At 40.9% G+C, this 72,089-nt stretch overlaps 3 protein-coding genes across 7 annotated transcripts; all 3 read right to left on the minus strand.

Annotated features, from left to right (window-relative positions):
* Positions 1-15,842: 15,842 nt before the first annotated feature.
* LOC131218540 (homeobox-leucine zipper protein ATHB-40-like) lies at positions 15,843-17,598 on the minus strand. The gene is made up of 3 exons (XM_058213136.1): positions 17,441-17,598; positions 16,871-17,175; positions 15,843-16,172 (listed from the first exon to the last, which is right to left on the minus strand). Exons 1-3 carry the CDS (start codon positions 17,550-17,552, stop codon positions 15,939-15,941), a joined length of 651 nt encoding a protein of 216 aa, XP_058069119.1. The 5' UTR covers positions 17,553-17,598; the 3' UTR covers positions 15,843-15,938.
* Positions 17,599-42,477: 24,879 nt separating this feature from the next.
* Positions 42,478-61,867, minus strand: LOC131218541 (lysophospholipid acyltransferase LPEAT1-like). Of its 5 annotated transcripts, none has more exons than XM_058213137.1 (9): positions 61,139-61,865; positions 56,869-56,988; positions 56,289-56,326; positions 54,702-54,766; positions 53,561-53,629; positions 51,904-52,037; positions 51,174-51,314; positions 44,075-44,164; positions 42,478-42,834 (listed from the first exon to the last, which is right to left on the minus strand). In XM_058213137.1, exons 1-9 carry the CDS (start codon positions 61,634-61,636, stop codon positions 42,757-42,759), a joined length of 1,233 nt encoding a protein of 410 aa, XP_058069120.1. In that variant the 5' UTR covers positions 61,637-61,865; the 3' UTR covers positions 42,478-42,756. The 5 variants fall into 5 exon arrangements, with proteins under 5 accessions (XP_058069120.1, XP_058069121.1, XP_058069123.1 ...); XM_058213138.1 differs by having other exon boundaries at positions 44,101-44,164; positions 61,139-61,864; XM_058213140.1 differs by lacking the exon at positions 51,174-51,314 and having other exon boundaries at positions 61,139-61,867.
* Positions 61,868-71,539: 9,672 nt separating this feature from the next.
* LOC131218232 (uncharacterized) lies at positions 71,540-72,002 on the minus strand. The gene has a single exon (XM_058212911.1). The coding sequence runs from the start codon at positions 71,971-71,973 to the stop codon at positions 71,554-71,556; it is 420 nt and encodes a 139-aa protein (XP_058068894.1). The 5' UTR covers positions 71,974-72,002; the 3' UTR covers positions 71,540-71,553.
* Between the last annotated feature and the right edge of the window lie 87 nt (positions 72,003-72,089).

A 72,089-nucleotide genomic window follows, 5' to 3' on the forward strand; every position in this document is an offset into this window, starting at 1 on the left:
TTGTAGTGTGATTCCACCATTTTATGTGTTGACCTTTATAGCGGGCTATACCTTGGGAGCAATGATGGTTTGACGCCCACATTGTAAGTACAATGTTGGTTAAATGTCCGCATTGTGACTCTCCCTAGGGCCCAATGATAGGTTCATACTTGTAGTGTGTAGACCGTTTAGGCCCATCTTCGTTATGAACAGAGCCCATCACCATATAACATGTTTAGTATAGATCCATGATTCATGATCATACGCATCATATGTATGCCTGATGTGAGGAGTGACTGATCATAGCATACGCCATTGGACAGAATATTCCTGGGACCCACCTTGATGATGTGTTGTATATCCACTCCATCCATGGCAGGTGAGACCCACCTTGATATACATGCTCTATATTCGCCTGTCCATCTGGACGAGTGGCGTAAAGCCACCATGATGTATTGTTATATCCAACTGTCCTTCCACTTGAGGACGTGGACCCCACTTGAATTATGTGGTTCTCCAGTCGTCCATCTGTCCAGGGTGGTGTGGGAACCCACCGTGATGTATGTATTCACCACGCCACCCATCGGCATGTGGGGCACACCATGATGAATATGTTTCAACCATGCTGTCCATCTGTTTTGTTAAACCATGGACTGCCCCATTTGGCCCACTTAATATATATGGGGCCCACCTGTTTTGTATTTGAGGCCCATGGGTTGTGGCCTATTGTGACGTATTAAGGCCCATGGGTTATGACCCATTGTGACACATTCGAGGCCAGGTGGTCTGGCCCATTATGATGTATTTGAGGCCCATGAGACATGGCATATTTTGATATATTAAGGCCCATAGGATGTGGCCCCTCATGATGTATATTAGACCCGTGTCAGAGGCCCATTGTGATGTATTCGTGGCCTAAGGGCAAGGCCCATTGTGATATATATTAGGCCTATGATGTGTGGCCCACTTAATGTATTTAAGGCCCAGGTACGTGGCCCATTTGATGTATATGAGACCCATTAATGCGGTCCACTTGATGTATATTGAGGCCCATGGGTCGTAGCCCATTATGATGTATTTAAGGACCATGGGTCGTGGCCCATGGTGATGTATATTAAGCCCGTGTATTCGGCCCATTGTAATGTATATTAGACCCTTATATGAGTGCGTGGGGCCCACTGTATGTTCGGCCCTATGTTGGTCACTCCTTAGGAGTAATGTTGGTTGAATGTCCACATTGATGGGCAATGATGGTTAAATATCCACATTATGACCTTCCCTCAGGCCTCGTTAGGCCAATTATCGATGTCGATTATAAGTATGTGACAGTAAAGCATTATAATACATGCCCATAAGCATCATCTGCATGTTTGTTATGAGATGTGATTGACCATTGCATGTGCCATTAGGCAGATGGTTTATGAAACGCCCTAATAGGTGGAGTTATCCCACATGAGTGCACGGTATGCGGAGGATTGATGCATGATTAGACTACATGACTCATGCATCTCGCATTGTGTGATTGTGATTACTGTATGCCCTAGCGACATTAGGGCTATGACCTCCATAGACATGTTGTGGATGGCTAGATAGGACACTAAAAATATTTGGTTTAAGCATCTGGGCACTTTGGATGTTCGTGGGTGAAAGTCTCTAAACCTCTGAGGCCAGGAGATGCCCCAACGTCGAGACCGAGTGGATACATGAGCGCCCCAGTGCCGAATACCAGGAGGCCGTGTCTCCCACTATGTCGTGGTCAGTTGGGAGGGGGTGTGGCCTTACCCGCCCGAGCGTAGGGGGCATAGCTAGGCTGGGTTTGACCAGCTCATGAATGGGTCCGCTATCGATATGCCGGATAAGTATTGACAAACTATTGGCCAGACGGATAGTGAGGTTTCTTACGCTCACTTGGACTGTGCGGCTGGGAGAGAGGCAGTGCCATTTGGAGTGTACTAAACCCCGGTGATGATTCCAGAGATGAACAGTACTAATATGTGAACTTGTTGAGTAGGAGTTGCATACTCATTCATTCCTTCATTCATTATCCACTCGGGTTGGTAGTGCGCAACTATTTGTTACGTGTACCTTCGTAATGGCTAGGATTTCGGTTGGGGCGCGCGACTAACCTGAGATCAGGAGTTTATCACATTGAGTCTGACTATCCAAATTAGGTATGAGACTAATTTGGATAAAAATCTCTTGTGATGGACCCCATAGCCTGCGATACTACGTACTATCATTCCGACTTCACTCTCCAGTATAGTCATTTCATTTGCATTGCATATTGCATTACATCCGCAGGCATATGACATTTTGGGTTACTGTATTTTTGCATTTATATGGTCTGGATACGGCTGACGGTATTCGTAAACTCATCAAGAATTGTATATTACATTGCATCATCGGCATCTGATATTTGGCTCTCATTTGTATAGCTGATCTATATTGCGTATTTTAATATTGATTGACTCATAGACTTATCAGTATTTTCGCTTACTCTGATATCGTATGATTCATGATCTTACCAGTATTTTCGATATTGTATGATTATGGCACTGTATTGAATATGTGGCACTTACCTTGTGCACACACTTACACCACTCCCTAAGCTTTCTATAAGCTTATGCATGATAGATGCGTGCAGGTGATGTTAGGATGCAGCAGTGTGGAGCTTAGAGCATGTAGCGGACTTTTAGAGCTTTGATTTTTGATATATGTATTTTTCATCCTACATTGTATTCAAAATTTTATATTAGTGGATATGTGATTGTGATATTGCTCTTGTGATTTGGGTATACTTGTGGTTATGCTTCTTATAAGATAAATGTACCTTGGAAAATCCTCCTTGTAGGATCTCAGGATTGGAATCTGGTGCATGTGTGCTGAGAGTCGAGAATGGCGTACTCCGGAGGTTGTCGGTATTAGATTTGACAAATGAAAGTTTTGTGAGCCCGGTTTCTGAGTTTGGGGCGTGACATCTATCCTATAAATTAGATGGGCCAGGGGGCCACCAGGACGACCTCAATAACCAGAAATGGGCCCATAGGGCCATTGGGGTAATTACACTAAACTATAGGGCCAATTGAAATAATTTTGGACATATAAAAGTCCAGCTCTCTCTCTCACTCCCATAAACCCCAGCCGCTGAGAGAGAGAGAGAGAGAGCAAGGGAGGAGAGGGAAAGAGGATTTTTTTGTGTGTATTTGATCTTGGTGCTTGGGATTTGGGAATCCCAGCACCTACACCTCCCTCTTGCTAAAAAACGCTGACCCAAATCGCTGTTAGAGCGAGATTTTGCCCAATTTAAGGAAAGATAGGGCTCTAAATTATGTTTCCTTTAATTCTAGATACATGCATGCATCCTACCGCCATTTTCTTACAACGTAAGGCCTCGACACATCAAATTTGCGGACCCGGTGATGTTAGGACGCTTTCAAAGGCTTCCGGTCGACAATAAGTGCGGACCATTACCTTTAGGTGGCCGATTATCGCGCTTAGCATAGGTTTAATGAATGTGTGTGGTGCAATGTTAGTGTATGTTGCTGAAATTACATTTGGATTGCATGAATGAGATAGTAAACTAGGATTTGTTAAAATTATGGGAAGGGGTTTGGCCCTAATACCCCCAAATATGTGACTTGTTGATTTGCCCTAACATCGTGCATTTGATGAGTCCCCTTCATATATGGGGTGCCCTCAAATATCAGCCCTATACAACACTCAGGTGGCCCACACGACAAGAAACATTGGTGTTGGACATCTACCATTGAAACCATTTTTTTTTGGGCCATAGAAGTTTTGGATCTTTATGAAATTTGTTTTCCTCTCATCATGGGACCTTATGGTCAGATTGGGTGGAAAATAAACGTTATGATGGGTCCTACGTGGGACCCACTCACGGTGGAAAACGGGTTGACTGATGTACCTGGCACCAGCTGTGTAGCTGATCCATTGACGTGAGCCCTGTGGGTCCCACCTACCTGTTGTGATGGCGTCAGCAGGGGGCTGATCACGAGGTGGTGTTATATCCAAACTTCCCAGACACGGCATGTGGACCCCACCTTGATGTTTGAGCAGCTACACCATCCGTCCGTCCGTTTGGAAATGGACCCCACTATCATGATGTATGTGCTTATATCACACCGACTATATGTTTGGACGTGGACCCATCCCCCATGTGTGGCATGTGTGGGAGTGGGACCCACTTGAAATATGTGTATAGCCTACAGTCTGTCCAGCATCCAGGGTCTGGACACTGGCTCCTTCAAAATAATAATAATAATAATAAAAGAAAATAAAATAATAAATAATATAATATTATACTATGTATGCTAGTGGTGGGCCCCATGTGGTACCCACCTGCTGGACGGGTTGGATGGTATACCTCACACTAGCTAACGCTGCTGCAGTGACGTTACCAATTATGTGGACCCCACCCTTATATGTTTGTTTCATCTAAGCCGTCCACCTATTGTGTGGGGCGATCATGATATATGTGATTTACAGCCATACCGTCCATTTATGTGGACCCCACCCTGGCATGTATCTGCTCTAGATCAATGCCGTCCATAAGCGTTTCTTCAACGCCACCCATCTATTTTGCAACCAGATACATAGGTGATGTACTGACGTCAACAAGTTTCTGTGGGGCACACATATGAGAGTGGTGCGGGGCCACGTTGATGTATGTATTATATGTCCACGCCACCATCTACTGGGCCATAACATGATGTATGTGTTACATCCTAAATGTCCATCGGCCCGGATGTTAGAAGCTCTGTGAGCCCCATCACGAGATATATGTTATATTCAAGTCCTCCACCCATCTGGTGCGTGTAGGATGGGACCCACCTTGAAGTACATGCCTTACATCCTAGCTGTCCATCTGTTTAGGGATGGTGGGACCCCCCTGCAACATGAGTGTGTTGTGTGGCGCACATTTTGATGTATGTAGGTGTTCACCACGCTGTCCATTTGTGCGGTCCACCGTGATGCATGTATTGTATATCTATGAGGCCCATTGGTGCGGCCCGATTTGATATAGATGAAGCCCATTGGTGAGGCCCGATTTGATATAGATGAGGTCCCTTGGTGCGGCCCGAGTTGATATATATGAAGCCCATTGGTACGACCCATCATGATATATTTTGGCCCATGGGCGAGGCCCACCCGTTTGTATTGTTAAGCCCATGTATGAGACCCACTTGATGTATGAGGCCTAGTATTAAGGCCCGTGCAATGAGGCTCACATGATATATTTGAGGCCTAGGTGCAAGGCCCACCTGTTGTGTATTCGAGGCCGATGTGACGTAAATGAGGCCCCATCATGATTGTATGTGAGGCCATGCACCCACCATATGTTTAGCACTATGTAGGTCACTCCTTGGGAACAATGTTGGTTAGATGTCCACATTGATGAGTAATGACGGTTAGATGTCCTCATTGTGACCTTCCCTTAGGCCTTGTTAGGCCCATTCTCTTCGTGGGTTAACTCAAATAAGTGGGTCTCATTCGCCATAAACGGGCATGCTATCGAATTTGAAATAACCATGGCCGAAAGTCGATCCTTACATTATGGTTGATTGGTTGTCCATTTATGGACCCCACCTTGTTTATATATGCTGGTTGTCGGTACTGATTATCGATGCTGATCGTCGGTACCAATTATCGAGTGTCGATTCCGATTGTCGTGACCGATTACCAATCTCAATCATCGAGGCCAGTTATTGATTGATTCTGATTGACGAGACCGATTTGCCGATTCTGATTATCGATCGATTTCGATTGTTGTTACCGATTGCCGATTGACATGATCGATTTGTCGATTCTGATTATCGATCGATTCCAATTGTCGTGACCGATTTGCCAATTCTGATTATCGATCGATTCCGATTGTCGTGACCGATTGTCGATTTTGATTGACATAACCGATTTTCCAATTTCGATTATTGATCGATTCCGATTGACGTGACTGACTTGCTGATTCCGATTATCGATTGATTCCGATGGTCATGACCTTTGCCGATTTCGATTGACGTGACCGATTTACCGATTCTGATTATCGATCGATTCTGATTGTCGATTCCGATTGACGAGACCGATTTGTCGATTCTGATTATCGATCAATTTCGATTGTCGTGATCGATTGTCGATTGACGTGACTGATTTGCTGATTCCGATTATTGATCAATTCTAATTGTCGAGGTCAAGTATTGAGGCCGATTTCAATTTATCAAGGCCGATTGTATAGGCCGATTCCGATTGTCGAGGTCGAGTATCGAGGCCTATGTGATGAGGCCCATTGTGATGCATTTGAGGGCCAGGCGATGGAGCCCATTGTGATGCATGTTAGGCCTATGTGAAAGGCCAATCGTGATGTGTATTAAACTCTTGAGTGAGGCCCATGGTATTGTATATTCGGCCCTTGTGTGAGGTCATGGGTCCACTATATGTTAGGCTTTATGTGGGTCATTCCTTAAGGGCAATGTTGGTTAAATGTCCATATTGTCGAAGTCGAATGTCGATACTGGTTATTGATATCGATTATGAGTATGTGATAGCATATCATCATGATACATGCCCATACGCATCATCTGCATGCTTGTTATGAGATGTGGTTGATTATTGCATATGTCATTGAGCATGTTGTTATGAGACTCCCTGATAGGTGGAGGTTATCTCACATGAGTGCACGGTATGCGTAGGATTGATGCATGACTGGTTCGTATGACTCATGCATCTTGCATTATGATTACTGTACGCCCTAGCGACATCAGGGCCGTAGCCTCCACAAGCATATCGTGGTTGGCCAAACGGGACACAGAAAATTTGTTCTAGCATCGGGCTACCATAGATGGCCCTGGGTGAAAATCTCGAAACCCTCTTGGTACCACAGGACGCCTCAACGTCGAGATCGAGTGGATACATGAGCGCTCGAGTGCCAAATACCAGGAGGTCGCGTCTCCCACTGTGTCGTGGTCGGTTGGGAGGGGGTGTGGCCTTACCCGCCCGAGCGTAGGTGGCATTACTAGGCTGAGTTTGACCAACTCGTGAATGGGTCCGCTATCGACGTGCCGAATAGGTATTGATAGACTATTGGCCAGGCGGATAGTGAGGTTTCTTATGCTCACTTGGACTGTGCGGCTGGGAGAGCGGCAGTGCCATTTGGAGTGTACTAAACCCCGGTGATGATCCCAGAGATGAATTGTACTGATATGTGGACTTATTGAGCAGGAGTTGCATACTCATTCATTCATTCATTCACTATCCACTCGGGCTGGTGGTGCGCTACTATTTATTACGTGTACCTTCGCAATGGCCAGTATTTCGGTTGGGGCACGCGACTAACCTAAGATCAGGAGTTTATCACATCGAGTCTGACTATCTAAATTTAGGTATGAGACTAGTTTGGATAGCAGTCCCTTGTGATGGACCCCATAGCCTGCGACTCTACGTACTATCATCCCGACTTCACACTCCAGCATGATCATTTCATTCGCACCGCATATTGAATTACATCCGCGGGATATGACATTTTGGGTAACTGTGTTTCTGCATTAATATAGTCTAGATATGGCTGACGCTATTCGTGAACTCATTAGGAATTATATATTCCATCGCATCATCGGCATCTGATATTTGGCTCTTTGTGACTCCTCATTTGCATAGTTATCCTATATTGCGTATTCTGATATTGATTGACTCATGGACTTGTTCGTATTTCTACTTACTCTGTTATCGTATGATTTATGATCTTGTCAGTATTTCTGTTTACTCTGATAATTCATGACCTTGTTAGTATCTCTGCTTATTCCAATATTGTACGATTTATGGATTGCCAGTATTTCCGGTATTATATGATAATGATATTGTATTGAATACTTGACACTTACCTCGTGCACACACTTACACCACCCTCTAAGCTTTTTATAAGCTTATGCACAATAGATGCGTGCAGGTGATGTTAGGTTGCAGTAGTGTTGAGCTTGGAGTGTGTAGCGGTCTTTTGGAGCTTGATTTTCAATTGATGTATTTTTCCTTTCAACATTGTACTCAAAGGATTATATTAGTGGATATATGATGATGATGTTGCCTTTATGATTTGAGTAAACTTGTGGTTATGCTTATTATGAGTTAAATGTACGTTGAAAAAAAAATTCTCATTGTAGGATCTCAGGATCGGAATCTGGCGTATGAACGCTGGGAGCCGATAATGGGGTACTACGGAGGTTGTCGGCATCGAATTCGGTGATCGGGATTCCTGTGAATCCGATTTCCGGGTTTGGGGCGTGACAACTGTTGAGAGAGAGAGAGAGAGAGAGAGAGAGAGAGAGAGAGAGAGAGAGCAAGGGAGGAAAGGGAAAGAAGATTTTTTGGTGTGTATTTGATCTTGGTGCTTGGGATTTGGGAATCCCAGCACCTACACCTCCCTCTTGCCAGAAAACGCCGACCCAAATCGCTGTTAGAGTAAGATTTTGCCCAATTTAAGGTAAGATAGGGCTCTAAATTATGTTTTTTTTTAAATTCTAGATACATGTATGCATCCTACCGCCATTTTCTTGCAACGCAAGGCCCCGACATGTCAAGTTTGCGGACCCGGCGACGTTAGGATGCTTTCAAAGGCTTCCGGTAGATAATAAGTGCAGACCATTACCTTTAGGTGGTTGATTATCGCGCTTAGCGTAGGTTTAATGAATGTGTGTGGTGCAATGTTAGTGTATGTTGCTGAAATTACATTTAGATTGCATGAATGAGATAGTAGACTCGGATTTGTTAAAATTATGGGAAGGGGTTTGTCCCTAATACCCCCAAATATGTGACTTGTTGATTTGCATGCTCATGTAGGGTATAAATAATTAAATTTTTTCAAAATGTTGCTTATTGGTTGTTGATTTCCTGATTAGGTGTTAATTATGCTTGGAATGAAGGCATGAAATGTTGTAAATTGCTAATTGGTGGTTGATTTCGTTATTTTGTGATTAATTATGCTTGGGTGAAGGCATGAAATGTTGTAAATTGGCTGACTGGTTGAGTTACTTGCCTTAATATTCTATGTATGGATGAATTGAGTGCTTCATGATTGATCTATGTAAGATAAACTTCGGTGTATTGTTATACGACCGCCCATGTGATGTATAGGCTGGATTATGATATGCATAATTTGTAAATCTGGGTGGAGCTTTGCATGTTGCTGACTATCTTGTTACAATTGTTGGAATATGTTGGACATGATCATCATAGTTTGGTGAAGATTGGTGTATTGTTATCCATATACTTAGAATGCTAGATTTTATTGTCATTTATGAAATTATTCCTGAATTTGCTGAATTTATGTTATCCACCTATGAACTTGTCCTCTCATGAATTGGTCGATAATCAGAAATTATTTGTGAATCCCATCGTTGGATCAGCCCACGGGTAAATCTGGCCCGACTAGTTAAGCTGTAAATTGTCTTAGGCCATTCAGTTTATAGTTCAACTTGTAGGGGCATATTGACTCTTAGGTCGGCCATCCTTGTACGTTAACCATGTTTGATCATGCCTGTATGAAACCGAAGTATCCTAAGACCTTTAATCACGCCTGTATGATTATATAGTCGAGGTCGCTTTTGAGGGAGTGTAGTTTCATTGCGAACGTTAAATATCGTCGCTTAAGGAAACGCTGGTTGGTGAGGAGCATAAATCATATCATGACTATGCATTTGCATTAAAAATAGTATTTAGGATTTTATGCTGCTTTCTGTTCATTAAATGTATCTTATGCATGATAATTCGTATGCCTATTGCTAATGGTACCACTGAGTTAGCTACTCACTCCTACTCTGGGATGGTGTTCTAAAACACCAACCAGAATCCGATATAGATGCAGGTACCCTAGAGCGGGACGCGCTGTACGATGTCGGTGCAGACGACGACGAGGAGCGAACGCACTCCCAGACTTCGGCCGTTTCTTCTAGTTTATGTTTGGATGGTCGAGGGACATGGTCCAGGGCTCTAATCATCGTGGGATATTTATCTGGGTGGGTCTAGTTCTCGGTTGGATTTTCTTGGTACTGTATTTTGGATATCTTACCTGTTTAGCGGCCCGTATTTATATTTTATGATATTTTCATGTTTATGGTTTGCTAAACCCATCATTGCTTATAAATAAACACAAATGCATTGTGTCACGCCCTAAACTCGGAAACCGGGCTCACAAAATTTTCGATCGCCGAATTCTGTATCGATAGCCTCCGTAGTACCCCATTCTCAGCTCTCAATGCCTATACCCCAGATTCCAATCCTGAGATTCTACGAGGAGGATTTTTTTTTCGACATATATTTATCTCGTAAGAAGCATAACCACAAGTTTACCTAAATCACAAAGGAACATCAATGTGGGGTCCCACTGTCCCAGATAGTAGACGGTGTGGATGAGACCCATACATCTATGTGGCGTATGCGCACTGGGAGCCGAGAATGGGGTATTATAGAGGCTGTCGGCACCGAATTCGGCGATCGAGAATTTTGTGAGCCCTGTTTCTGAGTTTGGGGCGTGACACATTGGAATCTGGAGCCCATTAGGGCATACGTGGCACCCGAGAATTTGGGAGTCGAGTTCTTACTCGACCCTTGAAAATCTGGGGCATTACACCTATCCTCCAATGAACCCGCTAAGATTGGCCAATTGGGTCATCTTCCATCATGTGTCGAGTGAGGGTGAGCACAGTAAGATTTGTGTTAGAGTCTTTTCCACTACCGAGACCGGGAATGGAAGATGTGTGACGAGCCTACCTACCGTCGTGTGCCGGGTCGAAGTGAGTGGTATTTCGACTGTTGAGGCTGGGTAGAAGAAAATAAATCAAGATTCCCTATTGTTAAGCAGATGGCTAGATGGGGTCCTTACTCTTGCTCGGGTGGTAGACTCCTAGGAGTTTCAACTCCCGGTCAAGGGTTCGAGTGCCCATAGGTGGTGAAATTCCACTGGCGTGAGTGTGGGGTGTGTGTGCGTGTGTAAAAAAAAGAAAAAAAAACTAGCATTTAAAAAAAAAAAAAGCCGATGGCTAGATGTGTAGGGGTTGACGTGCCCAAGACTTTGCTTTTTAAAAATACTTCCCCCACTTGTATGGAGATGTGGCATTACACGTGTGTGGTGTTATGATTATTGTGAAGGCATATTGTACACTTGGATGTGTGTCATTTAAGATGAGGGATGTTCAACATTTGACTCATGCATTCATTCATCTACTATCTACTCGGGCTGGTGGTATGCAACAAAATCATCAGTGCACCTTCGCAATGGCTACGATTTCGGTTAAGTATGGAAACTAACCCGAGATCAGGACTTTACTATATTGAGTCTAGCTATCCAAATCAAGTATGAGATTGGTTTAGATATAAGCCATTTGTGATGTACCTCACAGCTTGCGATACCGCGTACTATCATTCCGACTACACACGTCCACTTTGTTATTCATTTTCCATTGTATACCTTATGGTAGAATATATAATGTAATTATCTTGTACATGATGATTGGATAATCTCATGCTTCATAGTTACTCATTCGAGTAGTGTGCCTAATATTGATGGCATGTTCATGCTAAACTGTTTAGCTATAACAACATGCTCACCTATGATAGCATGCTCGGTTGATAATCTGCATCTGGTTATTTTAGATGTCTTTACGGGAGCATCCTAATAAGTTGTGTTTTACTCCCAACACGCCGTAGATTCAGGAGTTGTTGTTTACTCACACATATAATTTACACTTTTTCAGGATGCGTTTAGTAGTATAGTGCGTGCAGGAGCTATTAGAGCTATCTCTCCTACCTTATTGTTGAGCTAAAGGACCATCTTATGTATGATATATCGAATAGGTTCATATCTTGAATGTATGCGTCGATACCATATATATGATGTGCAATCGCCTAATTAGATTAACTGTTCAGAAAAAAAAAATCATTCACCATGAGTTGGGTTTAGCGTTCGAGAAGTTTGCTAATTATTCACCAATCTAGTAAGTGGTGACAAAGTTGCTCCAATCTGAATTCGAGACTTGAAAAGTAGTAGTGTCGGGGTTCTGAATTTGAGGCGTAACAAAATTGGTCTCCTTCTATGGGGCATTGATTGCAAAATTTTAGAGGAAATGTGGAGTGATCAATAGGTAAACTACTCTGGACTATATGTATTTGGTTGTGATGCTTATTCTCATGTACCATCAATTGAGAGAGATGTGCTAGACCCAAGGGTTGAGAAATACATCTTTATTGACTATGATAGTGGTGTGAAAGGGTACAGGCTGTATGACTGAGTCACATGAAAAAGCATCCTTAGTCATGGCGTCGAATTCGACGAAGAGTCCTTGTTCCGTAAGGATGAACATAGGGAAGCAAAAACGTTGATTGTGGACGTTCATGAAAACAGGGATGAGACATGCTGATATAAATACGCAAACATATGTATATAGCAGGTGGAGCAGTCACCTCTGAGAAGAAATCTACCACATGATTGTAAGTTACAAGCGAAATACAAGGATGACTCAAATATTGCATTTGCCCTCATTACAGATAAAAGAGATTGTAAAGCAGTGATGGATGATGAGATTGACTCCTTGTACAAGAACAAGATGTAGGAGTTAATAGAGCTTCCCGTCGATTGTAGAGCGATCAGATATAAGTGGATCTTCAAGAAGAAATATGATAGGTAGAAGACAAGATTGGCAACGAAGAGATACGCTTAGAGACAATGTATCGATTTCACTTAGATATTCACGCCAGTTATGAAGCAAATATCTTTTAGATTCATATTGGTCAATACTATCTCGAGTTGTAGCATATGGATGTGAGGACTACCTTCCTGCATAGGGAATTTGATGAGCAGATGTATATAAAGCAACCAAAAGGTAATGAAATACAAAGGACATAGGATAAGCTTTACAGGTTGAAGAGGTAATTGTACGCCTTGAAACTGTCGCATAAGATTTGGTATAAAAAACTTAATTCTTTTATGGTGAGTTGGAGGTTTACCAGGAGTGAATATAATTATCATGTCTATTACAATACATAAAATGATGAAAAATTCCTTATTTTAATATTGTATGTCGATGACATGCTCATTGCCACTTGTACAAACATCAAGCCTGTTAGGACAACAGTGCCGTTTAACTTCAGTGCAATTTTGTTGGAAGTCACGAATTTCAGATGTTTCCAGCGCCAGTCTGCCTTCTCTCCCCATACTCCTACGCGTGCTAGGCATCTGAGCCGTTCATACGGTGAGTCCCACTGTATGCTGATGGTTACCGCATTTTCTTTAAGCCTCCGCTGCTTTTCGATCAGTGATGGGCCATCTCATGTGTGGGACCCATCTTTCACTAGATCAACGTATAGTGGAGCCCACCTTAATAGGCATGTAAGGTGTCCAAAACGTGCCAACCACACGTGCCAAGTTGGATCTGGCAATGGGCTGGATCAGTGTCAGAGTGAATCCAGCCCGTTTACTCTATGGGCTGAGACTTCAGCCCAAACCTACCTCTGGGCCTTGAGATCTGACCCCAAATATCGAAATCAAGCTCAGACCAAGGCCCAAGAGCGGGCCCGCATCCACAAAACGTGCATGGCTAGTGACTCATTCCATCCAGTTCGCATTCTTGGGACATCCAAACAGGCCTCTGGCCTCTCATTGCTAACCAAGTCTGTGATACAAGTCTAATTGTGCCAATGTAATATAAATCATAGAGATCTGGACCATTCAACAGGTGAGGGTCTGTCCACACATAAGGTGGGTCACACCATTATGGGAAAAGTGGAGTATCGGAGGAAAATGACTGACGGTCTATATTCAACCTAAACATGTTGTCCCACCTGACGAGCGGCCCTTCTTAATTTTTGCGCTGGAGAGTGTTCATGGTGACCCTGCCTGATGAGTGAATCAGATCCCGCACACGTGTCCCATGGATGGCCTGTTCGATTGATTTCCTGCCCCGGCTACAAATGCCTGTGACATAAGATTTCCGCATGCATTGTGATTTTGATGGACGGTCAGTTGTAATAGCATCCAGTACAAACGTTTCTGAGATAATCTTAGCGTATAAATTAACTTGTGGGGCCTACCTTGAACTTTCGTGAAATCCAAGCCGTCCATCATGTCTGGTCAGTCCTATTCTATTTGGATCCAGAAAATCAGTTTGATCAAGACTCAGGTGGGCCACACTATGCAAAATTATTCATAAATCCTCTAAAATAGCATGTTATGGCCAACCTAAGTTTTGGAATGGGATGATTTTTGGGTGTCCATTCATCTGATTGATGCATCTTCTGATGGTTTAGATGGCCTAAAAAAATCAAGGTGGCCCCATATGCAATGAGGAAAGTTTCTAACGGTGGGGTATCCCCATCCAAACATTTCCCTGTGGTACGGCCCACATGAGTTTCATATAGGCTGGATTTTTGGGCGCCGTATGGAACATTAGGCGGCGGACATGATGGACGGATCACCACACGTGGATTTGTACGTTAAAGCTTATCCCAGTAGTGTTTGCATTGGATCCAGCTCATGCATGTACCTTTCATGAGCCAACACGCTTGTGAAACTGAGAATAGGAAGGCCCACTGGGAGGCGGATTGCTTTCGATCAAAGGTTAGGTGGGGCCACCGTGATGTTTGTGAGAAATCCAGCCCGTCTATCCGTTTTACTAGCTCAGTCTAGAACATGAGCCCAAAATGAGGCAGACCCAAAACTTAAGCGGGCCACACGATAGGAAACAATGGGGATTGAATCCCACCGTTGAAACATTCATGGGACCACGGAAGTTTTGGGTCAGGCTAATATTTTTGTGTTTTCAGTTCATCCCGGTAGTGGTAGTAGTGACCTTATAAATGGTTTGTATGGCATGTAAACATTACGGTGGACCCTGGAAAGGTTTCAACGGTAGGCATTTTCCTCTCCACTTTCTCCTGTCGTATGACCCACTTGAGTTTTGGATCTGCCTCATTTTTTGCGTACTAGCCTGCATGAGTTGGAAAAACGGATGGACAGGATAGATTTCTCACAAACATCATGTTGGGCCCCGTTGGGGTCACGGGCAATCCGCGTCGGAACAAAAGCTAGGCCAAGCTTCTTATTAGGTGAGCCACACCGTACGCAGACGTGTGTTGTTTTTGTTACAATGTCGAGACAGACACATGGTTTCACTTTCAGAGGTGGACTCTAATCCATGGCGTTGGATCGATAACGTGGATGGGATTCGTGTACCACTACCTGACACGTGGCGGGTAAGAGGTGGATCCGATTTATGCATCTAACGGGTCCTCTCTCGATATAGCCCTAGGTTGAAACTCACATCGAACAGGGAGTCCTGACCATCATCGTCTCTCAGTCGAGTCCATTTTCATCTCAACCGTCCACTTGAAGATATCTCTTCTACATGGACAGGACCCTCTGGTCAGTTTGAATTTTTAGGAAGAAGACATAAATGGCGAGGATCCAGCAAATGTACGATCTGGATCAACCACATCAATTACCACATGTTAGTAGTTGGGCGACGAATGCCTCTACCTAATCAAGCTGGCCGAAGGAAAAATGCTCGTATCCAACCTGTTGGATGATAAGTCAACGTCCAGCTACAGATAAACTCTAATCGTTTACGTGTATGTGAAATCCAAACCGTACAAAATGTTGGTTCCAAAACGAAGGTCATCTAGTCAAAAAAACCCTTTTCAGCCACTGGTAAATATCGAAATACGTGTGGCCCACCTAATTAGTGGATTACGCTGATTTTTCCGTAAGGTAATCAACATGCTGGGACCAATCTTTTAAATGGGTTGGATGTGATACAAATATGATAGTATGCAACGGTTTGGATATGAGCAGCTCACAGACACAACCATTAAAAAAAGGAAGATTTTATTTATAATTAGAATACAATATCATTGGAAAAGATGATAATTTACATGGATGATATTTACATTGGCAAGTCAGATAATCATACACCGTACAAATCCATCCATTCATTCAGACCGTTGATATAATAGTAATTAGATTCAGGTGTGTACAAGGAATTATCTCCAAAATCTCCAAGAAAAGGCTGACGTGCATCCATGGAGAACGAAGAGCTTGGGCTACAGCTTCTTTCACCTTCCGAAACTCCATCGCAACGCTCTGAAAGCTTCCTTACTTCCTTCTCAGCTTCTGAGAGTCGCTCCCTAAGCTTCAATACCTACATCCAAGTAATTTTCTACATGTTAACGAGACTTTCTAAGTGCACATGCCAACATGGCACACGTGTGAGAAATCCAAGCTTCCAATCAAGTGGGCCACAATGTCTAGGGAAGAAAAATCTTAGTCAAGACTCAAATATTGGGTCAGGTTAGAACATTGAGTTTGAGCTCGAATTGTGTGAAATATCAACGAAGTCGACTCAACGTTTCCTTACATGTAATTTCATGAATTTCCTGACAGAAATAATATCTTTGGAGATAATGAGAAGAAAAGGACAACAAAATGAACATCTGAACCGTTCAAAGAATGGGCCGCAGCATGAAGATTATCTTTGGTTAAAATGAGGATGATCCGTTCATTAGGTGGGCCACACCTTTATATCAACTTGGACCGAATGTTGTCCATTGATTCTGATGATGTGGCCTATCCAAAGAGTGGATCATCCCAGTCTCATACCACATGATCTTCATGGAGTGGCACGAAACATGGGCCCACACGTGAAGGGTTCACAAGCCATGATTTGTGGGCAAGAATAATAATCTCAAGAGAAAACTGACAAAACCATGATTTGTGGGCAAGAATAATAATCTTAAGAGAAAACTGACAAAACCCAAATGGCTAAACTCACGCACATGTGCATGTGCACACGTGTCTAGAAAGACGCACAAACGTGCACACGTGTCTACACACACCCACCTCATCTTCGAGCTTGCATTTCTCAACAATAGAGGCTTCATGCACCGTCTTTAACTTCATATATTCCTCTTCAAGCTGTTTGCTCTTCCAGCGCACCCTCCGGTTCTGGAACCACACCGCCACCTGCCGAGGGTCGAGCCCCAGCTCGGTAGCGAGACGGTCCTTCCTCGCAGATTCCAGCTTGTGCTCGGACCCAAAGTTCATCTCCAAGAAATTCACTTGCTCAGCACTCAGCTTCCTCTTCTTTGATCCATCATCCACGGTGTCTCCTTTCACCTTCTTCCTCCGTCGTGGCTTCATCTCTCCTACAGAGGGGAAAAAAAATGAAAATATTACATATATAAACAATGCAAGTGCTAACATGGCCTTATACGATCCAAACCATCCATCTAGATGTCCCACAAAAATGGTCCATGGGAAACATTCAATGAGAAAAAAGAAATTTGGTTAGAGATATAATTGTGTGTGATTTTCAATGGTGGGCCATCAATGGGCAAGAATCACTTGATGGACTGCCCAGATGGACCTGATGTGCTTGAAGGAGCAATGAAACAGTGGGCATGAACTAACCTTGTGGCATTTGGGTGCATATGTCTGAGTAGTATTGAGAGAGCAGTATCATTTGATCTTCTTCTACTTGATCCATGGTCATTGCCATTTTTTTCTTCTCTTTCTCTTTCATCAGGGAATACAGTCTCTCTCTTTCTCTCTCTCTCTCTGTCTCTCTCTCTCTCGTCTCTCAAGAGGATACAATGGTCTCTGGAGACTTATTTATATGAGTTACCTTACAAAATTACCCTTGCTACACGTGTAAATGACGGTCGTGACTTTGTAACCATGAAATGGGCCCCTTGTATAGAGACGGTTTTATGACAGACCCGAATCCAAGGCCACTACATCCCAGTTTTTTTTGTCGTACCCACCTTGTTTTATTTTTATTTGACATCCACTCCGTTCATCAATTTCTTCTCCTCATTTTCACCGTACATTCCGAAAATCAAATCAATAAAGGATTCAGATTGGGAACACCACAAGAACAATATAAAATCAAGCATGAAATCTCTAAATTCATGTGGTGTGGAGCTAATCGATTTTTTATCAGGATTATTTTTATGATATTAAGTCCAGATGACGATCACTGGATGGAATTTAAACTCTGCGGTGGACCCATGAAGCATCTGGAAACTTTTCATGGTGTTTCCACAATCCTCATTGTTCCCTGTGGTGTTTTCTTCTTGAGTTTTGAATAAGACTGAATTTTGGATCAATGATCTAGAGTCGATGGGCAAACCTGATGGACGGAGTGGATGACGTACAAACAACGAGATGTGCCCCCACAGACTCAGGTGTTGCAGTCTCTGGCTGCAACTGGTGTGATTGAAGATTAGGCTAAGTTTAATAACATAAATCACAAAAACACCCCTAGTCTTAGCTAAGAATGATTAGGATATGGTGAGGTGTAACAGGAATGTATTAAATATCTCTAAATGGCACGTTGCATATTGACATAATCAATTGGGGCCGTCCATCCTAGCCATTTGATCATTAGCCTCTAAAGTAATTCTAGAACGTAGAAATGGTTAACAGCTAGCATTCAGTGGGGGAAAAGTGATAGCTACGGTTACCAGCGTAACTTTTTTTAAAAAGGCCATCCATTGTACGGCAGACTAGATGGACGGCTCGGATTGATACATTAAGCTGACATGCGTACCGTAGAGAGGATGCGATGAAAAATAGCCCCAATTCATCATCGTCAATGGTATTTGGTGCATCGTACTGCATGCATTCTCCGAATGCACCAAACGGCTGTCTGTGAACGAAATACGCGTGGGTGTAGCGTCTCATTTCATCACGGCTCATTTGGAGGGGGAACGGATTATATGTTGTATATCCACGCCGTCCATCCGTTTTTTCAGACCATTTTAGGATGTGGCCCAAAAAATTAATCAGATTCAAATCTCAAGTTGACCACACCGTAGGAAAAACTGTTGATTGAACGCTTACCATTGAAAACTTCCATGGGTCCACTGTAAGAAGATCTGTAATTTTTATTTGCAATCCAACCCCTTGATAAGGTCAAACAGAATTGGATGAAGGTAAAATACTCATATCATCCTGATCCAAAACTTTTGTAGCCTACAAAACGATTTTAATGGTCAGTCCCTTTTACAGTGGTATGGTCCACCCGGGATTTTGGATCTTCTTTAAGTTTTGGTGTAACATACTAAAATGATCTAAGAAAACGAACGGGCGTAACGGATATACAAAAAATTCATCAAGGTGGGCCCCACACGGTAACGGTTCGCTAAGATGTTACCCGGGTAACACCTAATCCGCGCCCATTTGGAGGTTTCTAAGTGATGGCCAGCTGTTTTCTATGGTGTTGCCCACTTAATGATTAGATGGAGATTAGTTTCGCGGCACCACATGGGTACGGTGGGGATCACTGCATGAGTTGGATGGCACACGTGAATAAGCATGCACGTGAATAATATGCGTAGTAACGTTATTCTGTAACGGCTATAGAGGAAATGGGATTTTGAAAATTCTAACTTTTGCAGGAGGCAAGCATGCGTCCCTCAAGGAGCACGTGGTAAACATGCGGTTGATCACGATCGTTGATTTAATTTTTGGGAAATGGCCCGTCCAGATCAAGTCCCACCAGACCAGTAACTCGGACCACGCGTGTTATTTTACCCTGCACAAAGAGAAGTATACTGTATACAGATTCCCGCCAAAATATAAAATAAAATCTGGCGCATTGAAATCGTGCTCATGCAGGCTTACGGCACCGCGTTTCAGTCTCTTTTCTTCGTTTCACACCTTCTTTCTAATCCAGTCTGGAGTCGCACTCCAGAAGCCTTTTGGCATGCTCTTTGCAGCCTGTAAGATCGAAATTCAAGCGCCGCACCTGTTCCAACTTCGCAAATCTCTACTAGATCTGAACCGTGCATCATGCAGGAAAATGATCAATTGACGGTCCACTCACCAGGATGGAAATTCACGCAAAGTGTAATCTACCAATTCATTTGAACTTTTTTACTTATTTGATAAGTGGTCTGTCTAATCAACGTCTCGGATTTTAGAAAAGCGGTACACATCATCACGTGTAGGGCGCTTGCATGTTGCGTTTGAGGAAGTGCGTATGCGATACTAATTTTCAGACGCAAATGCCGATTTCAGCGGCAGACAAGAGGACACGCAACCTTTTGCCGAACTATACTACTTTTGCTGGAGGGATGCTAATTGCAATCGCACACCCGTGAAAACGAAGCACACGTTTGAAATATAAGTCCGTTCATCGGTCAATCCAACGGTAAAGAATATCTTATTGCGTAATGCCCCTACGAGCGTAGACATACAGTCCAGGCACGGGCTCTGCAGGGCCCACCTTGATTTATTTGTTTTATCCATATTTTTCGTCCTTTTTGTGAAATCGTTTAAGAGTATGAGCCCAAAAAATAGTAAATACAAAGCTCAAATGGACCACACAGGAGATTAAGCACTTACTATTAAAAACTTCTTAGGAGCTAGAGTAGTAATGGTTAAGCTGATATTTGTATTTTCTCTTAATCCATGCCTATATATGGCCTTGGCAACTAAGGTCTTGGTATCGATTTCCTAGTGGCGTGTGGTTAACCGTGGGTGTATACTAACAATGTAGTTTGTACTAACAATTTAGCTCATGAAAAGGGTCTATTTATGGTCTTAAGACATAAACCTAAAATCTAAGCATATCCAAAGCTCAAGTAGACCACACCACATGAATTGTGGGATATTAATGTTAACTATTGTCATCTTCCTATGGCTTAGTTTGCTTAAGCTTGGAATGTGCTTCTTTTCTTTTTCCTTTTTTTTTTTTTTTCTTATTTTATTTTATTTTATTTAAAATTAAAAGGCACCCATGTACGCGGAAGTGGGATTTCACCACCTATGGTTTCGAGCTCAAGAGCTTGTGTTGAAACTCCTTAGGGTCTACTGTTGAGGCAAGGACTGGAACCCAGAATTGAAGGCGCTTTAATTTTGTACTCATGCTCTAAAATGATTAGAAAAAGCGAATGTACGACGTAGATAAGAGACATATGTCACAATGGGCCCATAATTTACTTGAGAGCATGCTCAGTTACCAAGGATGCTATCCCGTCCAATGGCCCGACAAGGCCCTGGCACATCTAAGTGGGGCAGCACAGAAGGATTTGATTTGCCAGAAAATCACCATGGGATATGGATCCTGTTCCAATAACTTTTAAATATGCTTTGCATGGGCTAACGTGGGATCAAATCTCACCACGAAAGGGGTAACGGCGATCTCTGCTGAACGCGTGGCCGGGGACCAATATTGTTTGATCGTACAGGAGATGGACAGAATTTTCTCAAGATTTTATACACGTGCAATATTCAGTTACAAGTGTGATGTTATTTTCGATCCCATACCTTTTCTACTTACTGCCGTCGAGCCCTATCCATGTTTAATGGCTCAACCTGGTACGATCATAGGAAGCCCACGGCTCGGCTTGGGTGCACCTTTTGTCGTTTCCTCATCGTGGTCAGATAGAGTGGATGCCCTTGATGTACTGACACCTCCTTTCTTGGACGAATGGGTCTCATCTAGGCATCCTTTGCAGTGAAAGCTTATATGTGTACAGCAAATTCATGTTGTGATCTTCCCTAACTATCCTGTCTTGTGTATGGTAAATTCAGGTTATGCTCGTCCTTGTCTTGCTTTCCCTTGTGTTGCACTTGTGTTTGAAAAGGTAAGGTGTAGTATATAATGCATGCTTTACATGTATAGTGGCACGTGTGTACAATATATGGTGACTACCCATTTTCTATGTCATATGCATATAACTTATGACATGTGGTAAATATGACATAGAAAGGTATACATTGTTGTATATTAATGCACTTTACGGTTGACGGTGGTATTTATAAGAGCCTTGTAATGGGAATGCATTGGAATCCAAGTCACATGGTAAATGAAATTGATGCAAATTAAATTTTTTATTTTATTTGGATGCTGGTAATTGAAATGTATTAAGTAAATTAATTTAATACCCTAAATTAGTATACATTACATTTGATATAATAATTGTAATAGGTTCATTGAAATATATTATTTAACTAAAAATAAGGAAATTTTAAGCCTTGAGTGAGCCATAAAAGTGAGCTCACCATCAAAAGTCAAACCATTTCTGGCATTCACATATGATTCCGAGCCTGGTTAGAGGATTCTAATTCACATGATTTTGCTACATTTCATTTCACATTAATTTGATGTACCACTATTTATCCTAAACCAAAAGGCCCTTTTTGCCTTGCCGATTATAATCGTTACCATCGCCCAAATGACCCCTAACATATTTACTCATATGAGACATTTGTACCATGAAAGCGTGGGTTAGTCCTGTATCATGTTCTAGACTAATTGAACTCTACTTTATGTAATACAAAGAATGTAAAGATGGAAGAGGGAGAGAAATATTTGATTAAATTGTGATTGATTTCGTATTGAGCTTTACAAATAAATAAATGTACAATGAGCTATGTATGGAAAAATATATTCTAAAAATAATCTAATTATAGATTTTGTGCAAGTCTTGATTTTGTCCATGTATGGTAAGAAATCTGTCAATACTCCCCCTTAAGTTGGCGCATGGAGGTCCGTAATGCCCAACTTGCGCGAAAAATGATGAAAAAGTTCATGTCCCAAAGCTTTGGTAAAGATATTGGCAACTTGCTCACTAGAAGAAGTGTGGACAGCTTTAAGGGGGCCCGAAACAAATTTTGTCGTGAATAATATGACAATCAATCTCGATGTGTTTGATACGCTCATGAAACACAGGATTGTGGGCAATATATAGTGCAGATTGATTGTCACAATGTAGAGTGAATGGCTCAGGATGAGAGATACCAAGATCAGTGAGAAGTTGTTTTAACCAAGTGAGTTCACAGGTTGTGACGGCTATGGCTCGATATTCAGCTTCAGCGGAAGAGCGAGCAACTGTATTCTACTTCTTGGTGCGCCATGAGATCGGACTGGTGCCTAACTGAATAAAATAGCCAGTGGTGGAGTGGCGGGTGGTGGGACAGCTGGCCCAATCAGAATCTGTATAAGCTGTAACATGTGTACAATTGGATGAAGGAAAGAAGATGCCTTGGCCGGGGTAACCTTTGATGTAGCGGAGAACTCTGGTAGCTGCAGTCATGTGGGGGACTCGAGGAGTATGCATGAATTGACTGAGTGTGTTGACTGCATAAACAATGTCTGGTCTGGTGATGGTCAGATAGATGAGACAGCCAACAAGGTGACGATAACGGCCAGGATCAGGGAGAAGGTCACCATCTTGAGTATTAAGATTCAAATGTTGCTCCATAGGAAAAAGAGCAGTTCGTGCACCAAGTTGTCCACTGTCAGAGAGAATGTCAAGAGCATATTTGTGCTGATTAAGAAAGATGTCTTTGGTAGAGCGAGCAACTTCGAGTCCAAGAGAGTACTTCAAGGAACTAAGGTCTTTTATTTTGAAGTGAGTGGAGAGAATTTTCTTAAAAAGTTCGATTTGAGAGATGTCATTACTAGCAACCAGGATGTCATCAATGTAAACAAGGACAAGAGTGATGCTGGTGGAAGTGATGAGAGTGAACAAAGAATGATCCGCTTGAGACTGATGAAAACCTGCATCGAGAAGCACAGAGGTGAGTTTAATAAATCAGTTTCGGGAGGCTTTTTTGAGGTCATAGAGGGATTTTCTAAGGTGACAGACACGGGTGTCCCCTTGAGGACAATATCCAGGTGGTGGTGTCATGTAGACTTATTCATCAAGATCGCTATGCAAGAAGGCATTGTTGACGTCAAGCTGATGAATAATCCAATTTTTGGTAGTTGCAACTGCCAGTAAGCAGTGGACCATGGTCATTTTGGCAACCGGAGCAAAAGTCTCATGGTAGCCAAGTCCTTTAAACTAAGTGTATCCTTTGGCAACGAGCCGAGCTTTGTACCTCTCGATGGATCCGTCGGCTTTGAGTTTTGTTTTGAAAACTCATTTGCACCCAATGTGTTTCTTACCAAGAGGAAGATGCTCAAGAGTCCAGGTGGAATTATCTTCTAAAGCACGAAGCTCAGTAGACATTGCCTCGCGCTAGTGAGAGTGGCGGATAACATCAGAATAGCATGGGGGGTCAGTACAGGAGGTAAGAGCAGTCAAATAAGTAATATGTGAGGGAAAAAAATGAAAATATAAAAGAAAAGTAGACAAAGGGTGAGCAGTACTTGAAGCTGATGAAGCGGGTGTAGATGCCATGGGCTCCGCATGTAAGGTGAGACAGATATAGTCGTAAAGGTAGGCAGGTCGAGTAATGGTGCAATGAGGGCGAGGAGCTAGTGGAGATGTGTTTGATAAGGTCGTGGAGGTCGAGGAATTAGAAGAGTAAGGGGAGTCAGGAGAGTTAGGAGAAGTCGGAGAATCAGGAGAAGGAGATATAATAGGTTCAGTGACGGGAAGAAGAATGATAGGAGCGGGAAGGGAAGGAGTGTCAGGAAGATCTTGGAAAGTGAATATTTATTCGTGGAAGGTGACATCTCGAGAGTAGAAGACGGATTGAGTATTGAGGTTGTAAAACTTGTAGGCTTTATGTGTGCTTGGGTAGCCAAGAAAAACACATTTAGTGGCACGGGGAGAAAATTTATCGCGATGAGCGCTGAGAGTTTGTGTATAACAAAGACATCCGAATACCCGAATATGATCATAGTTTGGAGGTTTATTGAACAGAATTTTAAAAGGCGATTTATTTTAGAGAGTGCGACTAGGGGTGCGGTTGATGAGGTAGGCTGCGGTGAGGACATAATCACCCCAAAAAAGGTAGAGGTTAGTATGTTTGAAAACGAAGGCTGCAGGCAACATTTAAAAGGTGCTGGTGTTTACGTTCTGCAACGCTATTTTGTTGAGTAGTTTTGCACAGGTATGTTCATGAATGATGCCGTGATTGTATATGTATGTTTGAAATTGATGAGAAAGAAATTCTTGTCCATTATCAGTTCTAATAATTTTGACTGTGGTGTTAAACTGATTGTGGACAAGAGCGAAGAAGTGCGTTAAATGGGTGTAAGCCTCAGATTTAAAACGCATAAGATATACTCATGTGGTACGAGAAAAATCATCAACAATTGTGAGAAAATAATGAGCTCTACATAAAGATGCAGTATGATAACCACTCCAAATATTACAAAAGATACAATTAAAACGAGAATCACTGTTATTGGTATAATTGGAAAAAGGTTATCTTGTATGCTTAGAACGAGCACAAACATCACATTCAGAAAGAGTACAAGGAGAATTAAAAATACTGAGAATAGTAAAACTGAACGGATGTCCTAGACGTTGATGCCATAGGGTCTTATTAGCAGTAAATTGAGTAGCAAAAATGACGGGAGGATCGGGGCGGTATACGTAGAACCCGTTGCATAGATTACCCGCTCCAATCGGCTTCATCGATTGAGGGTCCTGAAATAAATAAGTGTTAGTGAAAAAAGATATAACACAAGAAATATGAAGGACAATTTGAAAATTTGAAAGCAAATTGAAGGACAAAAGTGGAACATAGAAAACGTGTTTTAATTTGAGAGAAGGAGAGAAAATACAAGAACCCAGCCCTTCGGCTGGGATATCTTGTCTTGTTGGAAGCTGAATGTGGTGAGGGGAGGCAAGGGGCTTTAAATCGGCAAAAGCATCGCGTTGGTGGCAGATGTGGTGGCTCGCACCACTGTCCACCACCCAATGGAGGCGTCAATTGAAGAAGAAATCAGATGGTGAGAAGAGGTTATCAGCGAAATTTGTAGGGGATATATGGATCATTCGGAAGTTGCGATGGTGCGAGGAGGCTGAGCAACTTCTGATACAGCTCCGGTGACAATCCAGGGACCGGACTTGAAGTGGATGGAGTGAGAGAGACCAGATTTGCAGTCGACGGAGGTTGCCCTAAGATGGACGGCCCTGATTTGTTGGTGCGAGGCTCTCAGCCTGGAGGGTACCCGATGATGGTCCAGCAACGTTCATGAGTGTGGCCATCTTTGCCACATGCTATGCACTTCAAAGGGGGGTCGTGAGTGAGCAGTGGTGCAAGTAGCCATTGCCATTGTTTCGGAGGATGATGGTTGAAGGTTGAGGAGTCTCTATTGTTCTTCTTGAAACAAGATTGAGAAGACTTTGCTTATGGAGGGAAGTGGATTCATAGCCAAGATTTGGGTGCGAAGAGGAACAAAGGAATCACTGAGCCCAAGAAGAAATTGGAAAACACGTTCGTCATCAACTTGTTTTTGCAGGTCTTTAAGGTCAGTTGTGGTTTGGAGATGGCCAAGTTTATCTTAAATCTATTTGATTTGGTTGTAATAATCATGGGCAAAATTTGTGGTTTGTTACAGGGAGGAGAGGGCTCGTTTTGGGTGATAGATGCGGACATTGTTTCCATGACAGAAACGGAAAGAGAGGTCGAGCCAGATATCGCGGGGATCTGTACGATATTCGAGGGAATTGGCGAGGGAAGGACTGATGGAGTTGAGGATCCAGGAAAGGATCATATCCTTCGTTTGATTTCATTGAGTGTATTCTAGTTTAGTCAGTTCAGGGGGTGTGAGGGTGCCGTTGACAAAATCAAGTTTGTTCTTAGCATTAAGGGTTCTTGTCATGGCTTTTTGCCATTTGGGGTAGTTGTCGCCTGTGAGAAGGCTATTGACGAGAATTAAACTAGGAGAATCTAAGGGGTGAAGAAGATAAAAGGAGGGGATGAGTAGGGTGTTGTTGTCGGTAATGGCAGAATGGGTTGATCTTTTTAAACTTTGATACCATGTAAAGATGAAAGAGGGAGAGAAATATTTGACTGAATTGTGATTGATTTCGTATTGGGCTTTACAAATAAATAGATGTACAATGAGCTATGTATGGAAAAATATATTCTAAAAATAATCTAATTATAGATTTTGTGCAAGTCTTAATTTTGTGCATGTATGGTAAGAAATCTGTCAATAAAGAATGTGTTGGTGAAGGAAAAACACCAGTCATGACACTAGCATGACTTGTTTTCTGTCATCCTATAGAGACATTGTAGAAAAATCGTGGATAAAGACTTGTCTTTGAATAAACTTTTCTTGCTACCAAATGATCTCTTATGTTATTAAGATTGGAACTGCTCATATGATTGTTAAATCCAGATCTTCTGCTTGTTATAAGTAGAAAAATAGAAGAAAATTTTTACTTATTGCAATCATCAGAATTCATTTGATTTCTCTAAAATAATCTCCTTCTGAGAATATTGCTAGACCATCACTAATATAGTCTAACAGACGATCAGCTATGTTTAAAGAATTTTTAAGTAAATCTCTTCTTGATTGTTGCATACGGGATATTGAAAGAATGCTTCTCTTATCTTGCAAGTAATTCGCCTGTAACCCATCCGTAATCGATAGGGAGGTGAATCAAGCTTTAAGGACAACATATTCATATGTGAATCAACTTGGTGCTAAAACTAAATAATTTTATTTTTTAATTTTTTCTATATATTTTCCAACAAAGCGCTGTAGATAGTAACAATGAGATTAGCTGTTACTAGGACCATACAAAGCCTCCACGTGAAACAAAAATTAAGCTGGTCCATTGATCAAGGGGCGACCCGGCATGAGAAAACAACCAGTCAGTTAGGGTTCTTGGCATGTTCAAGTGTGTGGCCATGGTTTTGGTGATCATCCGAGCAGTTGAATATGAGAGGTCCACAAGTGATAACCTATGAGCCAAAAATGTATCTGTTGAATATTTGGCTTTCTACGGATGAATTGGGATCAATAAATGGCTTTCTTTAGGAATATTCAGAAAAACTACGGAGAGAGCTGATCATCCACAGGTGTCTACATCACTCTTATGTAACAGATGGTACGAGGCTTTTTTAGTTATTGGATGCATTGTATTTCACAACAGCATTTAATGGTCTGGAAACCACCATGTACTATAAATAGTTGTGAGGCAACGGTCAAAAAATCGTTGATGTGTAATCTTTCTTGGTATGCAGATTGAAAGATTGCCTGCACAAGCCTTTATCAAGAACTTGCCATGGAAAGCTAGGTGGGTCCCACTGTGATGTTTGTGAGAAATCTGCTTCCTCCATCTGTCTTGCCCGATCATGTTAGGACGTGGGCCCAAAAATGAAGATGATAAAAAAAACTCATGTGTGTTGCAGATGGGAAAAATTGGGCACGTAGGAAAATCCTCATCAGAAACCTTCCTAGGTCCATCATATTGTTTATATGATACCATTCATAAGGTCATTTTTATTAGGATAAACTGAAAATACAAAAATATTAGACTTATTCAAAATTTCATGGCCCCACAAATGTTTCAATGATTGGACATTTATGTCCTCATTATTTCTTATTGTATGGGCCACTTGAGTTTTGCATCTGCCTCATTTTTTGCCTCATGTCCTAACATGATCTTAAAAAAAATGGTAGGCATGGTAGATTTATCACAAACATTACGATGGGTCCCACCTACGTTCCCATCCTAGGTACAGGCAAAAGGCTTCACTTCATCTGTCTCCTCTCTCCTGTATCACCTCCTTGTGTGCGTCACGCCTTGTCCATCAGCTCTAGCAGCATTGCACACCTAATGAACAAAATAACCTAATTTTGTTTGAAGGGAACCTTCATGGTAGGGCCTATAGTTTCCATACATCACTCATGTCCCCAACAGAAAGATGGCACCGTAACACAAGCGTATGGAAGCAGATTGGGTGGGGACCCAACACCACCCATCTAGGTGGCGTCGAGCCTTATAGGCCCATCGTGATGTATGTGTTTTATCATATTGTCCAACTATTTGGCTAGCTCATTTTACCACATGAGCCCAAAATTAAAATAGATAAAAAAACTCAAGTGAACCACATCAGTTGAAACAAATGGTGATTGAACTCTTACCATTAAAAACTTCTTAAGAATCATAACAAAAGGTTTGGAACAAGCTAATATTTGTGTTTTTCCTTCATTTAAGCTTGTGCGGCCTTATGAACAGGTTGGATCTCAAATAAACATTACCATGGGGATGAGTTCTAGGAAGGTTTGGTTGTTGGGTAATTGCATTGATTCCAATAATGTGGTTCATTTAAGTTAGGGATCCCAATAAAAATCTAGCAAAATGAGTAGCATCACTGGATCACTACCCAATCCACTTCCAAGTTGTATTACCTTGTGTAGTTTTATTTTCTAGAGTGGTAATACATTAGTCAGTGTTTTCTTAACCATGGGCCCACCTTGATGTATGTGTTGTATGTTTATCAATTTTTTCTAACTTATTTTAAGGCATAGTCTAAAAAATGAAGCAAATCCAAATCTTAAGTGGATCACACCATATGAAACAGTAATAATTGATAGTCCATGTTTAAAACTTCTTTAAGGTCTTCAGCAATGTTTATTTTCCATCTAACTTGTTAACCAGATCACACATATCTAGATGAAAGGAAAACAGAAGCTCCCTCCATGTGGTCCACTTGAGGATTTGCTTCTGCTTCATTTTTTTAAGCCATGCTCTTAAAATGATCTGAAAAAAACTGAAGGTTTTGACATACAACACACATACATCAAGGTGGACCTCGAGTCAGGGTAACAAGTGTTATCCGAATAACACCTAATCGGCTCCCTCAATTTTCTGCATGGGCTGAGCTGAGTGAAGCTGTAGAAGCCGCTGTCCAACAGCCGAGATTGGAAGATCCACCTGGCGAGTTTGCAAAGGACGCGGATTGCGTCCTACCCCCGCTGCCAGGACGGTAATCCGTCCGGGCAGGGGTTTGTTGGGTCCAAAGTGATGTGAGTGTTTTATCCACGCCATTAATTACTTTTATCAGACCATTTTATAACATGATTTTAAAAATTAGGCAAGTCCACAGCTCCAGTGGACCACACCAAAAGAAGCTGCAGTGATAATGACAACCACCGTTGAAACCTTTCTAAGGGCCACTGTGATGTTTTTTTTACCATCCAACCTATTAATAAGGTCATGTAGACGTGAATGAAGTGAAAAGACAAATATAAGCTTGATCTGAAACTTCTTCAGCTCCCAAGAACTTTTTAATGGTGGAAGTTCAATCCCCACATTGTGGTTCAATTAAGATTTGAGCCTCTCACATTTTTTGGACGATACTTTAAAATGATCTGAGAAAAACGATGAACGGCGTGGATAAAACACTTGAATCACTGTAGGCCCCACAGAGCCCTGCCCGGACGGATTACGGTCCGGGCGGGGGTAGGACGCAATCCGCGTCCGTTTGCAAAAGGTAGTAAGAGGCCGTAGAAAAGGTGGCTTCCACAATACCGGAGAAGCACATGGAAGGTACACCTAAACGTGTATACGTGTCACCTCTAAGAAACATGCGGGACCACAAACTTTAATCGAACACGTGGCACTTTCTTATAAGTCAGAAGATGTCAGAACTGCCTCCAATCACGTACAAGGAGCAGCTCCGGTCTCCACGCCCAATAAAAAAAAATCTAGCCGCCCTCTGGTGAAAGATAATTTTGTCAAAGTCGTGCAGTATCTGCCATCTGCACTTCCGTCCTTCATGTGTTGCCCACTACCACACTCAAGCACATGTCAACCGTCCACGTGGCATACTTTGATCTCAATCCATACCATCCACCCAATGGGCCGAACTCTTGAAGTAGAATTTGGTTGGATGGGTCTCGAAATGTGGTTGGTGGCCGTCAAACTTAGAAAATATAAACACCACAATCGATTTTCAAAGATATATATATATAAAGTTGAGTTGGTTACTTTTAACTGAAAAGTGGCTGCACTCTAAACACATTTGTTTCAAGAAATTTAGATAGTTCATCCACGTCATCTAATGATTTGAATAGTCTTTAGAAAAATGACATGGATCTACTGTCTCTACTGAGTATCCTGTGCTTAATTTAAGCTTTTTTATTTTTTATTTTTTTTAGAATTTCGATTCAGGTGCTTTCTAACTTTTTATTTTTATTTTTTTAAAATTTTTTTTACCGTATTATCTAGTATTTAATTTATATTTCTCTATTTAGCATATTAATTTCTCTTCATCGATCTATCATGTTTTCTTACTATTTTCTGTGGTGTGATTCACTTCAAATGGGGTAATGATTTGGACGGAGAGGATTGACTTTGGAAGATATTGAAACCGTCATCCTTATCCACTGTTTATCCCTTGCGTGTTCTCGCGCAATAGGCACGTGTGAACTAACAACATGGTGCGACGCTCACATGTTGTTTCTATATTTTGGTAATCACGACCCTCCACGTAAGCGGAGCTGTTTTAGACAGACAGCTCATGGTATTTTAAGAATGAAAATATTCTCACTCTTTTTTTAGCGTTCTACAGAAATGGCCGTTAATTTTTTATTTATTTTATTTTTTTTAAAGGGTAAAAATGAGAAATGCTCCGGTGCTCTCAGCGCCCAACCGAGTTATAGTGATCCTAGTTGTATCTGTCCCTTGAACAGTCCAATTGATAGATCTGAACTGTCCATTAAGTCCAGAGCATATTTTGATAGGCCATTATGCAAAAATCACACTGATTGGATGATCAAATCCGTCTTTGATTGGATGAGATTATTAGGGTTTCCTAACAAAAGCAGCTCTTTAGAATCATAAGCATTTTATGCTAGGACCCAAAAAAATAGATTAGTCAAACCATTGATTGGATGAGATAATTAAGATTTTCTAACAAAAGCAACTCTTTAGAAGCATAAGCAGATTGATCAAACCATTGATTGGACATATGTCTTTATATACGTAGATGATCTTGGCTGTCCATCTTAAAGGGCTAATAATAAAATGTTTAATATTTTAAAATTGGTGCGATATTTTCATGTTAGCTCATTTGATTTATGTTGGACATAATGAACTGTCTAAATCAATTGATTGGATTGTCTAATTGTCCAAAGCCACCAGAAACATTATAACTTATTTAAGAGCATTGAAGTGTATCTCTAATAAAATAAGCTAATTGCTCACATTGTTGGTAGTGGATCAATTGTAGTAGGGCCTATTGGAATGCCTACATATGGTGAGCTTAAAATTAGCTTGCATATTTTGGGTTCTAAATACAATGATTAAGAAACTAGTTGACCCAAGATTTTTGACATTATTATTGGATAAAATGTCATAAACAATTTACTAGAGGATCTTGTTAGTGAAGCTATATTTAAAATGAGATGTCAAATGTTGCGAGAGCCATTTTCAAGAACGATATCTCTCTTAGGGTTTTACTTTTTGTGCAGGATACAATGAATTTCATGCTACTATTAATGAGGGTTGGCCAATCTCCCTTTGGTGGGCCTCTATCATGACTATAGTTGGTAGAGAAATATATTATCTTACTATTTTTATAGAATGAATATGTTTGGAATTTGATCAGGTCATCACCACTAGAGTATAATGTGCATGATACTTTATTTGGATTGAGTTCGCTTTCTTTAAGTTGGTATTCACATGATCAAACACTAGATATGCCATTTTTGACACATAAATTGCAATCATCCAACCTTGAGCACTTCAAATAAATCTTCCAACCATAGGACCATACAATATAAGGCCTAAATCAACAAACAATGGGCCTCACATGTATGCAATGCGAACAAATAAGTGCTTACTGGCGATATAATCCTGATACATATGACATGCATATTCACCATCGTATGACATTATATACTATATTACAATTTATTTGGCTGTAAAATGAAAATACATTATGGTAGAGGACCATTTACTTCATTACCGTATTTTCCAGTGGTTTGATTTGAGTGTTGGAAAATATAAAATATTTTAAATGTTTTTAGTATTGATGTTGTTCTATAAAAATAAAATTAAATAAAGAAGAAGAATGCAATGTTTGCATACATTTACCTAGTAAATGTTTCTACTATAATATTTTTCATCTTGCTATTAAGCAAATGACTATATATTAATCATTCTAGTGTGGTGCATCTTAGCACGTCTTTCTTGAAATTGATAAAGCCACCCTTATTTTGTTGACAAGCACAAACTACCTTTTCATAATTATGGAGTTCAATGGTCCATCTTGCATCATGCTAATTGAAAAGAGCAAAAACAATTGGCTATATCTATTATTTCATCACTAAATTGGGAAAATTCTAGAAATGGTGTTATGTCTTTATAATCCTCACTAGGTAGTGGGCCAAGATATTTCCTTATCATGTTGGAAAAAGAGTCTTTTGGGTAGGGAGATGATATGTTGGAGCTGGAAGAGCTGTAATATAGTAGAGCCGTCTCTCTTAAGGATACGTGGCATGGTGATGTGTGAATCGGGTCTGCTCATGTGCAAAACCCCAGCATGGTTGGTTTATGTTTAAAAAATCACACATATCAGACAATCCTATCCATATGATCATGACAATTAAAGTAATAATAGAAAAACGAAAGGAGTTACCAGTCAAATATGCATTAGATGAACATATAAAAGACTAATAGACAGGAATTGTCTCATGGGTTTTATTTTTAAAGCATAAGTCATCCCTCATGGTACTTGCATATGGATAGTCTCGATTAATACATCACTCTGCAACTTGTTCCATGGAAAGACGACTCTACCATATCATGGTTCTTCCAAACCCTATTATATTATTTTAAAGCTTTACCATATCATGGTTATTTTGGCTCTATTGTATCATTTTCCTTTGGGTGTCGACCTCATGACTATATCATGAAATGACTCTTACCATATTATGGCTCTTTTGGCTCTATTATATCATCTTTCTTCCGGATGGACCCATCACATTTTCTAGTGGTTGCTTTCGATTGGCACATGCAGGGTGACGTACACTTCAAGCGAAGAGAATAATAGGTGTCATTTTCTACATGGATGGCCGCCACTTCGAGTGGGAGTTGAACCTCGGACATCGAGGACACGTAATAAGCAGTGGTTGGTTGATTGGTGAGTGTCATCCTGTCACAATCTTCAAATTGGAGTTCCCATTATCAGATGCACGGATTGATTGCTTTTTGTTTTTTTATTTTTTCTCGGAGCACTATCATTTCATTGCAGATAGGAAAGAGTTCTTACAACCATTCCATTGCGTTTTTTCTTGCATTATATTTAATGTCTTTCAATGATCTAAACTGTTTATAAGATGTTTGTAATATGGGCATGGCCTTAGATGAGGGATGGTCAAGTAAGGAGAACTCTTATATTGAAATATTTCAACCACTTGATGATTTCGCTTTTTTTCCTTTGAATTTGGATAGTCTTTATAACCTTTGAACGATCAACCAGTTGAAATAGATCATTCTGAGAGAATTTTTCAATGCATCTTCTAAACGGCAGGGGTCATTGAAAACGACCTAATCCGATGGCTAATGTCCAGGGACTCAGATTGCTATGATACCGAGGGTAGTGGTCATTGAAAACGACCTAATCCAATGGCTTAAGTCCAAGGACTCAGATTGCTATCATACTAAGAGTTGGTACTGTGTACCTGGCAAAACACTGTAGGCCCCATCATTATGTATGTGTTTTTTCCATGCCATTTTTGGGCCAGATTCAAAACTCAAGTGGACCACACCACTGGCGATGGGGATAATGACACCCACATTTGAAACCTTACGGGGGTGTTTATTTGCCATCTAACCTGTTCATAAGGTCACACCGTTACAGACAAAGGGAAAATACAAATATCAGCTTATTCGAAACTTCCGTGGCTGTCAAGAAGTCTTCTATGGTAGGTGTTCAATGCCCACCGCTTCTTGTGGTGTGGTCCACTTGAGCTTTGAATCTGTCTCATTTATGTCCTCATGCCCTATAATGATATGAAAAAAATAAATGAATAGTGTGGATAAAATACATACATCATGTGGGGCCCATAAAATTTTCCATATGTACAGTACCAATGTGGGTGCTGTGTACTACACTACACTCCGAGTCCAAAGTCCCGATGTTTATTATTGCAATACATCGAGAAACACTGGAGAGAGAGACTCATGTCAGCAGCTGAGGTTAGCAATGACCTAGGCGTTATACTTGTTTAATGAGGAAAATGAGTGAGATAGGTGGAAAGTGGTGTCGAAGAAGATGCGCATACCCTTTAAATTGGATTCTCTCACATGCATTTGGACTTGTTTACACACCTGCTCTCCTACCCTTCTACCTTAATATTAATAACAAAGCTTAAAGCTTAAACTAAGGCTGTTATCTTTATCCCGACACTTCTAAACTTTGTTTCCCATCTTCCAACTTTTTAATGCCTAATGTTCTCACAAATATCTCCTAGATTATAAAAAATAAATAAAAAATACCGCGATATTCTAACAGAAAATTGATCAAATGGTATTATTGTGCAATTTTCTCGCAAAATTATCACCTTGTAAAAATAAAAAGCAATTAGAAAAGAAAAAAATTCATTATATATATATATATATATATATATATATATATCTCTCTCTCTCTCTATATATATATATATATAGAGAGAGAGAGAGAGAGAGAGAGAGAGAGAGAGAGAGAGAGAGAGAGAGAGAGAACACCCAGATCCATAGCTCAACTGGCAGATTGAGTGGAGATACTGACGCAGGGGAGGACGTGAGGTCGAGCACCATCTTCCTCAAGAGGATAACTATTCTAAATCCACGAAACTTCTCTGGACTCCTAACAAATACTTCTCGAATCCACGAGGAAAGAAAAGCAGGAAGTAGAAATAAATTCTAATAAATTTGAATTTGATTAATTAATACATAAAAACGAGTTCACAACCCTTTAAATAGGGGTACCAAGCAATGAGAAAGAAATCAGAATAAAACTACAACTAAAACTCATAGAATCCGCGACTTACTATAAATAGCAAACTTACTATTTATAGACGGCCGTGATGTCTACTAGTGCACAAGGTTTTCGGGCAAAAATAGTAAGTGTCCTATTTGGCATCACCAAACCGTTCTCCTAATTATTCTAAGCTCTTTTCACGTTGGGTGCAACTCCTAAAGCTCGACGGATGAAGAGTTATAATCAAACTAAAACTTACTATTTATAGTAAAAAAGAAATTAAAACAGGGAAACGACCGTCGATCAAGAGGTTTTTTGCAATTCCGGGCTGCGCAACCCGGCATAGCAGAGTTGGTTGGCTAAAGTAGCTCGTTCTATCCCAAAATCATATATTTTACGTTAGATAACTCATCCTGGTTTGCGAGATACACCTGATCTAAGGTTCGACGGTCCGGATCACTTTTGTCATCGACCGGGCCTTTTCTGATCCATCTTGGCCATGAAACTGTCTGCGGCCCACTCTACATCAGATACCTCATTTCAACACTTGAGGTCTTGGTATCGAACCCTAGTGGGGGTGGCTAACATGGAGTGTGTGTACTGACATGGGTCTGTACTAACAAGCTAACCGGAGAGAGAGAGAGAGAGAGAGAGAGAGAGAGAGAGAGGGTCTAAATGCAACCCTTGTAATATGTTAACCCCACTATGAGGATCACCAAATGCAAGTCCTATATTGACTCATTAGATGGGCCACATCATAGAGAACAATTTATAGTCGCTGATAAATAGCAAGATATAAGTGTGGTCAACTCAATGAGAGGATATGGCTAACTTTTGCACATGCATGATGATCTTTGTGATAAATAAATCCAACCTATTGGATGGGTTGGATGTAGCATACCTATGAAAGATTATAAATTATTCACTAGACGGACTAACTTAAGAGTCTAATTACTTAGACTAAAGACCTTCTCATATTGATATTGTAAAAATTATTTAGTTGAGAAAATTTTCTTGATGATATTCATTGAAAGGGGAATGTTCTTATAAAAAAGGTACAAACTAATTTTAGCAAGATCCTAGTTTAAAAATAGCTGTGCAATTGCTAATCATAAATCTTAAAATCTAATCAAAACTAAATAAGATTAATTTATAAATAGTACAGATTTACAATTTAATAAACTTATAACAAATGTTTTTTTTTTTTTTGTTTTTAAAGTATTTTATTTCAATTGATTTCCCAACAATATAGCGAGAAAAACATCAAAATATGAAAACATCAGAGCCGCTCATCGGGTGATCCCTACTTATTAGATGTCATACCTTAAAAACTCAGGCTGACATGATCATCCTGTGTGATAGACATGTAAGGCTTACAAAGTATGGCCAACACCTTTTACTAAATGTATACTTGTGGCCGGCCCCCTAATGATATATTGGCCTGCTTATTGAGATGGGGCATCTATTATGTGGGGAATTGTCTAATGAACGGCTTTGATCTCACACGCTTTTAGCATTCCACTAAGAATACAAAGAGCAGAAGAATCCATTTCACGTACTATCAATTGATTAAGCTATGTATACACTCAACCCTATGAAAGCTTAATGGGGACTTACAATTTTGGCAGTGAGCGAATGCAAATGGAATAAAAAATATATATGGCGTGCTATGTAACAATTACTTAAAAATAAGTATAGTATTATTAGTTCATTTGATTTGATTCGATGCGATCTGATCGGTTACGTCCATTTCTAAGTTAACATATGGACAGCCTAATCCACCCATCTGGACTGTATTTCTGGGTCACAATGCAAAAATCACATTGATTATATGAACTCCAAGTCATGAATGAATAGTTTATATATTGTGAACAAGTAGGACCGACCATTTTTCATGAATTGGATGGATAGGATCCTCCTATCATTGTGTTTACTCCACTGTGGTCTTGAACAGAATTAGTGGACCAGATCAATTGATTGAATTTTACCCATTTTCAAATGGAAGTAAACTAATTTCTATTATAAAAGAGGAGTGATCACATACAACTAAACAAACCCATACTTCAAGCTAGCATGTCAACTACGTGGAGCATCTACGCTATGAAAAAAATGGGCCACAACATGGGACGCAGATTGCATGGTGACCCACTGTGATGTATGTGTTTTATCCATTTTGTCCATCTGTTTTGCCAGTTTATTTTAGTCCGCGGGTTGAAAATTGAAGCATATCCAAATATCAAGTGGACCACACCACAGGAAATAATAGGGATTGAACACCCACATTTGAAAACTTCTCGAGGGCCACTAAGCTTTTGGACTAAGCCTATACTTATTTTTTCTCTACATCCATGTCTGTGTGACCTTATCAACGAGTTGGATGAAAAATAAACATTACAATTGACCCCAAAAAGTTTTTAATAGTGAGCATTCAATAACAATAGTTTTCCTGTGGTCTAGTCCACCTGAGATTTGGATCCACCTCATTTTCAGGCTTATATCCTAAAATAAATAAATGTACAGCATGGATAAAACACATACATTATGATGGGGCCATAAAGCACCAACCAGTAGCCAACTCCCTACTAGCAGTGTCAGTATGCAATCCACCTTCCCTCCCTCGACATGCATGTGTGGCCTACCAATGAGTGGAAAGGGTGCTCATGGTCCACCTCAACATAAATGTGTGGCCCACCAAATGAGTGGATCAACTAGACTGTCTGAAAGTCCCCTTACATTGATTGGATGTGATCATTTCTCATTATAAAAATGAAATTTTTAGGGATGTGTACGCATCTAATCTTGCACGCGCGGCTCCATGTTATGTGTGTCTCTTCTCATGTAGTCAGTTTTGTCTGGGTTGCACCCCACAATCAACCTCCATGTTTCCCTCTCCCTTTGAAATACAAGCACCCTTTAAAATAGGAGGAATCCTAACTCGCGCATGGATGCGCACAGTGCGCAGGATAATCTTATCCACAGCCCAGGCTTCGCGCAATCCTTGAATTACGCCTTGATTTGCTAAAACTCCAACTATTTTTGATATTACCGATGAAGGTTAGCTAACCTTAGATTACCAGTTAATTAAAAATATAAAAAAAGGAAGAACTTTGATACTCTGAAAGAGTGTGATGGATGATACACATGCAGTTAGAAGTTACTTAGAAATTGCATACTTGACACAGAGCAGTTCAAATTACGCTAACTAAATTATTAACCCGAGTTTATATCCATCGTAAGAGCATATTAGGTGTGGCCCTGGCCTCACCCTAGACAGTGCGGCCCATACCGTGGGGCCCACTTTGATGTATGTATTTTTTTATCCATGCCGTCGATCTGTTTTGCATATTATAGATCTCAGGTGGACCATTTTATAGGAAACAATAGTGATCGGCCATTAAAAATCCCTTATGGGCCACAAAAGTTTTGCATCAAGTTGATATTTATTTATTTTCTCTTTCATCCAGGCTTCAATGGCCTTATCAACAGGTTTGATGGCAAATAGACACTACAGTAGGCCCTTTAAAGTTTTTAATGGTGGGGTGTTTAATCACGGTTGTTTCCTATAGTATCGTCCACCTGAGATTTGGATCTGCTTCATTTTGGAGCTCATGTACTAAAATGATATGACAAAACAAATGAACAGTATGGATATATTGGAGGACATTTATTGGACAGTTAAAAATGAAAAATAAAAATAAAAATAAAAATAAAGATCCAATGGTCCTATTTCAACAAATAAGTGTCCACCTAATTAGAGGTAAGGAATGTTCAATCAATATGAAGTGGGTTCCACAATTTAATAGGTATAATTGATTTAGTACATGCCATATGCATATGCAAGTGTCACGTGCGCCAGATTATCAATAACTCCCCTGTAATAAAAAGACAAAAACAAGAAATTAACATACTAAAATGAGTTATCTATTCTCAGGAAAAAAAAAAAAAAAACATGATGGTGGCACACGTGTAACTCAAATTGAACCGTCCAAACAATGGGACCCACTGTGGTTTAGTCATAGCCCCAAAATCAGATTGACTGAAAAATTCTAACCTCTGATTAATAGGCATTTCTTGGATTCAGATATTCACAAATTTTTATTTTAGCTGGCCATTAGATGTCCATGTATGCCACTAATGATTCATCTACCAATAAAACTTAGGGTCATGGTTTAATTTAAGTTACTTACACACCACGTGTACAGTTCATTAGTCCGTGTCTATGAACCATCACACCAACCAGAGTATCAAATCTTTTTCTTATACAACAGACAGCCTCTCTCTAGCTATTGGGAAAGGAGATACGGGAATTTGGGACCATCAATGTGCTAAAGCAAGGTCACAGGCAAGCTTTAGTTGTTTGGGTTATTTAAAAGAGAGAGGTTTGCTAAGCCCACAAGCAAGCAAGAAGCTGCCCATCTACGCATCACCACATGTGCCAGCATGGAACCTGCATGAGATCATAGCCATCCACCAAATGGGTCCCACATTTTAGACACCCTGGTGCAGTCTACTTTCAGGTTGGCCCACTGTTCACAAAACAAATAAACCATTAAAGCAAACTAGGCTATTTTTTCTAAGCTGTCCACCTCTACCTAACATTGTGGCCCATTTGATGAACCCACTATCTTAATTTTTGGATCAGTACATTTATACGATGGGCCACATCTGACAGATGGCTTGGATCTCACACCCACATCCTGTGATGGGGCATGTGGAGACGTGCATTTTAGCTTTAGCAAGCCTCTTAAAAGTGGTCCACTAACAAACAAATTGGATTATTTATGGATTAAGAAATAAAAAATAAATGTTAAAAGGAAATTAAGTACAATAATCACGATTAAAGTAATGATAATATAGCATTAGAGGTGTATGTTTGACAAGTAGTTCTAATCCAATGAATAGAGACGTGGCCCTTCTCTCTCCTTCCATTTCCTCTTTCCTTCCTAATGAAACAAGTTTTTAAAGCACAAGCCTTTGAGAAAAAACACATCCACCACCTTTTATCTTTTATCTTTATCTTTTGGCCCAAATGAACTAGAATCTAACCTCTATTATAACATGGGGTTCTAGAATCACCTATATTTATGCTAGCATGGCACATTGTCAGGCTGCCACGTGGACACGTGATACTGAGGTGGCCCATGAAAATCGGTACGTTTTTTATATGCCCATAGGTGCTATATTGGATTTGAATATGACCGCCGGTCAATTTATATTGATTGACCACCTCCATTACGTTGTTGATAGTAAATATTAGTATTGGGCATGAGTCATTTAATACTTGGTACTCGTGAGCTAGTTATTAATTAAACTTACCCGAGCGTGGACCACTTATCTTGGACCGGAGCTTTTGGGCATCAATGTGAAGAATTTAAATCTTGGATGACATCAATGCAGTGTGTTTTGAGATGTGGACAAGTTTGTCAATTGATATTTCTGTTTTGTGTTTGGATGATATTTGTGTTGTGTTTGGATGACAGCAGAGGATGATACTTTTCCTGAAAAGTATACTGCAGGAGTATTTATTGAAGAGTAGAGGTGTGGCCTTATCTATTCATATGGCACACGTATGGGAGACCTAAAGCTAGAGCTGGACATCGAGTCGAGTCGGGGTTTTGAAATAGGCCTGACCCGAACTCGATCCGACTCAATACCGAGTCCAACATGCCTGACTCGATCCGAGTTCGGTCTGGCCTGGACTGATCTGGACCAAGTCCGATCCAGTTAGAAGTACCGATTCGGGTTGAGTTGGCACCGAGTCGGATTGAGAGATAAGGGAGGGAGAGAGTGGAGAGGAGAGAGGAGGGTGATGGTGGTGGGTGGTTGCCGGGCTTGGAAGAAGAAGAGGAGGATGAGGGAGGGAGAGAGAGATGTTGAGATTGGATCAGGGTAGGGTTAGAGAGTCGGGTCGAGTTACCCAGTAACTTGAACTCGACTCGGTTTGAGTTCCAAATGGGCAAAGCTTACTTGATTCGGACCGACTCACCCATTTGGTTCAGGTCAAGTTGGATCAGAACAAGTCGGACGAGTCGAGTTAGCCGGATCAAGTCATCCGGTGCCCACCTCTACCTAAAGCCATGTAATGAGTGAGTTTTAAAAAGTGAACATAATGTCTTATGAAATCTGCTTCATGTAGACATGGGTTGCATTTGTCTGAGCATGGTTGCAAATTATGAATCTTCTATTAGATGGGCCCCACATGATCAAGATCATATCGTTGGATTACTGTGATGAGGATACCAATGGGTCTTGCTATGATTGTGATTGTTACAAATAGATCTAGAGAGGTCCGGAGGGTTACATTCACATTTTGTGTTGTATTATTAACCGTGTGAAAGGAAAGTAGTTATGATGGATTAAACTTCTTCAATTCAATTATAGCGTTTCATGCATCCAAATGACATTAGGATAGAGCCCTATCTATGATGGTTTACTCATGAACACTCTTTATTGGAACCACTTGTATCAGTGGACCCCACCAGGATGGTCCACAGGTAAAAACGGCAAGGGATCAGACTAGCAGATAAATGTTGACACAAATGTCGCAAAGGTTCACAGTCAATGTGAAAAAAGCCCATCATGGATGGTCAAGATTACCTGATTTGTGCAAATTTTGCACCTTTGGTGGCCCACCACTCAATTTCAAGAAATTAAGGCAATGGCCTTTATGTTGAATATCATCATTTAAACATGTGAAATCCAATATCAAGATCACAGAAGTGATCCCCACATTTTCTTTTCTTTAGCTTCTTTTGTGACAAGCTAACTGATCTAAACAAAGGGAAAAAGACTGATAAAACATAAATAAAAACAAAAACAGCAGATGTAGCTTAAACACCACAATATTCTTCGCTTGATATTCTCCCGGAAAAAGAGTATATGTTCTTCATCATGCACAACCAAGTAGCTTTTTGCAGAAACACCACTTGCAATATTTACAGTAAACATCTACTCTAGTTTACAAAAGCTTCAGATGGGGCCCATGAGGAAAGGAACCAAGCAGAACATGACCGGAGATCAAAGGCAACCAATGTGAAAAGATCGAAGTTTGCAGGCTTCTGAAAATGCTCTTTGGAAAGTAGACCCATTCCAGATGTGGTTTCTTAACCATTGGCTCGTCTACAAGACAACTTACGCACCACGAATGGACCATGAACCCGAATCATGCAGGTGAAAAAAATCTGCACAACACGAGAGCTGCTTCAGTTCTATAATGGAGATGCACCATGATCTCTCTTTTTAATCCTTTGCATGATTAATTGATTATAGCAATCTCAAGAGTTCTGCTGAAAGCATGCTTGCACCTCCACGCCTGGCACACGCTTAATATCTGAGCCATGAATCAAATGGGACACCAGCCAGATAAGCTGATCCCAAATTAGGCAGTTCCGCTCATCTAGTGGGCCACACATGCATGGTTGGCAGATTCTTCAAACCATCAATTTCTTTCGTACAAGTGCAGCCACCTGATATGTTTTCCAGACCACTCATCCAGTCGGTCATGTGTATCTTGAATGGGGACAATTGGCAAGTTATTCAAACCATTCTTTTGTGTAATGGTGGACCCACGGACCCACCTGATGCATGGCCCAGATGTCCCACATAAGCTGGCATGAATTGCAGCATGTAGAGGTGACCATGAAATGACCAAAAGCTATTAGTTGTCTATGAGCAGCATCTCTCACAATTTATATTGGCAAACTAAAGACTAACAATGAGATGTTTAGACAGTCTGAAATTCATGAGCATGCTTTAACATGGATAATAAAATGTTTTGAGTTAGAAAGTGAGACTATTGTAATGGAGAATTTTCTTTTGATAATATTGATGAGGGGCGTGTTTGTTTTCATGCAATAATTTGGAATTGAAAAAGGATTCCACGGAATCCTACTTTTCCAATGTTTGAGAGAAAAAAATACTCGGAATCCATTTTCGCTTTCCATACTTTTCCACAAAAAACACAGATATCAATGCCTAAAAAAACAAGTTGGTACATCAATTTCCCGCTGGGATATGTTCCGTGTTAAGAGTGGAATGGCGGAACAGGATTCGTGTAGCCGAACTCAATTAGTTGGGATAGGCCTAGATGATATGATGATGATGATGATTGATTTCCCATTGCCGAAAGGAAATAAACAGACCATTTGATTGTTGATTTTTTTTTTTTTTCAAAATTCTTTATTTATTTTTAATCTTCACGTGTCTACCTGATTCTGTGGAAACTGCATGGCAAACCAAACACAGATTTCCTTGTGGAATTCAAAGTTTTCAATTTCCCGCAGATTCCATGTCCATTTCTCACGTCCAAGATATGGGTTCAACAAAAACAAATATGCACTTAAAAGAAAACAGCCAAACCAACTGGCTGCAGTTGATACAGTTGATTTTGGTAGTGAGGCCGTGAATTTTCAGTTAACTTACTGATGTAACACTAGGCAAGTTATTACCATTCAGCGCAGCATGGTAGATTCGCTTCTCGGGGAGTCCCATGTCGGACAATATTAGATTACCCTGAGGAACACACAACCCAAATGAAGTTGAATAGGAAAAACATCCACAAAAATCAGAAGGGTATTTTGAGATATGAACAATCCTGAATTTTATAGCAAAGGATATCCTAGTCATTTGCAAAAATAAATTTAAAAAATTCTCTGAAAAATTAAGAGTAATTTGGCCATTCTTGAATTCAAGAGCACACGTTCCGTGTTGGGACCTGTGCTTGCTTGTAGATGCATGCACAGATGTGTGTGCAGGAATATTAGAACTCATAGCATATGGTCTCTTTGAGAACATAAAACTACAAACTGAAAAAAAACAGCAACGCTCTGTTTGGAAGTACAAGTCAATTGAATTGTGTGTTCAGTTTAAGAGGAAATAACAAAAATTAGCAAAGTTTCCTAGTAATCTTAAATGAGGAAGCAGCCTCATATTGCAGTACATTTTTTCCTTAGTCCAACTTGTAAGTAAGGCTATTAGAAATGTGCAATTTAGAGCCCGTAACATCAATATGGGTGATAAGGAGATTGCTCTACTGTGGTTGAAAAAACAACTACCCAAAAACTTAACCTGCTATCCAGATTGAAAGGCCCGGATTGGTGGGCCCACAAGATTTTTTAAGGACTTACCATAAAGCCAAAGATGGACGGCCCTCATCCAGCAATTTTCTTAACTACAACAGGAGCAGAAAGGAGCTAATCGCCCCTTTGATTCACGGTTATGATGGCATATCGAGGGCTTAGAACATATGGAAGCCTAATGGACAATAGGGTATTTTCTCGTATTCCTCTTGGTTTTTCCTTTTTGTAGTTTCGGGATGCCTCTACACTGAGAGAGTTCCTCTTTTTATAAAGAGAATCCGAGAGGATTAGGAAGAGTTGGTTTACAATAAGGATAAGGTCTTTGTATCCAACCTCATCTCTATCCCCTCTCAATTAGATCCCAATTTGAGAGAGAAGCATGCACATAGATAAAAGGATATCTACTTGGAGTTATTCCATAGGTAAACCATGTAGGACCCACCCACTAGTGGCTGCCCACAAGTGGGCCTCCAGGGCCCATATCCAACACAAATGGGTCAGGTTGACTCAAAGACTCAGATGAATCTTTACATGACTTTGCTCAATATCCACTAATTAAATAAATAAAATTTTGTTAACTCGTTGATTTTAATCAAACTATGTAATACACTATTGCATGCGTCTGTGGGAGTTTTTGTGCTCTCTTTGCCAGTCCCATGCCTAGATAAAGAAGGGTTGCGTTAGGTTGGCAGCCAGAGTGTGGTTGCATGAAGCATGGAGCATGAAGCAAAGCAACATATATTCAGGTGAGGAAGCCAGGAAGCGTCTGTTTCAAAATGTTAGCAAGTATAAATGGCTAGGAAGAGGGAGCGAGAGCGTGATTCCAAAGCTTGATTTTGTTGGCGTGAGTTGTACATTAGAGTGATTTTAGGAGTAAATGTTGGCGTGAGTTGTTTGGTTGTAATATTAGGAAGATTGTAATTCCCTAATTAGAGGGTCGACTTTAGCATGTCTAGGTGTAATATATGCATGTAGCCTAATATAGGCTATAAGAGACTACTATATGTAGCATTCATCCATGTACAATGAAATATGAAGATATACATAAAATATTTTCTAAAAGTTGTCAAGGTATCAAAGCACGTTTGATCCTCTACTCCTTGCTATTCGTAGCCTCCTAAACTAAAGTCTTCCCACTGTACGTCTCTCATGGCCAACACTAATTCCAACCATGGTGAGTCTCCATCATCTTCTACCCTGATGGAATTGACCACGAAGGTGACTGAAGCTTTGAATAAAGCCTCCATCTCGACACCGACAACAGACGTGGGTGCTGCACCGATTGGCATCAAATTGGATGGATCCAATTATGCTCTTTGGTCCCAAGTGGTTGAGATGTATATCGCAGCCAAAGATAAATTGGGATATATCAATGGTGACTTTCCTCAGCCGTCTCCAACGGATTCCACGTTCAGGAGGTGGCGAACCGACAATGCAATAGTCAAAGGATGGTTAATCAACTCTATGGAAGCCTTTCTTATCAGCACTTTCATTCGATATCCAACCGCCAAACAAGTGTGGGATGCTATTGCCACCACATTTTTTGACGGAAGTGATACCTCCCAAGTCTACGAACTCCGGCGGCGTGTAAGCAGATTGAAGCAAGCTGGTGGTTCACTGGAAAAGTTCTACAACGAACTGCAGGGACTTTTGTGTGAAATCGATTTTTGTCGCCCAAATCCCATGGAATGCCCGATTGATGTGCAACACTATAATTCCATCCTTCAAGAAGACAGGGTGTATGTTTTCTTGGATGGCCTTGATTATCGCCTGAACCATATCCGCAGTGGAGTATTACAGATGCAACCTTTCCCTATGGTAGAGCAAGCATATGCCCATGTCCGTCGCGAAGCCGTCCGACAGGCTGTGATGGCAGCAACTGGCGGCACGGATGACACACCTGGAGCAGTCTTGGCTTCCAAAAGCGTCAAGACTGACTCAAGTTCTGCCTCTAATGGTGGATCTTTGTCTCTAACCAGCAGCAGGTCAAATGTTAGTCCACATCAGAAGCAGAATACCAATACCGAGGCGGCCAAATGCTCTCATTGTGGGAACACTAAGCACACTCGTGACACATGCTTTAAATTGTATGGATATCCAGATTGGTGGCATGATCTTCAAGCCAAGAAGAGGCATGATGGAGCCACTAATGATGTCATTACTGGTAAGGCTGCAGTGGCGGCAGCAGAACCACACTTGTCTCTAATTCCGACTGAATTCTCTACCTCCAATACAGGTATGGCTCTACTTGGGTTTAAAAGCAATGATGATTGCAACACATGGATTCTTGATTCCGAAGCAACTGACCATATGACATTTGATGCACGGGATTTCTGTCAACATACTCCTCCTCGGCGGGCTAGTATTGCCAATGCCAATGGGGTTATCTCTGCGGTAAAAGGGGCTGGCACTGCAATGTTATCACTAGCTTTATCATTATCTAATACCTTACTTGTGCCTTCCCTTTCTCACAAGCTAATATCTGTGAGTCAAATTACGAAAGAGCTCAATTGCACCGTACTGATTTACCCAACATTTTGTCTTATTTAGGATATTCTCTCGAAGGAGATCATTGGGCGTGGTACTAAGAGGGGGGGCTCTATTATATGGATGATTTCAGCATGGGCCAAGTACATCATGTTGGTCCGTCGTGTATTAGCAAGACGGAGCAGATTTGGCTTTGGCACCGTCGGTTAGGCCATTCTTCGTTTGGTTATTTGCAGCATTTATTTCCTGATTTATTTTCAGAGTTGTCTGTTTCGGATTTTAAATGTGAGACTTGCATTTTAGCCAAGAGTCATCGAGTACCTTATCCTTTACGTATGAATAAAAGTGAAGTTCCATTTGCTTTAGTTCACTCTGATGTGTGGGGACCTTCCCCGAAGCCTACTTTATCTGGTTTCCGCTGGTTTGTGATTTTCGTTGATGACTTGGCTATATTTATTACAACATAAGGATGACGTCTTTACTATGTTTCGATCTTTTCATGATATGATTCAAACTCAGTTCTCCGCTAAGCTTCAGATTCTTAAGTCTGATAATGGTGGTGAGTATTTAAATCATCAGTTCCGTGAGTATTTCAATCATCATGAACTGATTCATGAGACATCGTGCCCTCAGACACCTCAGCAGAATGGTATTGCCGAGCGAAAAAATCGTCACATTCTTGAAACGGCTTGAGCACTTCTACTTGGGGCATACGTTCCGTGCTCCTACTGGTCTGATGCAGTAGCTACTGCGGTGCACCTAATCAATCGAATGCCCTCCAAAGTACTTGAGTTTAAGACCCCACTGCAAACTCTGTCTACGTATGTCACCTTACCCACGACATTGATGCTTCCACCTCGCGTCTTTGGGTGTGTTGCCTTTGTTCACCTCCATAAAAATCAACGCACGAAGCTTGAACCGTGTGCTCGTCGCTGCCTCTTCTTGGGATATGCCGTCCATCAGAAAGGTTATCGCTGTTACGACCCGACTACGCGACGCACTTATGTGACTATGGATGTTTCTTTCCTTGAGACCGACACTTTTTCTCCCCTGCATCTCATTCTTCTCTTTTGGGGGAGACACGAGATGAAGAGCTGAATTGGCTAAAGTTTGACTGGTTTGGTGGCACTGAGAATACAGAAACAATTGTACCAGTTAACAACCCGTCTTCGGATATATTTCTTGACGCTGCACATATATCTCCTGAAGTTGCAATAGTACCCCCCCACTCCTCAGTGCCTAACGACCCGTCTCCTGAGAATATCACCAAGGTAAATTCTCCTACCACACCTCCTATCTCAAATAATGAGGTTAATCGTGGTTATGAGCTACCTTGCAGGCATAATCGTGGTATTCCACCGAATAGATACTCACCTGAGATCGAGGCACTGAAATCAAAATATCCCATTGCCAATTATGTCTCTATAGAGAGACTTTCTGAACCACTTAAGAACTTTGCGAAGGATCTATCTTCGCACCATATTCCTACAAGTGTTGACGAGGCATTAAAGGACCCAAGATGGGTTCAAGTAATGAAGGAAGAAATGGAAGCACTAATGAAGAATGAGACATGGATCCTTGTTCCTTTACCTGAAGGACAGAAGACAATAGGGTGCAAATGGGTATGCTCTATAAAGTACAAAGTTGATGGAACAATCGAGCGCTACAAAGCACGACTAGTAGCAAAAGGCTATACTTAGACATATGGGGTAGATTATCAGGAGACGTTTTCACCAGTGGCCAAGTTAAATACTATTAGAGTTCTGTTATCTCTTGCAGCAAACCTGGACTGGCCGTTGCATCAATGCGACATGAAGAATGCCTTCCATGGAGATCTTGAGGAGGAGATCTACATGGATGTTCCCCCAGGATATAAGGCGACCTCTGGTCGAGTTGTGTGTAAACTACGACGAACACTTTACGGCTTGAAACAATCTCCTCGAGCCTGGTTTGGACGGCTTAGCTTGGTTATGAGGAAGCATGGTTTTCGACAGAGTAATTCAGACCATACTCTCTTCCTGAAACATCAAGGAAGCAAGATAACAGCTTTAATAGTGTACGTAGACGACATGATTATTACGGGAGATGATCAGGAGGAAATCTGGAAACTTCAAGAACAATTGGTAGCCGAGTTCGAAATGAAAAATTTGGGAGGGCTCAAGTATTTTCTGGGGATTGAGGTCGCTAGATCCAAGCAAGGTATATTTCTTTCTCAGCGAAAATATACCCTTGACTTATTATCAGAAGTTAAATTACTAGAATGTAAACCTGCAGATACACCAATAGTCCATAATCATAAACTGGGAAAATACCCCGACCAAGTGCCAACAGACAAAGGAAGGTACCAAAGATTAGTTGGGAAGCTCATTTATCTCTCACATACACGACCCGATATTGCTTATGCAGTGAGCGTAGTGAGCCATGTTATGCATTGTCCGAGTGAAGATCATATGAATGCAGTGATCCAAATCGTCAGGTACCTAAAGTCCTCCCCTGGAAGAGGACTTATGTTCTCAAAGACCAATCATCCAAGGATTGAAGGCTACACAGATGCTGATTGGGCAGGAAATATTTCTGATAGAAAGTCTACCTCGGGGTATTTTACATTTGTTGGAGGGAACTTGGTGACGTGGAGAAGTAAGAAACAGAAGGTAGTAGCATTATCAAGTGCAGAAGCAGAATTCCGTGGGATGGCTAAGGGTCTTTGCGAACTCCTATGGCTAAGAAGGCTGTTGACGGAAATTGGCTTCACTCCAAACTGTAAGATGGATCTCTTCTGTGACAACAAAGCTACTATCGATATCTCTCATAATCATGTCCAACATGATCGAACCAAATATGTGGAGGTAGATCGGCATTTTATCAAAGAGAACCTTGAAGCCAAGATAATCTGATTCCCGTTCGTCAAGTCTGAAGATCAATTGGCAGATATTCTTACCAAAGCTGTGTGTAGCAAGAACTTCTACAACTCACTTGGCAAGTTGGGCATTAGAGATCTATACGCACCAACTTGAGGGGGAGTGTTGGCGTGAGTTGTACGTTAGAGTGATTTTAGGAGTAAATGTTGGCGTGAGTTGTTTGGTTGTAATATTAGAAAGATTGTAATTCCCTAATTAGAGGGTCAACTTTAGCATGTCTAGGTGTAATATATGCATGTAGCCTAATATAGGCTATAAGAGACTACTATATGTAGCATTCATCCATGTATAATGAAATATGAAGATATACAAAAAATATTCTCTAAAAGTTGTCAGATTTGAGGTGGGAGTTTGCAATAATTTTCATCACAAATCTGCACAATAGGACATTCCAAAGCCCTTGTTAGAGTGGACTGGCAGAACAGGATTCATGTCTCCAATCCCAATTAGTTGGGATAAGTCTTAGATGCTGCTGATGAAATAAATAGCTGTTTTAATCAGTAAAATAGTCATCTTTGCATACTATATATACAAGAAAGTAAACATGTTCATGAGCAATGAAGTGTTGGTGGTATATGTATCCTGCAATTTGGGAGGTTGCTAGTTCAAATTTCTTTGTATGCTTATTGTAAAAAAGAATTGTTCTTAGGCTAGTGACTTGGTTTGGGACGCTGTGAGTCAACGAGTCGACTCAAAGAGTCACACTGAATCACATTTGAAATCCACTGACTTCGTTTGCAATCTCATCAAGTCGAGTCAATTCTGTCGAGTTTCAAGATGATTCACTAAGTTCTATAACTGTGGCAGAAATAGAAACTTTAGTCTCCTCAGCATTCAGATTGATGGTGTCTCCAAACTGCAATTATTTACTTTCAAGTTAGACTTGAAAGGAACAGAATTGGAATTTGAGGGTACTTCCTCATTATGAATGCTAGGAAACATATTAATTTTTGTCATTTCCTCTTGATTAAACTCGACTGTTGAAAATCCAATCAAGTTGTGCATCCAAACATTCCAAACACAGCACAACATGCATACCTTCCTAGCCATTAGCTTTCGTACATTACTTGCATAGAGTTTCAGGTCTTCTTTCTCTTGCTTTGAAGGGTAGTAGATGGGTAGGTAGGTCACCTCCATATAATTCACAAATTGACAAAGAAGCAAAATTACATGGCGGACCTGCAAATATGTATAAATATTGGACCTTGTAGATAGTTGAACAAAGACGAGGGAATCAGACATAGTTTTGGAAGATAGAGAATTTGGTGCTAAACAGAAATGCCGAAGCTAGTCATCAAGCACTCAATTCCATGCACGTGGCGTGAATGTAAGAAATCCAGACTGTTCATCCATGGGCCCTACTGTAGATAACTTTTGAGGATTACGATTGGGCAGGTAAGAACGGCACGACCATGGTCAACATTTAATGGAAAAAAGTGCCCTACATGTTGGCTAGCATCATCTGACTGGTGGGTCCAACAAAATAAATGGCCCACATCTCATACACGGACACTGTGTGCATAGAGATTGATTTGCTTTAGCACTGGACTTTGCCCCTTCAAATACGTATCTTTTCTTTCAAGGATAGATGTCAATACAATCTTGAAGTCTCTGGTGAGGAAACTCATTAAGCGATGGACTCGCAAGCTTCCAAGAAACTTCAAAAGCCATGCAGATTGAGTAATGAAAGATGAGCTTCATTATTCCAGTCTTTCACACCTAAATGTAAAATCTTTTTGAAGCTATGAATAAACCAAGGGCTTCTCACCGCAGATATAGTGTCCCATGCTGGACTAAATCTTTCGTAAGGATATCTTAGGATCACTGGAAGGACTGGCGTTTTGGATAGAAAAGCACCCGTCTTAAACGGAAGGAGGAAATCTCCATTCGTAGTTGTGCCCTCTGCAGTTGGAAATGGAAATAATCAACCATGGTCCATAATGATGCAAAGAAGCACACTGAAATAGTTAAGAATGAAATACAGAAATCATCCACATTATATAAAAAAAAAAGAAAAGAAGCCAAAGTATGCTAAGACAAACAATTATAAGAGGATTTTGAGGAATCACCCATCTACATTGGGAGCCAGCAGATAAACCATGTGGATCACTGAGACATGGGCCATACCATAAATTCTTGAGGGCACTGTTGAAATGCTTGGGTCAAGGACTATATAATTCCTCTATGGAAAATATAATCTACTTTCTAAAATTGCATTGATAGATGAATGAAATAGGATCATCCATTCAAGAATATCAAGACTCTTTACAAATGCAAAGAAGAAGAAGAAGAAGAAGAAGAAGAAGAAGAAGAAGTATGGAAAATATAATCTACTTTCTAAAATTGTATTGATAGATAATGTATTGTGTATTGAATAATTCGGTAAAGTATTCTGAACATGCACCATGTTTAAACAATTTGAAGTGAAAATTGAGGTACCATTATAGGCCCACCACCATCACTATTGTTTAGAGTATCCCCGATATTATCCATATCTCTAGCTCGGTGATACCAATAACACTAGTAGTTTTAGAAATTCCAAGTATTAGCAATGTATCGCTAAGTATTGCCCATGTAACAATTTTGCCAATATGACTGTAAATTCCAGGTGTTGCTTGTATTGCCAATGTATCGCCAATATTTTCGACCATGAAAATTTCAAAAAATGTTTGTATCGCTAGTGTATCGATGATATTTTGATAATATCGCTAAAATTTTATTTACTAAAAACAATTCCATTTTAATTTTTTGTTATGGGAGCATGGTTGTATGCGGTGTTCAAATTGTCGTGATAATATCGATCATATTGCAATATTATTGTTATCGCAACATGAGCGATATTGAGACCACGGACTTTCCTTTCCTTTCCAGTTGTCGACGATTTCTAGGTGAAATATTGTATGTTGTCAATATTCTAAAAGATTGATGGATGTTTGGATGGATGTTGGATGGTTGGATGGATAGATGGGATGGTCGGATGAATAGATGATGGATGGAATGGTTGGACTGGTTTCTTACAATAACACATGCTTTTAGGTCCCCATTAAATGAAAACTAATTATGTATGTATTCTTTTTTTGCAATTTTTTGATTCCTAGATATGAAAATATGTGTATTTTAGCATCTCCTGAAGTTTCACTGAAAATTTCCTCCGTTTCCCCCGCGTTTCCCCAATGTTTCCTGCATTTCTGGTTATTGGCGATATTGATATTGTTTTTGTATCCTTGGCCAGTACCAATACCGACACTTCGAACACTGACCATCACATGGAGGGAGTAATTGGTGCATTTATATCAGATTTCAACATTTATCAATATAGACCATACAATTCACGCAATATATGCCAAATTACAAACAAGGGATCATGATGCAAATCCATGCACTATTGAATTTTGAAAAGAAAAATAAAACATAACGACAATAACCTGGAAAAAGTAGCATCAATGGTGCAAGTTTATTTTGGCGGGCTGCTAGAACTCTTTCCTTCACAATTCCTGCAAGTGGTGAGAGGCTTAAAATCTGAAAATTGCAAACAAAGAGCTAAAAAAATTGAGACCTTACACAGCCCATTTATAATTGGCTTCACAATAACTAAAAGGTTTGAAAAAAAGATGCATATTTCAAACATACAATTCCTGAAGGAGATGAGAGTAGTGACTGTACAAGGGACCAAAACACATGGATAAATCACATACATGATGCATATTTATGGATAAATCACAGCATTTGAGGTGATCTCTTCACAGTGGACAACTAACTCCTGGTGATGGATTATACAAAGCTTACAATTCAGCCTCACCAAAAAATGGCTCTCAAGAACAAATCCAAACTAAACTACTATTGAGGTGTAATAGCAATCCATGAAAAAAGCCCCCCCGTGGGAGGCTGGCAGGGGCTACTAACTCAGTGGTAGAGTGTACTCCTGTGGAGCGAATAGGATGAATTTTATTTTTATTTTTAAAGAAAAGAGTTCTGAATGGAGAGGGTGGTCATGAATGGAGAGGTCTAAGTAAGTAAGAAATTTTGGCTGCTTAAACTAATAGTGAAAAGAGGGAAAATATCACAATGTTATTGGATTTGGGGCAACATTTTGAAAACATTGGGATATCTTCTCATTGCCACTGTATTTGAAATGAACACAAAAAATTGGGATAGTTGCGGTCTTTCAGAAGACTGGAGATAGTTACTCCAATGGTGACAAGAAGGATGTTGTAAAATGCCACTGTTGTATTATTATTATTATTATTTTTTAACATATTGCTCCCATATATGTCCATTTCTTATTGTTGAATCCGCAGAGATCAGGTCTTTAGTTTCTTGTATGCTGAGAACTATTGTTTCTGTTAACCAGTTTTCTATTACAGTATGTTACTGCTGGAAAAATTAAAAAAAAAAGGAAAGAAATGAGGAAATGCATAAATGAAATATAATCTGAGGGAAGTTCTCTTGTACTAAAACCATTTTAGTTTCAGGCCATATAAAATATGAACTCAATACCTTTCATAGGAACACAGCAGACCACAATTATAAGAAGGACAAATAGCAAGAAATGGAAGATGGATGTACCTGAAACACCCTTTGAATCAGTTGATTTGGATTCTCTCTGAACATAGACACAACCAATACACTTGCTGCGGAACAAAAGATCAGTTAAATTCCATTAAACTCATCCATTATGGGATGCCCCATTGTCTTTCGCTAAAACGTGAAGCCAAAAATGCTGCAAGTTCTACATTTAAAGAAAAATCAGCAGTGTATTGAATGAAGGAAACTAGATGGAAGCAAAAAGAAAAATGGTGCCCAAGTACTGAGTTTAGGGGGATCTTCTTGGAGCTATTCTTATCAGAGTGAATTATCACAACTTTAGATGTGTCTTTCAATATTGTAACTAACAGTATACTCACACTCGGTGGAAGAGAAACGTAGTATCTGATGGACAGAAACTATTTCAGATACCCTCATTTGTCCAGGAATTTAAATTATGAGACTCGTGATTTGTGAAATTAAAATCATCATCATAGCCTTGACTATAGTTGCACAAGTGGCAAAAGATTCGGGTGGGGAGAAACATCTATTTAAAGATGTTTTCAAGTACAAAAGGGTAGGAAGCAGGAGCGAGAGCATAAGTCCAAAGCATAAGGCACGATTTGAAGCGGGAGAGGCAACTGGTTAGAAGGATCGTGCAACTAATCCCAGCTATTTGGAGGCAGGTTTTCCTGTTTCAGCAATCACAATCAACGGCAAGTGAAGATTGAAGCCTTCAGATCTTTCATCGCCTTCTGAGGCTTTTTGATTTGTATTATTGTCAAATAGACTTATTTCTGTGACTTAGTAAATGAAACTGCCAACTGATGAAATGCCATCCAGATTTCTCAGCAGAAGATGGTAAGAATTTAAAAGCATCATCCACTTAAAAGCAAATCCAACATGTAATTACAATCAGCAGTTTAATGGTAGACTTCTCTTAGATATAACAGAGTATTCGATCAAGTTAACTGATTTTATTAAATAGGCTTCCTCTCGAGAGCCCGAACCATGGAAAAGTCTTTAAAAAAAAAATAAAAAATTGTAAACAAGACCAAAAAAATAGCTTCTAAAATTAAAATTTCCTTTTCATGTGTATTCCGAGAGACGGATAAGATTGATGACTCCCTTGCTAAGGGATGTCATGATCATCAATTTGTATTGAGTTTCCTTTGCATAGATTGCATTGCAATTTTCTTTTATTAATGATGATGATTATGGTGAAGGTGATGAATAAGATTAGCTATCAAAATAGAAACTGTACTCAAAAGGTTGGACATTATAACTCACTTGATGCCATGATACTTTGAAGGTAGAACAGCAGATGGCTAAAGTCTGGTTTTATTTACAGTAATAAAATGTCATTGCTTGGATGGAAAAAGAAGAAATACCAATGGTGCCCTAGGGTGCATTTGGTTGCACCATATCATGATCTTTCATGATTAATCAGTCTAATTTGGTGCAACCAAACACACCTTAATAATATTGGATCATGAATTACAAATAAAAGAATACAGATTTGTATGTGCTGATATCTAAGAGGTAAAATATTACATTACATTTAAGATCATGGTGCTATAAACATCAAGAAAACAACCGCTTAAGAAACAACTAAAGACACGAACTAACCTGATGAAACCAACTATGGGAAGTTTAGCAACTGATTTCTTCAGCAAGGAAACCCACGATCAAAATTATAAGGAAAAAAAAATGGAAGGGGAGCTTGTCAGAACCAAAGTGTAGTAGTAGAATTTCAACCCAAATCTTATTAGAAATAAATCTGCTAGCCCCACATACATCCTCTGCACATGCAATTTCTACGGCACACGTATCAACCTGTCAAGTGTCTGGTACATCTGGGCTGTGAATAAGGTGGCCTCCACCGCCAAGATGAACAAACACAAAATCAGACAATCCACTCATTAGGTGGTCACATATGTACATTGAATGTGCACAATTGACAAGTTCTATTAGACGTTTATTCTTGTTGTATAGTGGTAGCCCACCTTATGACTGGATGGGGCCCCTTTTTTGGCACAGACAGTGGGGGCTACTTTATGCACTATGCAGATGTCCCACACACTTTCCAGGTTGGCACATGTGCTGCACATAAAGGCATGTATGGGGAGTTTGTAGGACTGTGGGTCTAGCAAACATCATCATATTGACATGCAATGAATTCAATAAGATACATAATCAGCTGGCCCACCTTTGCAACAAAGCTAGGAAAAAACGATGATATATGATACAAAATATCCAAATATGATATGTGGTTCGATACGATCACCCCAGGCCTTTCAAAATCTTCAAATCGCTCTCTGCGCTCATTCTGGGAAAGTGGAAATGAATGAGAGAAGGGATAGCAAAACAGAACAGTGATTGGGTACAAAAAAACATTCAATCAAAATGCAGTTTAGAACAGCTGCAAGGGATGGACGAGTTCAATGTAACAAAAACTAACTCGTGGAAATCCCGTCCAACTAGCTTAATTAAAAAGTTAGCTAGTAGCAGAATCTTAGTAGGAAGGGTCTTCCATGTAAGGCGGATAGTGATGATGTCCACGAGATTAACTTGATAATACGGTCCTCCTGTGGGTATGACCTCGATCTCACTGAGTTATTACTACATCGCAACCCTGCACTTGGGGTTTGTTCCGATCACATTTACAGCCTATAAATGATTTATAGGCATTTTTCAGCATCCAAACACAGACCATAAACCATTTACCTGTAAAGACAATTATCCCCATTTACGAGCATCCAAATGACCCCTAGAAAAGTTGGAAAATGGAAATTTCTCTCCTAAGTTAACAATTTTTTCTCACAGTGAGGCTAAGTAGGTTTTCCAGAAGAAGCAATTTCAAATTTAAAGTTTTCCTTGTTTCCAAACACACCCTAAGGCCATGTTTGGAGACCATGGATTCCATGCCAAACAATGGAGAAATTGAAGGGTTTTCCTTTCACATACAACTTGTGTTGTTTCGGTAACAATGAAAAGGGTTGATTGCACCAATCAATCATTACATTTTTTTATAATTTGGATTCTTAGCACATGAAACTGGGTGAATATTGTGAGAGGAATATAAGCTTTACATTTTCCATTTAAACAAAAACTCAAAATTTGAATCCATGTTTCAACAATGCTCATTGTTGGTCTTGAATTTGGCCACGCGGAACATGTGTGGATTATGGGCGTGCTAGAACCGATTGGGTCCAATTCAAACTGTGACCATGAACCCATAGCGTCGAAATAGAGTGAGGTTCGGTCGTTTGCTTGACCGTTCGTCTGTTCAGTCAACTGTCATGCGCTCATTACTCAGGCGATTGGCGGAGGTTGGGGCTCTTCCTCCAATGAGCTCTTTTTTGCCTTGAAAATTCAAGGACTTTCGAAGGTGCAACAGTTGTATGGTCGAAACGGGGAAAGAATGGGGATAGATGGATGCGGGAAAAGGTGAATGACTTACCACTACAGCAGGATCACCAGCCTGATTGAGAGCAACATGGTGCTTCTAAAAGAAGCATGCTAATGAGTGAGGCAAAGGTAATGTCGGAGATTACAAGTACAGTTAGCCTAGCGTATGAGATTAGGTGGACAGATTCCTAAGCTAAGGTTTTCCTTCAGATTCGACACACGGGCACAAATTGAAGGGAATTACAGCTACTGACTATAACTAAGAGTCGGTCTGACACATGCACGGGACGGACTAAGACTAGATCGACATTGAGGGTCCGCTGCTGTTGAGCAAGGGAGAAATAAACCTAAATACATAGTATTACGCTGGATTTCTAGTTGGGTTTTGGATTTGGAGAGATAATTTTTTGTATATGCTTCTGCTATTTATAGCCTTTTGTGGATGATAGGAGAACAACTATTTGTCCACGTGGCACATTCACCTGCAACCAGTTGAGGAAAGAGCGGTTACATTTCATCGATCATGATCTTATCTTCGTTGTGTGCTTAAAACGTGCTTTAGGGCTAACATGGTTGGAACAACTGCTTGCCTTTATCTGGAGAAAACCAAAATGCCGAAAACACCCTTAAAAAGATGAGTTGTCCTTCGAATCCCTAACGCATACTACTTAATATCTTATGTGCGATGTGGCTAAATCTGCATTGTTTATTTGATCCATACCTTTGGTACAAACACTTATAAAATCATCATTAGATAAATATTGCTTTTCTCCTTTCTTTTACCTTGAGTTCCACGTAAACAAGCATGCCTCAAGGGGTTGTTTTAAAATGATCACATATGCAAGAGCTTTTCACAAAAACTTTTTGAGTTGCAGCAAGCACACCTGACAGCCTAGACCTTGCATGAAGTGAGCGGATTAGGTGCGGCCATGGCCTCACCCAAGATGGTGCGACCTTATCGTGGGCCTACCTTGATGTATGCGTTCCACATCCACACCATCCATCTGTCTCACCAGATCATTTTAGGGCATTAGCCCAAAAATGAAGGGAATCCAAATCTTAAGTGGACCATACTATGGGAAACAATGGTGATTGAAAGCTCCACCATTAAAACTTCCTAAGGCCATCATAATGTTTATTTGCCATCCAACCTGTTGATAAGGTCAGACAACACTGTATGAAGGGAAAAACAAATACTAACTTGACCCAAACTTGTGGCCATAAGAAGTTTTTAATGGCCAATTATCACTTTTTCCTATGTTATGGTCCACCTGAGATTTGGATATGCTTCAATTTTGGGCTAATGCCCTAAAATGATTTGTCAAAACGGATGGATGGTTTGGATGTAAAATACGTACATCAAGGTGAGCCCCACAGTAAGGGCCGCCACCTTCTTGTGTGAGGCCGGGCCACACGTAATCCGATCCCTCACATGAAAGTGGACGTCGGCCAGGCTCGGTTTCAGATGCATGCTTTGGCCCATAGCCAGACACGAGTCTACACATTGAAATCGGATTGCATACTGAGTTACTCAATACACTTTTATCGTACTGAGTAAACTCAGTTGAGCCTACTGTGAATGTGTGTGGATTATCCACGCCGTACATCCGTTTTTCCAGCTAATTTTATTGGTTGAGCCAAAAATTGAAGCCTGCCCAAAGCTCAAGTGGACCACACCATAGGAAACAATGGGAATAATGACTACCACGGTTGAAACCTTGGTAGGCCCCACGTTGATGTTTATTTGCCATCTAATTTGTTCATAAGATCACACAGACATGGATGAAAGGAAAAACAAATAACAGATTGATCCAAAACTTCCGTGGCCCCAAGGAAATTTTCAACAGTATAGTTTCAATTCATACTATTTCCCATGGTGAGGTCCACTAGAGATTTGGATATACTTCGTGGTTGGTCAAGAACCCTCAAATTATCTTTAAAAACTGGATAGACAGATCGGATAAAATATGTAAATCCCGGTGGGGTGAGTCTACTCGGTACGCAATCTGCGTCCCGACTTTAGTACTTTTGGGAAGCGGATTGCGTAGTGAGTAACTCAGCACGGTAAGCGTACCTTATATATTTTATCAACTGCTTTCATCCAGTTTACCAGATAATTTTAGGGCAAATGGATCACATCACGGAAACAGTGTGAATTGAACGTCTATGTTAAAAAATTATTGAGGGCGACTGAAGTTTTGGATCAAGCTTATATTTATGTTTTCCTTACACCCATGTTTTGTATATCCTTTGAAGAGGTTGGATGACAAATAAACATCACTGTGGGCCTAGCAAGGTTTCAACGGTGGAAATCATTATTCCATTGTTTACTCGTGGCAGCAGAGTTTACTCAGTACGATAAGAGCGTACTGAATAACTCAGTACGCAATACGATTTCGCCCAGCGGTAGAGGCAAGCATGCGGATCAATCCTGACCATTCAAACCGGGCTCCATTGTTGGATGGAGCACAGCCAGAGATAATCAGTGACTGGACGACCCTAATTCCTAACCCTCAGATATGCGGCCATCAACTCGCCAACAGTCTAGTGAGCGAAATCAGATGGTTAAGATGATCAGACGAGTTTCATCTTTGGCCACACTCCATTGACAGCGGGTCCCACAAGCCCGACGGTCTCGATTGACCTGCATCTACGCCACGTTTGCACTCTACGAGTTGCCACGGTTCGGTGAGCTGGCGACAACACACCGACGTCTAGCCCAGATGTTTCTGCAAAAGCACGACGTTTTGGCAAGTCATCAACCGTCCACGTGGCATACATGCAGGCCAATCTGGCCGTCCAAATTATGTAGGTACTGACGGAAGTTGGCCCCAACTGATAATCCTAACCATCCAATTGATGGCCATCAAACCATCAGTGGCCCGCATAATCAATCAGGCTGCTAAGATCATCCAACAAGTATAACTTTCATCGTACACTCCATCCACGGTGGGTCCCACGAATTGGACGGCAGATGAATGATTATGAGGCAATGCTTATCAACAAATTACCAAAAATTCACAATCTCAATTAAATAAAAAACATAAAATTCAAGAATAGTATTTCACCTCATCAATATCTTCATCCTCACCGGATGAAGTTAGATAGAACTCATCAATCCAATAAAACCCGAGCATGAAGAGCATCGCCCGAGCAAGAAACCGCCCGCTATACACGATGAGGAATCTCCGCCACCCTACCATATCAACGTAACCTTGCTGCTCGTCATCCCCATCTGAATCGGTGAGCCCCGTGCACAACCGACAGATCAGATAGTACAGGATCACGATCGCCGATCCGACGGTCACGCGAAACGGTACAAGTGTGGCGAAGGCGGCCGCGAGCAGGAATTTCTCCTCCCATGGCAGATCGCCCCTCCCCATCGTTCCGTACACGTCGGAACGGACGTAGGGAGCGAACTTCTGGTGGAGCTCGAGGAGATCGTCGGGGGAGACGGGGAATGGAGGGTCGCATGTGAGAAGGGGCCAATCGGATTCGGAGTGGGGCCCACCATCTGCGGTGGGTTGGGAAGGTGGCGTGGAGAACTGTCTGAGCTCACGGTCCATTTGGGGAAATCCTGGCCGTAGGTTTCATCGAGGGAGGTTGTACAGTGAGATCTGCCGAGGAGAGGTTGAGAGGGAGAGGGAAATTCGACCGTGTTTAGAGTACCATCGAAATGTTTATCAGTGCGCCCACGGAAAAGGAGCCGTTAGGATCGTCCATCCCATCTAAATATGGGACGCGGATTGCGTCCTACCCAACGGGCAGGAGCTTTGAGTGGCCACCATATGGGTCTTATCCACACTGTCCATCCATTTTTTCCAAGTGGACTACACAATGGGGAATAAAATATTACCGTTGAAAATTTCTTGGGGCCACAGAAGTTTTGGATATAGCTGAAATTTCTATTTAACTTCATCCAGGTCTATGTAACTTTATGAATAGTTTGGATGGCAAATAATCATCACGGGCGCTTAGAAAAGTTTCAACGGTAAGAATCATTATCACCGCTGCTTCCTGTGGTGTGGTCCACTTGGGTTTTGGATCTATCTCATTTTTTAATTGTTTTCTAAAATAATACGAAAAAATGTATGGACGGTGTGGATAAGACCCATACATCCGGTAGCCACTCAAAGCTCCTGCCCGTTCCCAGTTGAAGACGGCGGGGGTCGGATGCAATCCGCGTCCGTAAATACATAACGGGGGAATAATACAGTACTGATGCATCAGAATTTAGCCGGTGCGCCTATACGTTACTTTTGTAAAAGTGGGTCCCAGAATACCACGATCCAGTCCGTTTATATAAAGTTACCCACAATGGATGCTTGACACCTAGAAATAATACTGGATCCTATGACTTCAACTCCTACACATGTGGTTTACAAATGAACGGTTCTGAAAAAAAAACCTGAAGAAACAGTCAGAAATAACGACGGCCTAGCGTTAAAGTTTTAAGTCACTCTTTGGGCCCATCATGTTCTATGTGAAATCCACTCCGTCCATCAGTTGATAACCCTTTTCCTTACGTAGATAAAAAAGATCAGCCCCAAATGGGCCTTGGACGCGCCCGAACAATGGTAACAATGTGGACTCGGATTGCCGGACGCGGATTTCCTGCAAAAGCCTTTCGCCGGGAGTTCCTGCGCTGGAACCCAGGTGGGGCCCACCGTGATGTTTGCATGAAATTCATCCTGTCCATCCGTTTTGTGAGCTTATATTAGGCTATGAGATTCCTACCGTTGAAACCTCCCTAGGTTCTACAGTGATGTTTACATGCCATCCATACCGTTAATAACATCATTCCTATGGGGATGAACCTACGGTTCATTTTTAGCCTTATGTCCTATAATGAACTCACAAAACTGATGGACGGAGAGGGTTTCTCAAATCATCACAGTGGGCCCCACCTGGGTTCCCAGCGCAGGAACTTCCTGCGGAAGGCAGGAAATCCGCGTCCAGGATTACCTGTGACCCCGACCGCCAGGTGGGGTCCACCGGGATGTTTGTGAGAAATCCATGTTTTTGAGAAATCCACTCCGTCCATATATTTTGTCAGCTCTAGGACATGAGCAAGAGATGAGGCATTAACAAAAATCAAGTAGTCTACGCCACAGGAAACAACAGAGGGGATTCAATGCCCATCCGTGAAACATCCAATCCATGATTATAACTCTTCATCCGTCGGACTTTAGGAGTTGCGCCCAACGTGAAAAGAGCTTAGAATAATTAGGAGAACGGTTTGGTGAAGCCAAATAGGACACTTACTATTTTTGGCCGAAAACTTTGCACACTAGTAGACATCACGACCGTTTATAAATAGTAAGTTTACTATTTATAGTAGTCACAGATTCTAGGAGTTTGAGTTGTAGTTTGATTCTGATTTCTTTCCCATTGCTTGGTACCCCTATTTAAAGTGTTGTGAACTCATTTTTATTAATCAATTAATCAATTTCGAATTTATTAGAATTTATTTCTATTTTCTGCTTTCTTTCCTCGTGGATTCGAGAAGTCTCTGTGAGGAGTCCAGAGAAGCTCCGTGGATTCAGAGTAGTTATCCTCATCACGTTCATCCCTGCGTCAATTAGTATCAAAGCGAGGATTCCTCTCGGGCCGTTGACAAACAATGAAGGTATGAATCAAAATCCTGTGGACGGTGATCCAGGGATTCGTTATCTTTCAGAAAGAATGAAAGCTTTCCACCGGGAAAGTTAGTTGACTATGCAAGGGCTGCATGCAACTCTCGACCATCTTGCGGATGCGATACTTCCACCTCGAGCCCTAGGCGGTGCTCCACCACCTTTAGTTGCTTCCCCACCCATGGTGGCTCCACCACTCATGGTTGCTGTACGACGCAACCTTGATTTTTGTAGAGTACTACCAGTGGCAAACCGTAGGGCTATACTAGATGATTCAAGCTCTAGCTAGCGACGAGGACCTTAATGAGGGTTTTGCCCGACGACCAATCCATGGAGGTGATCATCTAGATCGTGCTGAAAGAGACTATCGAGGTAAGGCTGAACTTCCTAGTTTTAACGGTTTATTACGTATAGAAGATTTTCTCGATTGGCTAGCCGAAGTAGAGAGATATTTTGATTACATGGACGTGCCAGATCATAAAAGGGTAAAATTGGTAGCGTTTAAATTAAAATCTGGTACTTCTGCATAGTGGGAACAATTACAACACTCACGAGCCCGCCAGAACAAGGCGCCCATCTTATCATGGCCACGGATGAGACGTCTTCTTCGATCACGATTTCTCGTCAGTGATTATGAGCAGATATTATTCCAGCAATATCAAAATTGCAGACAAGGAAATCGAACCGTCATAGATTACACTGAAGAATTTCAATGGTTGGCTACACGAAACGATCTGTCAAAATCTGAGTCACAGAAGGTGGCACGATTTATAGGTGGGTTGCGACCGACAATTCAGGACCGAGTTCAGATGTACCCAGTCGGGACCGTGGATGAAGCAGTTCAATTGGCGGGTAGGGTAGAAACACAACTTGCATGAGCTCTTACTCATCCATATCCTTCAACTCGACCCCCCATGACGGGTCCTACACAGGATCCAGTACTGCCACGAGGAAAAGACCCAGTACCTCAACTTCCTATAACCGTAAACCATGATATGGGGAGCGGCTCATCCAGACTTTAACGTGCAACACCCACAACAGCGGGTCCGAGTATGATTCCAAATCCTTATGCTAGGCTAAGGTCAAACAATTGTTACCGCTGTGGCCAACCAGGCCATTTATCAAACACTTGTCTTCAACGTCCCGCAGCACACTTGACTATAAACGAAGGGGCACTGAAGATGAGGCCGCAAAAGAAGATTATCGCTTTGATGAACATGAACAAACCACTGAAGAAATAGCAGGTAGCGATGAAATGACAGGCAAGGATCGTGACGAATTTCTAGTTGTGAGGCGATTACTGTATGCCCCACGAAAGGAATTACACCTACAGCGACGCAATATATTTCGTACTCGATGCACCGTCAATGAAAAGGTCTATGATGTGATCATAGATAGTGGTAGTAGCGAGAATATTGTCTCGAGAGTGATGGTGGACAAGTTGCGGCTACCAACGATGAAACATCCTTCCCCGCACTCAATTGGCTGGATAAAAAAGGTGAATGAGACTAAGGTAACTGAACAATGCACTATCTTATTTTCAATTGGTAAAAATCATAAGGATTAAATACTTTGTGACGTGGTCGATATGGAAGCTTGTCATATGTTATTCGGTCGACCCTGGCAGTCGGACCGTGATGCGACCCATCGGGGACGAGATAATGTCTACGTATTTGTCAAGGATAGTCGAAAAATAATCCTTGCCCCTATGACACCAGAGAAGCACCTTGAAGCCTCTAAAGTGGAGGGGAGTTCTCTCTTGACCATTTGAAATTTTATGGAGGAATCCAAGGAAACTGGCGAGGTATACGCCATAGTGGTGAAGGGCGAGGAAGAGGAACCCTCAAACATCCCTTCAAGTTTAAGACTGTTGCTAAACAAATTCAAAGAAGTCTGGCCTGAGAATTTACCTGATGGATTGCCCCCCATGAGGGACATCCAATATCATATAGACCTCGTCCCTGGGGCTAGCCTGCCCAACCGCCCTCATTATCGGATGAGTCCGAAAAAGTTTGAGATACTTCAGGGGCAGGTGGAGGAATTAGTCCGTGAGGGTCTCTTGAGAGAGAGAGCATGACCCCATGTGCCGTACCAGCATTATTAACGCCAAAAAAAGATGGAAGCTGGCGCATGTGTGTCGATAGCCGGGCAATCAACAAAATTACCATCTAATATCGGTTTCCAATACTACGGTTGGATGACATGCTCGATATGTTAGAAGGGGCCAAGGTGTTCTCTAAACTAGATTTAAGGAGCGGGTACCATCAGATTCGTATTTGACCCGGTGATGAGTAGAAAACGACATTCAAGACCAAGGAAAGGTTGTATGAGTGGTTGGTCATGCCCTTCGGCCTATCGAACGCACTAAGTACTTTTATGCGTTTGATGAATTAAGTTCTAAGACGTTCACTGGCCGATTTGTGGTAGTATATTTTGATGACATATTGATATATAGCCAGGATGAGGCAGAGCATAGGAAACATCTCAGGCAGGTGCTGCAGGTCCTACAAATTAACAAGTTATACCTCAACTTGAAGAAGTATAGTTTTTTAACTGACAACCTGTTGTTTCTAGGATTTGTTGTAACGTTCACAGGCATTCGTGTGGACGATGAAAAAGTGTGAGCTATTAGGGAATGGCCCATCCCGATAAACATTCATGAGGTGAGGAGTTTTCACGGGTTGACGACTTTCTATCATCGATTTGTACGAGATTTTAGCACCATAGCCGCGCCTATAACAGATTGTATGAAAAAAGGACCGTTCCAGTGGACCGATAAAGCTGACGAGCTTTCATAAGATCAAACATTGTTTGTCTACAACACCGGTCTTGGTGCTTTCTAATTTCGACAAATTGTTTGAGGTTGAGTGTGACGCTTCATACGTCAGAATTGGAGGAGTATTATCACAAGAAGGCAGACCGGTAGCCTTATACAACGAGAAGCTCAGCGAAGCCCAAAAGAAGTGGTCGAGTTATGAGCTTGAGTTGTACGCATGCAGTTGTTCAGGCGCTGCGACATTGGTAGCGTTATTTGATTCAAAGAGAATTTATTTTGTACACTGACCATCAAGCATTAAAGTTTATTAATAGTCAGACTAACGTGAATCGTGTGCATGCTAGATGAGTTACGTTTTTACAGAAATTCATGTTCGTTCTGAAGCACAAGTTAGGGCAGTAGAACAAGGTGGCTGATGCACTTAGCTGTCGTGCATCACTACTTGTTATGATCAGCAACGAGGTGGTTGGCTTTGGCTGTCTTAAGGAGCTGTATGCCGAGGATGAGGACTTCAAAGATTCTTGGATGAAGTGCCAAGAAAGTCACCCCAGTGACCTTCATATACAGGACGATTTTCTCTTCAAAGGGAATCGATTGTGCATCCCCTAAAGTGCTCTGAGGGAGCAGATTATTCAGGAGCTACATGGAGGTGACCTCGGTGGACACCTGGGGCGAGACAAGACTTGAACTCTTGTGGAAGAGTGGTATTACTGGCCGTAATTAGTACGCGATGTGGGAAAAGTCGTACAACATTGTCATGTTTGTCAGACCTCCAAGGAGCAATCTCAGAATACGGGCTTCTACACCCCGTTACCTGTGCCTGACGGTCTTTGGGAGGATTTATTAATGGACTTCGTACTTGGTCTCCCACGAACACAACGCGGCATGGATTCGGTATTCGTGGTGGTAGATCGTTTCTCCAAGATGGTGCACTTTATCCCATGCAAGGAGACCCTCGATGCAACACACGTGGCGAATCTATTTTTCAGGAAAGTCGTACGGCTACACGGGGTTCCTAAGACCATTACTTCTGATCGTGACACGAAGTTCATTAACCACTTTTGGCGAAATTTATGGAATCGATTTGATACATGATTTTAATTCAGTAGTGCTTACTACCCACAGACTGATGGGCAGACCGAAGTTCTGAATCGCACGTTGGGAAACCTCCTTCGCTGTATTTCAGGAGAAAAACCGAAGCAGTGAGATTTGGCATTGTCTCAAGCAGAGTTTGCATTCAATAACATGGTGAACCGTTCGACAGGGAGATCACCGTTCCAGATTATCTACGGACAAGTGCCTCGCTACACACTTGACTTGGTCCTTATGCCCAAGCACTCAGGCACGAGCATTGCAGCAGAACATATGACAGACAAGATCATGGGCATCCATGCAGAAGTGCAGACCAAGCTACATGCCTCGAACAAGAAATACAAGGAACAAGCGAACAACCATCGGCGACAAAAAGTGTTCGAGGTGGGCGACTGCGTTATGGTCCATCTGCGCAAAGAGAGATTTCCGACCGGGACATACAACAAGTTGAAAAATAAGAAGATTGGACCCGTCTCAATTATTCGAAAGATCAATGACAACGCTTATGTTGTTGATCTTCCAGATGACATGGCGATCTCACGAACTTTCAATGTCGCGGACCTGACCTAGTATCATGAACCAGAGCAGGATGAGAACTCGAGGACGAGTTCTTTTGAAGTAGAGGGGACTGATGTAGAGCGAGTCGCGGATAGTTTCATGGCCAAGATGGATTAGAAAAGGCCCGGTCGACAACAGAAGTGATCCAGACCGTCGGACCTTAGATCAGGCGTATCTTGCAATCCGGAATGAGTTATCTGACGTAAAATATATGATTTTGGGGTAGAACGAGCTACTTTAGCCAACCAACCTGGCTATGTCAGGTTGCGCAACCCGAAATTGTGAAAAACCCCTGGATCGACGGTCGTTTCCCTATTTTAATTTTGTTTTTACTATAAATAGTAAGTTTTAGTTTGATTATAACTCTTCATCCGTCGGGCTTTAGGAGTTGCACCCAACGTGAAAAGAGCTTAGAATAATTAGGAGAATGGTTTGGTGAAGCCAAATAGGACACTTATTATTTTTGGCCGAAAACCTTGCACACTAGTAGACATCACGACCGTCTATAAATAGTAAGTTTACTATTTATAATAAGTCGCGGATTCTAGGAGTTTGAGTTGTAGTTTGATTCTGATTTCTTTCCCATTGCTTGGTACCCCTATTTAAAGGGTTTTGAACTCATTTTTATTAATCAATTAATCAATTTCGAATTTATTAGAATTTATTTCTATTTTCTGCTTTCTTTCCTCGTGGATTCGAGAAGTCTCTGTGAGGAGTTTAGAGAAGCTCCGTGGATTCGGAGTAGTTATCCTCATCACGTTCATCCCTACGTCACGGACAAAGGCAAGATATTAATTAGATAAACGGCACGAATAGCTTATGCCCATAAAGCCTTGGGAACATTGGTGGATAGAAGAATAGCCTAAGAAATTAAAAAAATGTGGCAATTTTTTACATTTAGCCGCACTATTTTGTTCAGGGCTATATGGCCAAGAGCGTTGATGCTCAATGCAATTTTTAGAAAAGAATTTTTAAAACTTGCCACTCATACATTCACTACCTAAGTAAGAACGTAAAGCATTAATTTTAATTGAAAAATGGATTTCAACATAGTAATAAAATTAAGTGAATTAAGTCATAAAGCTAACTATGGTTTTACATAATAATAATAATTTTTTTTAAAAAACACTGAGATATATCTGTTATAATAATCAATAAAGGATATATAATAATAAGATCATCATTTTGATAAAATTGGAGTAGGTCCCCAAACATCACTATGCACTAGAGAGAACATAAAAGAAACATAAATACAATAAATAAAAGATAATGCATAAGATTTAGCAAGTTTGCAAGGTTCATATTCTTTTACATGATCAAAAATTTTAGACAAAAAAGTGTCAAGAAGACAATGAAAAATCATACATAAAATCATATATTGTAGTCTAAAAGGGGAAACATGCCTACAAAAATGTCCAAATGCAGATAGTCCAGAACGAAAAGATCTCCAATTATATATAGCCAGTCCCAATCAAATTATTTTTGGACTGCGGATCCTGCACATAACAATTTTTTTAGCACAAGGATGCAATATTTTCTTCTCAAACAATCGTATAATTTTTGTGTTAATCTACGCCCTCATATCATCCCATCACTGCTTTAAGATATCAAAATAATATATCAAAATTCTCATTTGGAACACTGAACCGAAGGAAAGAAAGAAAAGAAAAACCCGCCCTCCAAACTCACGCCAATAAATTACATCTTGCATAAGCAATAATGCAAATGACCCAATTGGACTAACCAGATGCCAAATATGGATGAAAGAAAAATGCACTAACCAGATGCCAAATATGGATGAAATAAAAATGCAAAATCAAAACTTCTCTACCAATCTAGCAGTAACCGCCCAAAGTTTGGAATAGACTTTACCTGCTGGTGATCCTAATATGAGACTACAAAGAGAATCTCTTGCAACCTTTATGTTCAAGAAAGATCCTAGGATGTGAATCTTTGTTCAAGAAAGATCCTATGACAATATTCTAAAGCTTGTTCCATCGGTATGGAACTGGCATTCTTCTGCATTCGTTGCTCATGAACTTGCAACGATCCCATCAACTCCTCAATGGAGAGTTTTTCAATATCTTTTGATTCTTCGATCGCCATAACCACATGCTCAAACTTGGTTGTGAGGGATCGAAGTATCTTTTCAATAACTCGGACATCTTTAATCTTTTCACCATTTCTTTTCAAATTATTGACAGTTACAAGCAAACGCGAAAAATAATTAGTAATATTCTCACCTTCCTTCATGTGAGTCGCTTCGAACTCGACTCTTAATGTCTGAAGGCGAACTCACTTCACTCGATCTACACCCTTGAAGATGGTGCCAAGGGTATCCCATGCTTGCTTGCTTGATATTGCTTTAGCAATCTTTTCGAAGGTGGATTCATCTAACCCTTGATAGAGGAGAAACAAAGCCTTATTGTCTCTCTTTCTTTGATTTTTTAAAGCGATCTTTTCTTTATTGGTGAAGGCGGCTTCTTCTTCCGTAATGGTTCTTCATACCCATCGGTGACGATTTCCCATAGTTCTTGTGACCCGAATAATGCCTTCATTTGGATGCACCATTTTTCAAAGTTGTCCTTTGATAACTTAGGAACCTGCGGCTGGATTGTGTTAGCCATCTTTTCTATTTTTTAAAAAGGAATGGTTGATTTTTTTTTTTTTTTTTGCTTGTTGGGTTTTTCAAAACCAAAACAAGTTTGTTGGGTTTTTCAAAAACAAAACAAGGAGGAGAAGTTGCTAGTGCAGGTGACATTCTTGCAAACGCTCAAAAATCAGATGTTGTTTTCACATAACAATCTGAACAATTTTGAAAATTGGTTGCAGATGAAGGCTGCTGCTCATTTGCCTGTTATTACTGCTTGTTGTTGGGTATTGTCAGACCCAAAACAAGGAGTGTAAGGGACCTGCTTCTTGCTGATGAGGCCCAAGGATTAACGGCTCTGATACCACTTTGTTGGGTCTAAAACCCAGCTTCTTGCTGATGTGTGGCTGTAACCACCAAAAAAGAAAAAAAAAACTGAAACTTTTGGAAGAAGAAGAGAGATTGTTGCTTTATTGGAATGAATGAAAATGTATTACAGTATTGCTGCCTTTTATAGGCTTTCTTATTCTATGAAATGACTAATTTATCTCTGTCTAGATTCATCCTAGAGGCAGCTAAAGAAAGAAAAGAATCCAAAAAATATCTACTGTTTATCTTCACCCAGCTAGCAAACTAAACTTAGAAAAATCTCACAGCTAGCATACACGGCATGCACAGCTAGCTCAAAAGATCTTTATACGGTTTTGGATTTGCACAAATCCTCCATCGTGTCCAACAGTTTCCACGATCATTATTCATGTCCTAGAGGAATTCTCAATTGCAAACTTTGTCTTACTGCCTTTACCCAATAGCACGAGAGAGGTGCTCACCTCAAAGCGTCTTGAGGTCCTTGATCTCGAAAGAATCAACATAGAGATCATCCAGACGCAGAAGCGCAACTGCGTCGATGACATCAAATCCAAGCATGAAGGCATGAACAAAATCTGCACATTTCTGTAGGTTGCTGACATCCGGAGTATCCGGTCTTGTCTTCAATTCCACTTTCCGAGCATTGAGATTCATACGAATGTCGATATTCATCTGTTCGTATATGGGCTTGTAGATTTCCATCCATGCTTTCTTCATTAGCGTGTAACGGTGTGGAGGGACGGAGACTTTCTGGAATTGAACTCGGCCGTTGGACATCTCATGGGCTTTGAGATGCTCGAACTTGGGCTTTAATGGGGGAAGACCAGACCCAGATTTAGGCTCTGAAGAAACCCTTTTGATCTCCATGGAGATGGAGGACATGGCTTCGTTGGTGAAACACTAAAAGAAAAGAGCGCAAACCCTAGCAACTACAGAACAAATATCAGGGTTTTTTTTTTTGGGGAGATAGAGGAAGATATAACAAAAATCCTATTCCA

Source organism: Magnolia sinica, chromosome 11 (assembly GCF_029962835.1).
Source record: "Magnolia sinica isolate HGM2019 chromosome 11, MsV1, whole genome shotgun sequence".
Taxonomy (NCBI): domain Eukaryota; kingdom Viridiplantae; phylum Streptophyta; class Magnoliopsida; order Magnoliales; family Magnoliaceae; genus Magnolia; species Magnolia sinica.

Coding starts and splice junctions, on each gene's coding strand:
- LOC131218540 (XM_058213136.1), bottom strand. CDS start 17,552: ATGAAAGAGAAAGAGAAGAAAAAAATGGCAATGACCATGGATCAAGTA. Junction 17,176..17,440: donor ATGCACCCAAATGCCACAAG/GTTAGTTCATGC, acceptor TCCCCTCTGTAG/GAGAGATGAAGCCACGACGG. Junction 16,173..16,870: donor AATGCAAGCTCGAAGATGAG/GTGGGTGTGTGT, acceptor ACTTGGATGTAG/GTATTGAAGCTTAGGGAGCG.
- LOC131218541 (XM_058213137.1), bottom strand. CDS start 61,636: ATGGACCGTGAGCTCAGACAGTTCTCCACGCCACCTTCCCAACCCACC. Junction 56,327..56,868: donor TTCCTAGCTTTGTTGCAAAG/GTGGGCCAGCTG, acceptor TCCTTGCTGAAG/AAATCAGTTGCTAAACTTCC. Junction 53,630..54,701: donor TGATTCAAAGGGTGTTTCAG/GTACATCCATCT, acceptor CACCACTTGCAG/GAATTGTGAAGGAAAGAGTT.
- LOC131218232 (XM_058212911.1), bottom strand. CDS start 71,973: ATGTCCTCCATCTCCATGGAGATCAAAAGGGTTTCTTCAGAGCCTAAA.